The sequence below is a fragment of the Halichoeres trimaculatus genome, unplaced genomic scaffold (genome assembly GCF_033239565.1).
Source record: "Halichoeres trimaculatus isolate MK-OKI-2021-1 unplaced genomic scaffold, fHalTri1.1 fHalTri1_scaffold_11, whole genome shotgun sequence".
NCBI lineage: Eukaryota > Metazoa > Chordata > Actinopteri > Labriformes > Labridae > Halichoeres > Halichoeres trimaculatus.
This window is the reverse complement of record NW_027437189.1, coordinates 29,843,999-29,916,087: the sequence shown is the minus strand read 5'-3', so window position 1 is coordinate 29,916,087 and position 72,089 is coordinate 29,843,999. Positions and strand designations below refer to the sequence as shown.

General features: G+C 39.5%; 1 protein-coding gene across 5 annotated transcripts; it reads left to right on the top strand.

Annotated features, from left to right (window-relative positions):
* The first annotated feature begins 28,173 nt into the window (after positions 1-28,173).
* LOC141799603 (solute carrier family 41 member 3) lies at positions 28,174-67,715 on the top strand. 5 transcript variants are annotated; one of them, XM_074681893.1, is made up of 11 exons: positions 28,174-28,200; positions 30,103-30,434; positions 44,122-44,229; positions 46,867-46,938; positions 47,125-47,269; positions 48,513-48,659; positions 50,251-50,395; positions 50,770-50,849; positions 56,077-56,211; positions 58,254-58,402; positions 61,199-67,715. In XM_074681893.1, the coding sequence occupies exons 2-11, from the start codon at positions 30,123-30,125 to the stop codon at positions 61,370-61,372; spliced, it is 1,467 nt and encodes a 488-aa protein (XP_074537994.1). In that variant the 5' UTR covers positions 28,174-28,200; positions 30,103-30,122; the 3' UTR covers positions 61,373-67,715. The 5 variants fall into 5 exon arrangements, with proteins under 5 accessions (XP_074537994.1, XP_074537991.1, XP_074537993.1 ...); XM_074681890.1 differs by having other exon boundaries at positions 28,200-28,237; XM_074681892.1 differs by lacking the exon at positions 28,174-28,200 and adding an exon at positions 28,231-28,368.
* Positions 67,716-72,089: the final 4,374 nt, after the last annotated feature.

Sequence of the window (72,089 nt, the reverse complement as noted above, 5' to 3'; positions counted from 1 at the left end):
CAGTTTTGAAACATTCATCCCTAAAGAGTGGTTCTGGTGAAAACAGTTAAGTTTGGTTGAACCCTATTCTTCTTGCACTGACACATACAAACATATATTTCATGTATGATTTTTGGACATTAGCATCAGATATACCACACAGATGTAGAAAGTAATTTAAACTTTGAATAATTTCCAGATTTTTGATTTGATCATAGAGTAAAATACTGCATTGTCTGGTTCCAGATTCTTATAACTAAGTTTTTGTGCCTTCTCTAACTTCTTTTGCACATACAAAAATGGTAAAGGGAAGCAGAATAATATAATAACAATGGGTTTTATAATTGTTGAACTTGCTCTTACTTTTCTTTCTAATTCCAAGAATGTTCATTTGGTTTCGTAAAACGGAAGTTTGTGCAAGCTGAACGTTTTTAGAATACACTTTTCTTTTTTTTTTTGCATTAAAACAAGGAGAAAATTTCACAATCACACAAATGACCCATTCATTCATTTCCTGCTTATCCTGTTTAGGGTCATGGGTGGCTGGAGCCTATCCCAGGTGACATTGGGCAAGAGGCGGAGTACACCCTGGACTGGTCACCAGTCAATCACAGGGCTCACACAGAGACAGACAACCATTCACGCACACACTCACACCTAGGGACAATTAAGAGAGCTCAATTAACCTGATGAGCATGTTTTTGGACTGTGGGAGGAAGCCGGAGTACCTGGAGAAAACATGCAAACTCCACACAGAAAGACCCACCAGCCAAGACCTTCTTCTTGCTGTGAAGCTGCAGCTCTAACCGTTGCACCACCGTGCAGCCCCAAAACAACAATGAAAACAAAATTATACTTTTTGTTACCAAGATATAAACTAACAGTGAATGAAAACAGACCAAATGAAGCATCTTCAGATTGGATGACTGCATTTGTTTTTGAGACACATGGAGGGACACACCCACCATCCCTTCATTTCTGTTTAAACTCTCACTTTTCCATTTATCTTTCCTGTTGGCCCAGCCCGTCCAACTGGACACATTCTCACACTTGGCTCATTCACCACATCAAATTAAGTCTTTAGCTGTGTGTGTGTGTGTGTGTGTGTGTGTGTGTGTGTGTGTGTGTGTGTGTGTGTGTGTGTGTGTGTGTGTAGCTCTGTGTACTGCCAAATGTTTGTTTGAATTGGAAGAGCTTTCAGTGGAACTGATAGGTCATCTCATCATGTTTCGTCCTCCCAGTCTGACTTTTTTTTTTCACAGAGGTCTAATCAACAACTCAATCAGGACACATACACAATAAATAACACAAATTACTTCAGCTCCAACAGAGAAACAAAGTGGGTCCTTGATAATTTGGTAGCTTTCTCTGAAACGTGATTATCAGTAAACCTGAACGTCTCGTTAATATTCATAAACAAATCAAGATGAAAACACTGGAGCTCAGAGTCAATGGAGGCTTTAAGACTTTAAGCCCCGAGTTGAGTGACCGCTTGTTCCCTTTGAGGGTTTGGCTTTTGGAGGAAATCAGTCTGATTAAAGGAAAAGGAGCAGCCTTACTGCCTCTGCTCACTGACGGCCTCTAAGCCTGGCTATGAGAACTTTGTCTCTGTCATCACCCGAGGTCCATTGGTGGCTGAATCCAATAGAGTCTTTTTATATATTTTTTTCTGGATGTCAAGTTGAAAAAAGGTTGCTGAAAGGCTGCAAAAACAAAAAGCTTCACATAAAATAATTATGTGAAAAATAGCTTCCTTCCCAAACACAGACCTCAGCAAATCCGCCACATTTAAAAGCATGTCTTTTTAGGAGGAAGAATCACTGATAAGATATTTTATATCCATTTGTGATATGTGGATCCCACAGATTTACATCCCTCCCATTAACTCAAAAGCTCATTGAACTGAATGACAATGTTTAGCTCCCCCAGGTGGGTTGCTGAGGTTTTTTGTTCATGCTCCTGACGTGTGGAGTGAAGGCGAGCATGAGAGGGGGGGGGGGGGGGGGGGGGGGGGGGGGGGGGCAGCCAATGATAATGAGTTCAGATTTTTTGTAGTTTAGTTTGAGGAAGTTTCTGTTCATCCAGACCTTTCTGTGAATAAAGCAGCTTGTGATGATGGACAAATTGTAAAGTAAAGTGGCACTAGGGGGAGCTCTGAATGAGGGGTGCACTGATCACAATTTTCCGGCCGATCACCGATCTTTAAAAAGCCTGACCTGCCAATCCTGATTTGGGCCAATACCGGTTTTAATTTTTACTTTTTCTAACTGACAGCATATACCTTCAATGTTCCAATCTTATTTTATTAAAAATCATTAAACAATACCTGGGGTCTCAAAGCAATAATGGCTGGCTGTCAGACCTTCCTGGAGATATATAAGAGTTTTTATATGGAAGGATGGGCCGATGACCGATCCCCTAAAATTACGGAAGTTGGCACCAGCAATTGGCTGACTGGTTGATTGATGCATGTTTACCCTAGATTAACCTTAAAGAGATCTGCTTGTGCTTTGACTGAATTTATGTTATTTTACAGCATAACAGACATTTATAAACTATGAAATACTTTGTTTTAATTTATTTTTACTCTAAAATCTAGTCCTGTATTTTTACAGTTATTTCATGTAGTTCCATGATTCTACAGTGTCTGACTATAATTTTATGGTATTTATCTGTAATTTTGCTACCAGCGCTTTAACTGTTTTTTGTTTTTGTTTTTTTTTTAATTTTATTTTTACAGTTCTTTTGTTTTCTACAGTGTAGTCCTGTGTTTTTAAAGTTATTTACGTTGTTCTGCTTTTTTTAAGTGTTTGACTGTAATTTTACGGTATGTGTCAGGTAACTTTGCTGCCAGTGCTTTTAGGGTTTTTTTTTTTCTTTTTTTTTAACAGTGAATTGCAACCATGTTTGAGGAGGGTATGGGGTTCAGCTTTACGCTATTGTTGGCATCATACCTTTAAAAAAAAAAAAAAAAAAAAAAACATCCTAGATGTCATTAAGCAGATAATTTCTGTAGTTTAACAACTTTGTATAGTGTTTCTGAAAAACAGAAAAAATACTTAAAATTAAGGGTTAATAACCCCAAATTTTTTATTTTATTTTATCTTTTTTGACTGTGTAAAATTGCTGAAAATATCCGTAAATCTAGCATGTCTAGCATTTTGTTGTTTTATAAGAAATCTTTGTTTTAACAGTGTGTGTGTGGTTTGGTGTGAGTACAGCTCATTACACCTGCCCCTCTACATACGCCTGTTCTTCCTGTCAGTTCCTTTTCATCTGGCTTATGGCACGTAAAAAGTGTGTCATGAATTCTGATAAAAGATTTTCCTTGCTTTTTTCTTTGTGCCTAACATATTTTTTTTTATTTCCACTAAAGGTGGTAGCAGCCTGCATCACCACACCACCTCAAAGCCCAGCTCTTGTGGACAAACAGACTCTGATTCTCCACTGCTCATGGGTCCAAAACCAAAGACACACCTTGACAAAAGCTTTTATTATGAGCTGGTACCACAGAAATAAAGGTTGGCTGAATGACGAAGAGGTCTTACCTGAGGCAGGTGGAGGTGATACTGTTCGAAAAGTGATAAAGGCCAAGTCAATCAGGCCTCAGTCTTACCAAACAATCTACTCAACCTAAAGCTTATTCTGATTTAAGCACTAAGACACCTCAGAAACTCAATACAACAGTGTAACTTAACAGAGCGCTGATGGTTCTGAGACAAGATGCTATGAAATAGTCTTAAAGAAGCCTCGAAGATCACTTCAGAGAGCCTTAAACTGGCTGTAAAGGCTACTGTAAATCAGACACTAAAGGAAACCCTCAAACAGATGCGCAAGGACAATAAAAATCCAACTTTTACTTTGAAAGAGCATGAGAATACTCAAAACAGATGCCCTTGAACAAACTCTATAAGAAACCTTAAAACAGATTTTACAGGAGTCTCAAGAGGTTACTTTGTGTTTCTGTTCTGGACAGTCAGTGCAGTAAAAAAAAATGTCAGTAGTCACCCTTTGGATGTTGAGAACATATTGGACAGACTTCCTTAGATCAAGCTTAGTTAACTTTTTATTTAATAGCTTAATTGGAGGCTAAACTTTTAGTCCAGTAGCTTTGATTAGATTTTAAAATCGGTACATTAGGGGTTTGGTTTCCATCAGGCTCAGGTCCCATCGTTCCCAAAATGTTAACCTCTGAGAAAAAATAAATAAAACCAAGCAGTGAAAACAGAGAGAGTGATTGTAACCCATTATCTCTGCTGCTCTCTCTGCAGGATTGTAAACTGCTGCACAAAAGAGGCTCAGATCACAAACAGACTGAGACAGGACTCCACGCTTCAGATTTACTCTGGTGAACTTACTGTCCTCTGCAGAGACTCTGTGTGTGAGGGCACAGATTAGATACAGAGGAGAGGAGCAGGAAAGGGCACGTTTAAGACTCGGTCAACATTTTGTTTATTTAATTTGGTTTGATTTGAGTTTTTTTTTTTTCTTTGTAGACGTCTGAGGCTTATGTGACTTCACCGGGAGCTGAAGCAGTGCCTCTCCAGGGATATCTGCTTTCTCTAATGCACAGGAATGTACAGAAACTGAGACCTTGTGAAGACTTTAGATTAAGGCATCCAAAGAGGAGACACACACACACACACACACACACACACACACACACACACACACACACACACACACACACACACACACACACACACACACACACACACACACACAGGGAAAAGAAAGTGCGTCTGAGTTTTCTCTCAAAGACACAGCTTTAAACACTACCACATGCTAAGATCCCTGAAAGACACTGCGCACACATAGCTGATATTTCTGCATGTGCAAAGTGTGTGTTTGTGTATTTAGGCTTCTTCACTTGAGTGTGTACGAAGGTTGGAGAGAACAAGAGAGTCGAGTCAGTGATGAATGTGGTTTTATTATCCTCTATTGACGGCCCAGACCAATTATGAGACTGATTGGTTCTTACTTGGAAGGAACAGCACGAGGCTCTGCTTAAAGTCAACAAGAACACAGCCAAAGATCTGAAGTGTTTTAAACTCGGTCACACACACACGCACACACACACACTTGGAGCGATGCTTTTATTACAATGCACAATAGCTCTGTGGGAGAATTATGTAAGAGATGCACAGCCAGTCTGAAAATGTGTTTTCCAGAAACTGTCATCATCATCCAGCGTTTCCTGGTTAGTGTTACAGTTCCTCCTGTGGTTGGAGTATTCTCTGCCCAGTGTGTGACTCTGTGTGTGTGTGTGGATACATGTGACTTTGTGCTTCAGTTAATTCTTCCCAACTTTTATATGAATGTCAGACCAGCCCTGGACATTTCCAAGAGAAACCATTCATTCAGTAAAACGATCCCACATCGAGCTCCAAAACCACAGCGAGATGAGAAAATCACATCCAGCACATCTCAAAGGTGGATTCTGTCCAGAGGATTCAGTTGAAGGTCCTGTATGTCCATGAAGGAGAAAATATGAAGTGCCGGTGAGCAGGAGAAAGTGTTTTTGTATTTCTGTTAATAAGGAAAAGTGCTCTCAAGTATCTTTTTTCTTTTTTTTCACCACATAAAACCTTCAACTGAGCGATTCATCGATGAGCTGCGAGTTGGTAGAAACATCTGAGCAATCTTGTGTAACATACACATGAGCTGCATGATGTTTTGATGCATTTAAATTCAGTTTTATTTTCAAGTAAAACTGTGTGAAGAACAAAATATGCTGCAGTAGGAAACATATCCACACTTGCAGTCCTGAAACTTTTCAGGAGCAGTTCCTCTGGAATGCTCCAAAGTTGCTTATTCACACATGTTCCTCACAGTGTGAAGTCCTTCCTCTCTGGTGAAGGAGTGGTGGGGTGACGGCTGAGTCTCATAAGACAGAACATGGCAGTGAAAGCACGCTGTGAAAACCACAGTGTAATGTTTACAACATGACAGCAGAAAGAGAAACAGAGGCCTAAACTGTGATGATAGGTTTCCATTTAAAACAATCCACTCTGACACTGTTTGAGGACACATTCACTGTTCTCACTGTAAAAATGACTCTCTCTTCAGTCTCCAAGTTTTCTTGTTTGTTTGTTTGTTTTTTAACTCTTTTATATATATTTTTTTGTCATTGTGTGTTTGTTGTCAATCACTCAGATACAATGAGCGACTGCTGAACCAGACAAAACTAAACATGTTAAACCATCAGACACGAGAAAGTTACAAAAAATATTCCAACAATAAGTAAATGAATTGATTTTTTAAAACAGATTTTTTTTTAAAATAAAAGTAAAATTAATGAATTTAAGAAAATAATACCATGGTTTTAAATGACCTTTGAAAAAAATTAATTCAGTAAAAAAAAAAAAAATGAATAAAAATAAGTTTGAGAAAGATAGAGAGCACAGGCAACTACCATTATGGTTCAAGTAATCTGGACAGCTTTTCTCTAAGAGATAAGAGATTGCCATAGTTGACCAAACTTCTTGGTGGATCTCTGAAGAGTTTTCCTTACCTTTAACATATTAAGAGACCGTATGACCTCGCAGATCCACTGATTACAAGTTGGAAGACGATCACTCTTACAGTGTGTAAGAGTGTATAAGCTGCCACCAGAAGGGCTGAGCGACACATTAAGACTTTTAAAGTTACTTCACCTGATAGCACACCAAAAGAAAAACAAGAAAAGGACATGGTTGAATGTTTTGAGCTGTGGTCTTTGAGGAGATATCAAACAAAGCTGTCCAGTGGGGTTTAAGGGACATGACCAGAATGTGTGACAAAGACTGGATGGGGCTTTTTCGCATCAGTCTCAGGTTGGGTCAGTATCAGAAAAATCTCTGAAAATTTGACTTTGGACATGGAGAAGGTTTACGATCTTAAACTGTGTGAGACCATGCTTTACACAAATTGATGCTGAGTGAATGTTACTCTTGGCCAACTGATTATCAGAGATATTTGTTTCCATGTCACTCTCCCAGTTCTCTCTAAAGATTGACAGAGATAGAACTTCCAAATCAGATATAACAGTATAAAGTTTAGATGCTGTTTTAGTAACTACCGGTTTGATTTGAAGAATTTATCAAGAACAGTTTTTGGTGGCAGGAAAAGAAAATAAGTTTGGATGAAGACTCTAGATTTTAAGTACTGGAAGAAATGACATGCTGGGAGAGCAAACTGACTTGTTATTTGATTAAAGGACATAAAAGATGTCTCCCTTTGTCTAAAGTCTGAGATTCCTTTTCTGGATCACAGGTTGAATGTATTGTCTGATAAAGAGGGTTGGAACATGTGATTGGCTGTAATCGGGGCAAGGAGATCAGACTAAAAAGTTTTCTTTATTGAGATCAATAATTTTTTTTATTAAAATAATAATTTTAGAGATTGCAGAGCCAGCCTCCAATGTTTTTATTCACCCTGCTACATGTCACCCAGTTTTGGTTTGCACCTGTCCCTTAGAATTGCCAACCTTTGCCTTCTTGCTAAACTGAAAATTTTCTAGTATTTCTCGTTGCTTTCTCACATCAGCTTACTCCTACTTCTCCTGGAAAATTTCAGATAAAATTTAAATGAAAATGTCTTTTTGTGTTCACACATGCCTCCCATCCTGAAAATCTTGGGAAATTTTGGGAGTGTTGTGCGTGTGTAAACACAGCTGATGTTGAAGAGTCAGATTATAGATGGCTGCAGCAACAACACTATAAATACATCCTCAGTGTATTGAAGTGAGCAAAGGTTGATGTTGTTTTATTTTTTAGTTTTAGTTGTCAAAGTAATGTTCAGACCAAAAAATAAGCAGGTTTATAAGCTTCCAAATCTGACCCGTTCCATAGAGACCCAATGAGGTGCAAGTTCCCATTGCTGCAATTTACAGGAATTTAAACCCTTTGGAGAAGCATGAATTCTTTATCAGAACATCTTCTTCTTTTGGCTTCTCAGGGTTGCTACAGCAGATCACTCGTTTTCAATTTGTGTTGATTTGGTAGAGTATCTTTGCAAGTGAAACAGACCACCCGACAAGAACCCTGGCTTGTGGCCGATGATGGTGGGGTAGACACCCAGCCGACCTCCAACAACTCACCAAAGCACAGACTTGCAAGCACAGAACAACCATGGCTATAGGCTGATGTAACTAGACTATGTCTTTACGTGGTGTAATTTTTTAAATTGAAAAGCTATAATTCCTAAGAAAAAAGGGAAACGAAATTAGTGTTTTTCTGATTACATTTTTTTTTTATTATGTAGAATGTGTAGAATTAGTATTTTATTTTTTTGTACAGAATTGAGCTAAAGCAAATTGTTAATTTTCTGCAGATTTTCAAAGAGGACTTGTGAATAAACCAGATGTGGACAGCAGTCTCACAAAGATCATTGTTCTTTCCTGCTGGTTTTCGGCATGTTGATGACGTCATGTATGATACATTCAGTGACCAACGGAATTTGAGAATCTGACGATAATGCCACTTTTTACAGCTTTTGAATAGGACAAATGGTTCATTAATGCCAGGCATTCAAAAGAAAAAAGTGTGTTTTTAACCCGCCCACGGGTTTGGGATCCAAAGTTATCAGGACATAGGGACTTTGAAGTGTCAGGATGGCATCAACCCAAAATGAACTTTCCCACAGCATGGATATTTTACAGACATTCATATCTGCTTTACCTCTGTAAGCAATGTTTATTTCATAAACACAGTCTCTTACACAGTGGGCAGCAATGAATGGACCATAAGACGTCACATAAAAACAAATAAAGCACGATAAAAAGCATCTTTTTCTCTCCAGGAGATGGGGGATTTTGTCTAACAACCTTTTTATTGACTTAAAAGTTGCTTACAACCATTGAAACTCGTTTTAAATGTCCAGAGTAATCCTGCTGGTGTCATTATCCCTGTTTTGGATCAATGTGACATTTATAACATGCTGTGAATCCACTCATGCTGCTGCCTGTGCTGCCGTGTTTTGTTTTCTGCAGTATGACAAAGAGAAAATGTGTTTTTGGATTCTGAGTAAGTTTTTAATCTGCTGTTCTGATCTGGTTTCACCATCTGCGAGTAACAGTGTGTGTAAGCAGCTTCGCTTTGATTGATTATATTGACAAACTGCCTGAGGTCCTGCTGGCACTCTGAATGCCACTTGGCGAGCAGAAAAGAGTTTTTTCTCTTTCTTTCTCTCTCCTCTCATCGGATGCTTTCACTTTGATGGTTTTCCAATGAGTGAGTCACAGCAGACAGAGAATAAAAAACCTCTCGGTGACATTCTTCTGCCTTATTTTGTGCAGATTTACAAACAGACACAGGAGATGTGGTCAGTGGGCCTCGGTGAAGGTTGTACTTTCACACTCACTGTAAATTCATGGAGAAACAAAAACAAAGTGACTCTCATTCCTCTCCAGCTTTGTAGATCATGTTTTCTGTGTAGAGAAGCAGGAAACAACAGAGCCATGCTCCCTTCTGTTTACCTGTTATTGAAGGCATCAAGGAAAAGATCAAACACTGTGCCGTCCCAAGACAATAACTCTGTGTTACTGCTTTAGCCACACCTCCAGAGCACACTTTCCCCAATCATAGCCTCATGTCTCTTAGTATTTTGTGACTTGCGCCTCTTATTTACATATTCCCTGATAGTGTGCTGTGAAAATGCACCACTGAGCAAACCTGTCAACAAAGTTATAAATTATGCATGCAGAATAAATTATTGATCAATGCAACATTAAAGAGAAAGTGCAAGAGAAAGCCATTTAAGCTATTTTGTGTGTCTAATGGTTTTCTATCCGTAAATTGCTCAGTGAAAATCTGCCATGTCTGTACTTTGTTATGACTGTGATTGTGTTGTTGCACCTCCCTGTCTGGGGTTGGCGCTGTTCTCTCTTGTAATTGTTTCTTTCTGTGCCAAATCATGTACTACTGCACTTACACTCACTATTTCAAATGCATAAGTGTGTTGACACTGACAGTATGGAAAAACACAGTGGAACTTTGATTTCTCAGCTGGCGCATTCAAAACAGTAAAAAGGTGAGTGTGGAACAGTGGACACTTCTTACACTCAATGGTCGCAATACTGGCTGCGAGGAGACAGGTACAGATTAAACAATGGTTCATGGGTGTAATCCCTGAAAAGCAGTAGAGCATCTGTGAATGATTGTGAAATGCTATTGCATATTTCTGTAAGTGTGAAGCTCAGATGAACACAGGCCACTTTCAACAGAATCAGCACCAGCAGCCTCCTCACCAACCCCTCAACAGAAACTGCTCAGTTTCCTCAGCCATCAGGTGAAACATACACTACTTTTGCTTTCCACTGGCATCTAAGAAATCTATGAGGTGTTAGACAATGATATGGTATGTTGCTATTCTGTTACATTCTTTATGAAATGGGTTGCTACAGTTTAGCCAGCTGTATTGTAAGGAATGTACTTTCTGTATGACATTTTAACTTTGTGCTCCATGTGCCCCCTTTTTGACTTTGGGCACCTGCCCCCCTAAAGTCTTTGCATGTCCCTGCACAGATGGGTTAGAGAAGGGGTAGCCTGTGATTTTATACAGCCCTTCTTTTTGTCTTCCTGTCAAATTAACTGAGGGATTCTGTATTTCATCAATGTAAAACAGTTTGAATGTTGTCAAAGATATTTTGTTTGTTGTCATGCATTTATTCTCTTTAAACATCTGTAAAGATAAATTAAGAGAACTCTGTGATACAAACTCTTTTGAGTAATTTCTCCATTGGTAGTGAAGGAAAGGAGAAGGTCATTTTAATACAAATCTCTAGTTCCATCCTGCACCTAACAACAACACCAGATTTCAGTTACAGTTTGAGTGTACCACCATATATCAAGGTAAACTGACAGTACGAGGTCTATGCAAATCAGCACTTATACTAGAGATGTTTGCATTAAGTCAGCTTAACAATAAAACATCAAAACCCTTGCAGTCATCACTGGAACAAGAAGACGGTTAAACAAATAGTTACAGTTGACATTAATGCAGACTGTTATTTCTAATAATGGCTGCTGTTATCATGTGATAACATTCTGCTCGCTGGATGTAAACAAATAGGAAGACATGTTGAGATAAAGTGGACATAAAATCTAGTGGTGCTAGCTCTGCTAATGTAAGCCTGGAAACCAATCTGATATTATTTAACAATAGACTCTTAACATCACTCTTAAAAATGTTAAATTTTGACTTTATTAAAAAGGACAAACCAGTCACCTCAGGACATCCTTAATCACCACACTGCAGGTAGAGTGATTCAAAGGAAGGACTCAATCGATTTCATGAGAGAGATGAAGGCTCAGAGTAAATACTAGCTGACCAACATGTGATAAATATTTATTGTTCTTTCAACAGGATCATCAGTTATTGTTTGTTGCCCAATAACAGGAACATCAGAAACTGATGTTCCTCAGAGCTTTGGCATCATTTTTGTGAAGACATGTCAATAAAGAGCTGAGATGTAAAACAGACGCTTTTTGAAAGTTAAAAGGGCCGTGAGGAGAAGTGATGCTGAAAAAGTCTCACTTCTAGATATATGTCCGATCGTAATCCACATAATAAATAATATACAGATTGTCAGCACCAATTTAGGTTATTTTGAAATGCTACTTTGTAGCTTATTCATAGCTTCCCAATTGGGTCAAGTTAGTCTGGATTGATTTACAGCACGTCCAAGTTTCTGTGACAACACTACACCAACAGGAAATTTAGATGCTGTGTTTTTCTCTGCTGAAAACGATTTCTGTGATTCATTTTGTAGTGGTGGTGGACACTGGAGCCAAACTGTCAGACAGAAAATGGACCGAAGCGCAGAAGACAGATAACAGGAGAGAGACACAGGCGGAGCTAAAGGCTAACACAGGAGCTAAACTGTTTGTGCTAATGTTGATTCCAACCCACAGTCAGCAGTTATTCTGCAGTGGTCTGTTCAAACTTGAGAGTCTATCAATAAAATAAAGAGTGATGTTACGTTAGCTCTGCTTGATAGATGACTGGCAGGACATAACCAGGGTTCACCAATGTTACGCCTTACATTGCGTACCCACCGAGAGCGTTGAGGGCGAATGTATTCGCGCGTCAAATGAAATCGCGCAGCCCTAGACGCTTGAGTTTTGACGCTGGTACAAATGTGCAAAAAACGCTTACCGCTCACTGCGGCTTTGTTGCACGAAAAGTCCGCCATCATCATTTCATCGTCGAACATGGCTTCGATCACCACCATCACTGCTCTGTACCTGCTGTCAGGAAGTCAGCTGCAGGCTAGGCGCCGATGTCGGTACTGGATGCATGCTACCCTACGGAGACGGTGTGAGCTCGGTGAGTGCCACCGTCTCTTGCAGGAGCTGTGTCTGGACGACGCCCGGTTTCAGCGGTTCTTTAGGATGACTGTTGCCCAGTTTGAAGACCTGCTTTCCAGGGTTGGTGCCAGGATCTCCCACCTGGATACCAACTACAGGCGCTCCATTCCAGCTGCGGAGCGCCTATCCATGGGTGACGATCTCCACGCTGATAGGCTGTCCCGGCACGTCAAGACGCTCGCTCACTCGAAAAGTTCAATTATTTCAACTCGAGCGTCAAGCGTTGAGCGTTGAGCCATGAGCAGTGAGCGTTTTTCGCTGGAAGTGCTTGCCGCTCACCGGTCAACGCTTGAAGCCACTCTATGCTCGCCCCGACGCAGCATCAATTCGCGGTTTTAAATTAACTTTGTATGTAATATCAACGGGCAAAAAATTTGCGATGCTTTCGGTGGGTACACACTGTTACGCTATTTAGGGATGGCTTCTAAACAAACTGACAGTTTGCCTGTTGTCACGTTAGCCCAAAGATACGTAGAATCAGGCTGCCGATAGCACTACATATAGTTGGCTAGTGATGAATTGTACAAACTTACGACATTTGCTTGTTGTCACATTTCAAGCAACAGCGTTACATAACTTTGCTGACTAACACCCTACTTTGTCGAGTAATTGTCTTGTCTTGAACAAAGAAAATTAGTTTAGTTACGAAACAAACACAGACTACAGGCCAGAAGGTGGCAATGCAGTCTAATTAGAACAGATCCTTCACATAGCATCTTTAATTTTTGTGTCAAAAAATGAATTATCATTGTGTGTGAATTCTTACAGAATTCTGCTTGTGATTTACTACATTTTCTTCAGGGCCCCTGAGAGTCACAGCCAAATTTTCCCAACCATACCATACGTCCCCCCCCCCCCCCCCCCCCCCCCCCCCCCCAGGTCCTTGTTGTCGACGTGCATGTGCACACATGTGTGGACAAGTCCCCTCTGAGATGAAAGGTGGGAAACATTTTCTGTCATACAGAAACTGGGTTACATCACAACTGTGCAAAATCTGTGCTGTGACCCCCTCGGGACAGGAGTGAGGGAGCTACCAGGGATTTTTTTTTTTTCCACTGGCTGTCAACTCTTAGCAACGAGGGAGAAAAAATACTATCCAACTATATCAAGTGGTTTCATCATTCTTGAGCTGTGAATTTTGGATGGAGAATCAGAAATGCCTGGTTTGGGGAGCCAATCTGCTTCTCCCTATGCTCTGCTGTGGTTTTATGATGGCGTTGCAGAGTCAGTATGTCAAAGTTCAAAGCCTTTGGTACAAACTGCTCTGGTGTTGGTTGTAAAAACCAACACGAGTCTATATTTTGTCCCAGCAACAGAGGGACAGTGACAGTGATCAATTAAAGCACTGTGAGAGGTCAGAAATCAAAGGTTCTGTAATATGATAATAAAAATATGATATCCCAGCCTCTTAAACAATAACTGATGAACAGCTGTTACACTTGATTGTTTGGTTTGGCCTCTGACAGCAGACTCTCAGAGGTTTGATGGTTGGTGATGTTCTTTTTTTTCCTCCCCTCTGCTGTTTTACAGCCTCTGCTGCTCTCTGGCCTGCTTCTCTTTGCTCTCAGCAGGTTACTCCATCTGTGGGAAGAATCAAAGCCTCTGCTCACTTCATTATGTAAGAGCACTGCTGCTCGTTACCAACATCTTTCAGCCTTTTAACTTCCATCTGTCACATATCATCCAGAGCTCGCAGCACAGCAACAAACCCGTATTCTCTTTGTTTGTAAATATAGTTTTATTTGTGGTTGGAGTAAAAACAGGCGCAGGAGAAACTTTGTTTTACTCGAACAGCAGGGGCTGTACAAACTGCTTCTTTTCTGGGGTATTACCATGTTTTCTGAAACAGAAAAAAATAGAGACAACCATCTAGGGAAAAACGGTCAACTCTTTGACCTTTTGAGCAACAACAATTTGATTGCTGAAGTTGAATAATTTGACACCCAAATAACTTCTTTGTGACCTCTAAATACGTTTTACACTCTGATCAGCCATAACATCATGCCATATATCCTCAGGTCTGATCTGAAGAGACATGGAATTGGTACCTGACACCAAGACGTTAGCAGTAGATCCTTCAAGTCCTGGAAGTTGTGAGGTGGGACCTCTATGGATCAGAGTGTCTTGTCCAGCATATCACACAGATGCTCAAATGGATTGCAATCTGGGGAACTTAACACTTTGAGGTCATTCTCATGTTAGTTATCTACTTTACCTCTCTATGTTCATAATGTTATGAAATACTGGTTAAATTGGCTGTCACTACAAGTAGAGATGTTTGCACATTAAAGTATCAACCATTAGCAAAATTAACATGACAAAGCAAGCAGAGTATCTGCCAAACACTGTCCCAAAATCTGACCGAAAAGCAGCTTCACAAGCTCACACAAACAGATCATTAGCTGCAAACATGGCAGGACTGTACAGATGATACCTTGAACAGTGCTTTTATTTGTAAAATGACACAAGTCTCATATTTCTGAGGGCCCTCTCAGATATCTGTCCCAGTAGAATAAGTGCACAGGGTCATCCGTACCATGCCCAAGCACGCTTCAACCCTAAAGTCCAGTTCACTTGGCCAGCGTCACTGCAGTCTTACCAAGCTCAGGCATGGTACACTTCAATGGCCTTGGCACACTTGAGAGAGGTATGCTTTGGCACAGTATAGAGGGATTATTTGTATACCAACAACGCCGGATACGCACGTAACTTGGGTGCAGAAGCACTGCGGAGTGTAATGTTTTCTCAACTGACGTGGAGGAGTTAACCTCCTTAAAACACATTTTTTCATTTAAATATCTTCACTTATACGGATGTTAAACAGGTTTGTGAAATGGCAGTGAGTGGACAGAAGAGATCAGCAAGTGGACAGATATTTGGTGGACAGACGTTTTTAGCAGAGAAATCCATCATATACCCAGAGCGCAATTTTAACACACAACTGTCACTCGATAGTCATGGCTGCATTATCCGTGGACACTAACCAGACTGTGACAGACCAGGATGTAAACATGTGTCAATAAATCAGAAACGCTCCCAAACCAAAAAAAAAAAAAAAGCACAGACTGCTGAGTCTGAGACTAGTTCATAATAAAAGAACCAGAAAACTACGTCAAAGAGTTAATTACGCACCCACAAGTGTTGCTGGTGTTTCAGTGTAAAGTGTGACCCTGTTAACTGGTGACTCTCGGCTGTTTACACTGATATTGTCAGCTCAGAGCCACCAGTTAGCATGGTAGCTAGTAACTCCTAAAGACTGGCTGCTCTGTGACGGTCGAAACTTGATAGACGTTGCCTCTGTTGTCTCTATCGTCTCTAAAAAAATGATCACAGAAAAACCGTACATTTTTATGATACTAACAGGTTGAATTCAGTGTTTGAAAAACGCTAACTCATCTAAATGAATGGAGCCAAACACTGCTTCTGCGGTCAAGATGCGGGTGCATCTTTATGATGACGTAGACTGATAACCCCTCTATACTTCATGCACAAGCATAGTCAAGCCTACCCAATAAGGACATGATGTATAATTTCAATTCGATGACAAGCAGACATAATGAGAGGAGCCAGACCAGGAGTCAACTGGTTTAAGGTTTTACAGTCCAACATGAATGAAGAGAGACTTATCAATGGAGAGAGAAGTGCAGGAAACTCCTCGGTCTTACAACTCTAGCTTTCTGTCAGTCATGCGATTTGCGAACACACAGCCATGTGTGAGTTGACAAACACTCTCAAGACCTAATGGAGCGGAGTCAGACTGCAAACGTATCTGGTGTATTTGAGACGTTAGAGGGCCATCGGTCCAAAACAACTCAACATGCGGCACAGTTGTCAGTGTTAGTAAAAGAGCCCATCAATCCCAATCATTTGGCAGCTGCTTTCAGGCCACTCAGGGGTTACTTTCAGGCCGCATGTGGCCCGCGGGCCACTAATTGAATAGGGCTGCTGTACATCAGTGAAAGGCTTCAAAATATTTTATATATTCAAATTTGTGTTAGTCTTTGATACCCTTCAGGGAAAGATGTCGTCCCTGAACAAATACCGATGCCCCCCCCCTCCCCAAACAGAACCTGGTGAGATGATGACGATGAGGAAACGGAAGACTGGGTGGTGACAGGGAAGACTCGCATGAACGAACTGGAGGCTGAGAAAAGCCATGTGATTGGCTAAAAACAAGGGTGTGCTGCAGTGGGATTGGATGGACACAACCAGGTGATGAGAACGGCTGAGTATGTACAGAGAGTAAATGCAAAATATTAAGATTAAAATGAACAACTGAACCTGCATGTGAAAGAACTGACTCCACTTATGTCAGAGTTTCATTGACTGTTGCCTCTCGCTGCCTCAGGTGTTACCTGGAAACTGGCTCGTGATGGCACAGGTTATAAAAGGGTTTTCAAATCTACTTTCTATTGAAATTAAAATCAAACTGTCTTCAATGCAAGAATTGAACAAGAATTAAACTGGATTCATTGGGAAGGGGGGTTGAGTTGAATTTCAGTGATTGAATCTTGATTAAAATTCTAAAATTTTACTTCTATTCTAAAATTTGACTCTTTTTTTGTGTGTTTTTCTTTGAGAAAAAAAAAAAAAACACAAAAAACGTTTCAAGTGTGAAAACAAGCTCTCGCACAAACGGTCGTTGTTAAAAGGACACATTTCTCTGTAGCTGTTGTGGTTTTAGTGGTAACAGCAGGACTCCTCATATCAGTGGTAGCAACAGTGTGAACAGTCAGGGACCTCAGGGTGACATGTGAGAAACATGAGCCGCTGTCTTCACACCTGTGTGCTCCTGGCAGAGTTAGCAACTGTTTAGGATTTACCACATAGATTTACATTGACAGTGTGAAGAAATAAGTCACACACTCTGCATTTTTATCAACAACTCTGTGGAAGCAGTGATAATTGACTGACTCCAGAAATGACCTTTTTTCTCTCTATACGGGATCAATCCATCAGCCTCCCTCTAAAAGCAGCAGGTGCCTCTATTTTCTGTTGACCTTTGCATGAGCAGAATAATCCTGATAATCTCTGCACTGGCTGCAGTCCCACCGATCTGACACAGCACTTGACCCTTGGGCTACGACCCCTCTGACCCCTACACTTTGCACCGAGCTCCCTGAGACCCCATCTCGTTACGCAGGTTCCCAAAATGCAGAGCAGAAGACTTGCTGACCTCGACATCTGAACCCAACAACTCAAACTGCCGAATCACGTCACATTGACCTCTACAAACTTACAGGATGTAAATTAGTGAAGGAGTTATTCCAAGAATGTTCCAGTGCTCAGATAAACTTAGTGGAGGATCTGACTACAGAGATTTATTTTTACTTTAAACCTGAACAGTAAAATATTTTAATGTATTTGTGTTGAACCAAGGACTGTTTGAAAAATATTCAAACAGATTTAAACTTCTGCTTTTATTTTAAATACTTCAAACTGTGTTGTTACAAACATTTTTTTTATGATTTTACTTTATTTTTCAACATGTTGATAAAAGTAAAAAGTTTAATCATTTTAAAAAAATGCAAAAAGTGTCAAATGTAAACCTTGGTGTCTTCTTCCATATTCAGATGAAAGCATATGTCTGAAAAGGAGAAGCATAAAATTCACATTATTTATTTGCCTGTTTATTTATACTTCTTTTTTGTGCATTTGCGTGGGGCAAACACAAAAATAAACATCATCCTTCACCCTAAAGTGTCTCTGATTCAGAATTAAACCGCAAACATATTTACATTATTCCGACATTTATTGGGACACAACAGCTCACACCATGCTAACATCATGACACCTGTGATTTTAGACCTGTTTGTCTGTTGTAAATACAAGTTTACAAAGTTTAGTCATTGGTGTGCTTATAATATGACAATTACAAATCAGGACATCACCTCATCTGTGTGTATCCTTATTAAAAAATGTCTGAACAGAGGAAAGTAAGATTACAAAGAATCTCTCTGTTCATTTATTTGCTTCAACAAAAAACTAGTCTTCCATTTGGAAATCAAAGAGGTCACAGAAATAAAAAGAAATTTGTGCAAGATGTTTCATTTAATCTTGTGCAGAAATTCAGCTCAGCTATCTCTGTGATGAGGAATTATATGAGATAAAGAAGCACCTTTGCACAAACTTAATTCTACTGTAGAAATATGCAAACTTTACACAATTCGAGAGAATCAACAGCATTTAAAATGTGTTTAGTAAAATGAACAAAAATAAAGATAAAGTAGTATAAAATAACTGTTAAACCACATACTTCTGGAAGTCTGGAATAAAAAAAACACAAGTAGAAGTTATTAAAGAGAAATTAACTCAGTGTTTGTTGTTTGATCCACTTGTTTTTTAATGTGACTGTTACAGTGAGATTCTTTGTTGTTCCCTTCATGATTTTAAACTGTCAAACGCCAAACCCCTTCCCTGTTGGATGAGAATAAAGAGGGTGAGATGAAACGAATATCCTGCAGCAAAGGCATCTACACACACACACACACACACACACACACACACACACACACACACACACACACACACACACACACACACACACACACACACACACACACACACACACACTCCTCTATGAGGCTCCAGCCATCCATCATACTATAGGGCTCAGCAGGATTATGCAACATGTGCATTTAACAGCTCAGATGCTCGACAGCAGAGGATCAACAGATGTCTCATCTGAACTCATTCAGTGAAAGCTGACACACATGATCGCTGCACATGCACATACAGATCACATGCACATGCAAGTACATGCTGGATTCCCCTACAGGCGTGCATGCTGGGACCGGTTTGACCGTGAGATTGTTTCACTCAGGGCTGTGACAGCTGTTACTAGAGAGAGTTTGAGTCTGATGAGGTGTACTTAACCTAAAAATGAAATGATTCTTCTGTGAAGGATGGTGCTTAACATCATCACCTTCTAACCCATTAAGCAGTAATGGCTCTAATTATGGAGAAGTTAAAGGAATCTGAGCTCTTACTGAATATTTGTAGTCAGCAGAAAAAGCTGAACACCCAAACTTCTATTACCAATCACACATGTAACAGTTAGATTCACTATTTTACTCTATTCTTGGTTAGATTATTTAAGACACCCTTAAAATGAACGGTTCCATCCAACATTTATTCATTCATTCATTCATTTTCTGAACCACATATCCTGTTCAGGGTTGCGGGTGGCTGGAGCCTATTCCAGCTGTTGTTGGGCGAGAGGCGGGGTACACCCTGGACTGGTCGCCAGTCTGTCACAGGGCACTCCATCTAACAATTACTTTAAAAATAATCCAAGGTTAAGCAGATCTTTTTTAAACTTAAAAAATCAGAGATCTAATTATAGTCTCTAATGAAGACTCCTTGGCTTTGGAGCTGGCCTCTAGTGGACACTAGTGGAACAGCACTTTTTATACTCACTAGTGGCAATCTTGTTTTAACAACAGAAGTTGACACTCATTCAAGACAGTTACTACAATGTACACATTAAAAAAAAAAAAAAAAAAAAAAAACATTATTTACTTTTACTTGCAGATGATTTTATCCAAATTGTTTTGGGTTTTTTTTTGCAGCGCTTGGTGGTAATGAGATAATGGGAGTTGATCCTGCCAGAAGCCGTGGTGACACAAGGAGGTGTTACAGGAGTGGTCAATGTGTGTGTGTGTGTGTGTGTGTGTGTGTGTGTGTGTGTGTGTGTGTGTGTGTGTGTGTGTGTGTGTGTGTGTGTGTGTGTGTGTGTGTAGTCAGGCAGAAAAACGGCGATAGTGTGTGTAGCGAGAGTATTACAAGGCCAACAGCTGCTGTGTGACCGGCAACAGGTGCTCCAAGGTAAACCAGAGATACAGCAGAAAACACACACACACAGTGTGTCATAGAGGCTTCAAAGTGTTTCTGACTTTAGAAAAAGTTAAACATTTTACTTAACTAAGCTACTAAGTGAAATTAATACGAACATCACTTAAAATACATTTAGAGGCTAATGTACTTTTATAAGTCATTAATGTCAAGTGACAGTCTGCAACTTAAACTATTTAAAGCTAAAATGTTTGGTTTGATCAAAACACTGTTTGTGCCAATCAAAATCCATAATTCCTCACAATCTACTTATAATCCATCCTGCTCCATGAACATTGTTGGATGTTGGGCTAAACTGAAGATTGATGCTGAAATCCCTCAAACTTGCACTGTTTGCAAAGGCCAGCAGGGGGCGACTTTAATGGTTGCAAAACCATTATTTGTTAATCAAACTTTCAGAAAATGGCCTTTTACTCTCTCATATTTCTTCTGTTAATATTTCCAAAAAATAATTTTATTGTCTCTTTCAATACAGCATGATGTTTCATTTGTAAAAATAGTTGTACAGTCCTAACAGGCCATAAAGGACTCCAGCTCAACCACTACAGCCTGTAGGATAGAGGCACATCACTGAGCATGTGGAGTGTATTTGTTTGGGTCATGAGGTTTTATATGTGTAAAAATCTTATTACCCAAATTCTTTTCTTATTCTAACAGAGAGCTTAAAGAAAGGACAGTTAGCAGATTATTTTTTTTTTTTTTACATGGATAGATGATTACAGTGTTGGTCAGGCTCTTATGTGATAAGTAGGCAGTCAGACTGGAAGATGGACGAATCGACTGACTGAAGGACTTGTGTGGCAGCCTGGCTGGCAACAGAGGGCAGGGTCATTTATTTATAGCAGCATTACAAGTTTCCATCATAGTTTCCACAACAGGCCAGAGACCTAAAAACACATAGCTATCTATCAACCAGTGCGCTTATCACCTCACAAGTACCAAAGCTACTCTCTTGGCAGCAGCTCTTAAAACAGTTCATGGGCCAAGACTCTCACTGTCCTGAATCACACCTCATTCATTCCCCTCTGCAGCAGGAGCTGGTCTGAGGCAGCCGAACACAACAGTTCCCTCGTTTCCCATTCTGCAGCAGACGCTGAGCAAGAAAGTTTCATATGAACTTATATTTCTTAGAAGAAATTAAAACAAATTTATCTGTGCGCCTGGCTCTTTAACTGAGGAAACGTATCAACTCCCTAAAAAACTTAGACTCTGTTTGGATATCTACTTTTTCCTGGTAATACTCCTTATAACCACTAGAGGCCACCACATGTGAATAAATGTAGATTTAAGTTTTGGTAATTAGTTGCGCTTTCTGTTTGTTTGTCCTTTTCTTCTTCTTTGAAACCCTTTTCTTGTAAAGCAGTCTGCCTGTGAAACATCTGGAGGCTGAGATAATCCTGATGACATCATAATGACATCATTAGCGTTATTTAATCACTTGGCATTTCTTCCTTCAGAGCAACAGAAGCATATAAACAACTGTTCTCACAAAAGACTGCTAATAGCTACTAAACAGATCAGTATGTGTTAATGAGGAGCAGAGGAGAAGCTTTTTCATTGGAAAGATCTGGAAACTAAAATCTGACGTATTATTCTTGGACAGCCAGCCTGCTGCCTTATTTTAAGAATCATCCTCTGAAGCCAGAAAGCTTCTCTTTGCATCTGCCAGTTCAGTTTACATCACTTGACAGAGCATGCATCAACTACAAGACATGTTGATAGGTTTTCAATGACTGAGTAAAATCTAGAATAGGATTTTGCAGAATAGGAATGGGAGAGTCTCACTTCTAGTTCTATGTCTGATTGTAATCCACAATCTAAAATGAGATTATCAGTGGGGAAAATGTGTTTTTTTTCTAAATGCTATTTCTACTACTGGTCAGGATTGATTTAAACCACATTAAAGTCTCTATGACAACATCACAACGGCTGACGAAGTTCAGCGGTGTGTTTTTCTCTGTTGGACTGGATTAATTCTGTAGTGATGGTGGACACTGGAGCTGAACTGTCAAAATGAAAAATGACAGAAGAGCAGATGAAAGGTAAACAGGAGAGAGATAATGTTCATCCCAACCCACAGTCAGCAGTTATTCTGCAGTGATCTGTTCAAACTTGAGAGTCTATCAATAAAATGAGGAGTGAGGTTACATTAGCTCTGCTTGGTAGATGACTGGCAGGACATATCAAGGATTCATTAACGTTACATGTTACAACCAAGGGTAAACATCTGGTCAGTTAAAATGAAGCCAATGAGGAAGTGCTAGAAGTCGCTGTTGGTTGAAAATCTGCTTGAGGCTGGCTAAAGAAAGACTGGGAGTCACGTATACACCCAGCCATAAAAACAAACTTTTAGGGCAAAAAAATAAAATAAAATTACAGCCTGGTTCTGATTTTCCAATTAGAGGTACAGCTCAGTGACTGCCAAGCGCCCTGTAAGTGTTTAAAAGGAAACTCACAGCCTGTGTCATATCAAATGTGGCTGTGTCCGCAGATTGGCTTCATTTCACGGATCAGGAACGGACAGGTGACATCTCAGAGGCTACGTCCAAGTTTTATACAGTCTATGGCTACAACTCAGAGCACTGGGCTGTGGGTAACGCAGTATATATCCTGCAACTGTGGTACAAACTTACTAAGTTTGCCTATTGTGATGTTTTAAACAACATTACGTTACCTTAACGTGTTGTATCTAGTAAGAAGTTGTCTTGAACAAACAGAAGAAGTGTTTATAAAGAGATACAATCTCTGTTTATTGTTAAAAACAAACACACATCGTTTCAATCCATTGGATAGTCCTCACAGCCTCTTTATTGAAGCCTTGACTCATTGAGCTCCCCCTGCTGGCTAGCTACATTGTAGCAGCCTGCCTCCTCCATTTGAACAGATCAGTCAATTTTGACTTGCAAAATGGATCAAGTTGTACTGCTTAGACACCTGCAAATACACACAAAGCTTAACACAAGGTACAAGGGCCTTAAGAAAGGGTGAGGCTAAGAAATCCGTCACACTACTGCCTTGAGTCCAAAGTTCAGTAGGCTACTGAAGTGTTTTTGAAATTGTTAAAAAAATAAGAAAAATAAATATTTTTTAAAAGCGTAAGGTGCTAATGGACCACAATTTGAGGCGCTCACCCATTGTGTGGCTCCCCAAAACTCCAAAGCCAATACACAGATGAGCAGCCAAAGCCAATAGGGTTTCAAGTCGGCCCCTCCCTTTACTGGTTTTTCTTAAAGTTGGGCCCTTGACACCCCAGAAAGCTTAACAGTCCATTTATGCCAGCTTTCACTTGCACCTGCAGGATAACCCAATGCATTCAGTGTTTAACACACCCAGGTTCTGTATATTAGAGCTTCAGGAAGTGACTGCACTGATACCAACCACATGGCTGCCACTATCTCCTAAATAACAGAAAAAGAGGAAGAGTGTGTAGCAAGGTTTAGGATGATAAAAGATAAAAGAATGAACTGCAGTAACTCACACTTTTTCTATTTTTCTAACAACCCAAAGTCTGGTTTGAGGTCTGGTGTCTCTCTCTAGGACATTTCTGACAGCTATCCATCTGATTTAAAAACAACTGATCCCATGACTAATCCATTGCTGTCTTAACTGGTACAAATGATATCACATAAAATAGTTTCATTTTGAATTCCTGTGCTATGATCTCACCTGTCAGTGAAATTTGCTTTTGAACTAACTTTACATACACGTCTGAGATCTTGACTGTAACCCTCTCTGTTGCTGCCCAGTTTATAACCCTGCCGTGCAAAGAATGCCTTTTGTTACTGTGCTTTGTGCATGTGTGTGCATATGATGTCTGCATGTGCGTGCGTCTGCACCATGTGTGCATGAAGGCGTTAATGAGGTGCTGAAACTGCCAGGACTCACACAGCTAAGATGATCTGATGCCAGAGAACAAAAACACACTGTACACATAAAAATGTCCTGACAGCAGACGTGGAGTGAAACATAAGGAAAGGTAATCTCAGTCTGGTATTGATTATATTTAATATGAGTTGAAATAAACATTGAGGGTTCTGAAGCCAGTTTTCCTTTAACCTCCCGGGGCTTTCCACCTCCAAACACAGGGATAGAGGAATCTGCAACATAGATCACGTTGCTGTAAACCCAAACAAGAGCAGGATTTAAAGCCTGCTTCAGACTCATCATCTAAACAGACCACCGTGCTTTTAATGCCACTGAGACTCTCTGCATTTTCCTTACTTAAAGACCTCGGAAAATTTCTCTTCACACCTGTCAACTCAAATGTCTTCAACATTTTTACAAGCCTCTGTGTTTGGGTTGCAGCAGAAAGGTGCAAGTTTCAAACTGTCTGACTTTTTATAGAAATAGAGCCTCTCTCTTTGATTCTGTTTTTAGCTTCAGTATTATTTTGCACACAGGTGAGAGATTTGCCAGGTGATTGCTTGTTTTATAGAAGTCCTAAAGATGGAGACATGAACTGAATCTGTTTTCTGCTCTCTTTTTATTCTATGCTACCACCTAGTGGAGAAACTAAAAACTGTCATCACACTGTGCTGTGGGCTTCAAGAGACACTACAGCTGTAAATGTTTCTGATACACACTTAAACTGTGTGAACAGAGAAACATGACTTATCCACTTTTTTTAAGTAGGTTACACTGGCAACCAAAAACACAAGATCCTGCTGAATAACAGAAACATGTGCCTCCAAGAATGCAGTGATGAGATTTAAAGCATCACCGTATGGTCTCACGTCATGCCATCTGGATGTTAACTCTACTTTATTCACTCATATTTAGTCAAACAGTCTAATGAACTCTGAATTCTCCCTTGGATCGCCTGACCAAGGTCATTTCACATCATATGCCGTCACTTGTTATGACGGTCAGATAAACCACAGCTCTGAGTTTGTTTACTGTTCAGTAAAATCTATACTGAAAACGACAGCCGGGCTGCTCCACTGCACTCAGATGGATTACACTTCTTCATTTGATCAACAATAATGGAAAAGAAGAGCGGTGATTCAATTTATGCTCCACAGAAATGTTAGACTTTATTATCATTGTTTACAAGAACAGTACGAGAACACTTACAAAGAACTTTGAGAAGACCTCTGAAACACTAAATGTGCTGCCTTTTTAAACCTGGAGACGTTCAGGGGTAAAAATAGCACAAAAACATTCAACTCAGGCAAAAGTACAATTAGTTTACACTGCAAAAACTGAGAGCTGACTTCGTGTTTGTATCTTCTGTCCTTAATTGCTTAAAAACTCTGTCAGATGGGTTAGAAAAAAGCTTATTTCATGTTTCGTAAAGAGAGGGAATACATTAATTCAAGAAACTTAACAAGTACACTTTTTTTGTCCCACTGGAATATTGCTTTCATCTTGAAAAGCAATTCAGGTGTCATTTCTGTCTTTTTATATCTTGAAATGAGACATATTTTTTGTAATTTTCAGGTAAAAAGTGCTCATCTTAAGTAATAGGATGTTTTCACCAGAAATAAGACATAAACACTGGCTTTGATTTCAGTTTTTGCAGTGTGATGTAATGTTACTTATGCAAAATTAAAAGTGGTTGGTGAATCTACTCTGGCAAAAGTAAAATTTATTTCACTTGAAACTTTTAATCTGGGATTCTGTGTAGTACAAGATTACAAAAAGATATTGATACCAAATAAACATGCAGCTGGTTAAGCACACAATGCTTATTGGATGCTTCTGGATCCCAGATAAAGGCTTTGCAACCAAGTGAGAGGACTTTTGTAGTGGCTGCTCCTATTGGGGACATTCTGGTTTTTACTAGTTGCAGAGACATAAAGACGTTTATTTTGTGATTCACCATGCAGAGGTCACATGATAACCATGTGATGAACAAATTCCTGGTATGAAAATAAGGCCATACTCGACAGTAGAGAGGGATTGGCAGAAAAAAAATGTTGTTAACATTGTAAACAACTACTTTCACTCTACACTTTACTGTAAGAGATGTGTGTTTGTGAAAGACCGCCACCTAAACAGACACCAACCGGAGCGTTAAAATATGAAAAAAACACCAACATTCTTTGAGCAGATTCCGCACGTCTCATTTCTGTGCATCACGTTTGTGCAGGAAGCAAAATGCAGCCTTTAGAGATCTTAATAACGCCATCTGCTGGATGTTATAACTACTAAACACCACCTACCTACATGCCACAACTGGAACTTTCCTGTTGAGGGAAATACATTTTGAAAGAGCTAAATTGCTTCCTCTGTTTGACTTCCTGATAGAGACTTGATGCTGAAATGCTCAGTGTGTTTTTAAGCTCAACAGCTGTTTAAATAAGGCAATTTAACTGTTCTGTGAAAAGTTTCCTGGATTTCTCTGCAAATTTCTGAGTCCTTTGAGAAGATGTTTGAGTAAGAGCTAGGGTTTATTTTCTGCATTGTCTCTAAATTTGCTTTATGCTTGAAGAGGAATGGATGAAATGATGGTGACTGTTAGAAACTTACAAACCAGAGGACATCCTCATGAAAGCATTTCAGTTCCCACTCTAACCTTAGGAGAAAATGATTGCCGTGTGACTTTGGTGAATTGGGGGCAATTTATGGTTCAGTGATTTTCCCAAGGATATTTTGAAACGGGCATTACTGGGATTGACCCCCCTCCTTGTGATTGGTTGATCCCTTCATCCTCAGCCACAGCTATAGAAACCATAGAAGCGCATTCCTACATGAATGAAATACACAAGAGGGGATTGTATTTAGACACAGACCCCTGAAGAATTTACAACATCAACGTGACATAAATGTCACACCATGCGCACAAAGTAGCTTCATATTACAAGGAAGAGTGAGCAGCACTTCAACATGCTGTTAGATGTTGGGGTGAACACCGATAAATCAGGTCTAAGTGACTTCAGAGACATGCCAAAATCCAGATAATGGTCTTTAACGTCTGCTTTTATTTTTTAGAAACTTGAAAGTTAGAAACTTTGTTGATGATACGCCAGATGAATACTACAATAAAGGCAGGTGTGAAAATTATTGCTAATGACACCCTTTCCATGAATGAAGCAGTGAAGGCGTTGTGTCTTCCTCCTGCTGTCATCGACCCACCGCAGATTGAAATGGACAGGAGGGGGTATCATTAACTGCCAATGCCGTGAAATTCAACACTGTTCCCCATAATACATGCGCATGAGCTCACTCTTAGCACACACACTCGCATAGCCTAACACAAACATATGCTTAAAAATGCACAAGCCAACAGAAACATACACATAGCCCAAATATAGATGCACATTCACACTCACACACTTTCAGCAAAGCATAGGAGGTTATTCCTGGGAGGCTGCAGCTGTGCCCACGCTTTCTCTCACACGCTCTGGAAAAAAAAGGTAAGGACAATAAATCAAATATTGGCCTGTAATGCTGAAACTTGTGGCTAAATTTAGTCCCTTAAAGCAGAGGAAAGACAGATGGAGTTTGATTTTTACCTTAAACCTTTTAACCTTAAACTAATGAGTGGATTTTGACTTCCACACTGCTGCTCTTGACCGTGTCTTTGGATGTCTCTTCAGCAGCTAGTTTTACCGGCCTCATAGTTGGTGGGGCACATGTTGAAGGATTTTCCACGTGTGACCTGACACGCTTTCTCAAAAAGGGTTTGTGAACCACCAGGTGGTCTTGAACAAAATAAATAATGATGGTTGTTCAAAAATGTCATCCTTCAATGCTTGTGGTGTAATTGTGCCAAAATGTATGATTTAAAGCCCCCTCTCAGGATCTTTCACATAAACCTTTGTCCCCTAAGATTAGTTATTATTGTAAATAAAACCCTTCCTGATTATGAAAAGTGAATAAACTGGTATTTTCGTTTGTAGTGTGTAACTTTAATATGTTGGGAAATGGTTAGGACTCCCCTTTCTCCTCCATACTTCTGCAGCGTTTCACTTTCCCCACATGTGAGGCGGGGCTACACGCTGTCACAGCGCTTGTCCAATCAGAGAGCGCCCAGTTGTGTAACCGTGGCTACTGGGGCTGGGGTAGTATTATGGTATGTACACATGGCAGCTCTCAGTGGAGGAATGCATGTAAGGAGATGTTTTGACACATTTCACTGTTTAATGCAGATATAAAAGACCTGTAGACACATTTGGATTATTGGAGAGGTTTACGGGACTTTATCGGCGAACGTGTGTGTATTTATGTTTTTTAATTTGAAGTAAGAACTGTTAATTTCAGTGACTTTGTTTCGATGTGATTTAGTAAACAATATTGAATGAGTTACTGTGAATTACTTTACGTATTGCTCTAAGTGCATCATTCATGCTGCATTGAATATAAAAGCAGCTGCACGAATGTGCTTAGTCGACGAAAACATGACCTACTTTAGTCTTCGCAGTTTTGTTTTTCTCAAACTGAACAAATCCTGCGACGCTACCAAACCATTAGATGTAATGATGCTAATGGAAGCTTTCCTCTGTTACAGAAAACAGATTGTTAATGTCAGTACCAATGCTGTTATAAGTACGGACACGTGTCATCTTTTTATTTGAACACTAAAAACAAGTGTGTGACTGTTTGTTTACAAAGGCACATTTACATTTTGTGTTTTTAGACAGTGTCTTTGCTTTGGAGGAACTTGACAGCTGGCTAACAAAAAAAGAGGGGAATAAAAAGCAATACAAGAGTGGAAGTGAGAATATAAAATGCTGATTCAGACAACCGAATACAAAGACAAAAGCAGGGAAGAACAAGTTTTTCTTGTATATTTAACACATATTTGTCTAGTATTAGATCTGCTGTGTTGTTTCCATTTAGAAATGTTGTCTAAATGAATAATAAAAACTTTTAATAAACACACAAGAAAAGTGATCAGTGTAATTAGATGTTGGTAGCAACATATGTGTCTTAATTGCAATCATGAAGCTATATGTAGTCTGACAGATGAAGCCCTTTTGGCAGTCTGAGATTGTCAAACAATAAAACAAGCTGGCTGTTAAACCCAGACAAAATTTGTTCTTAATTCTGTAATAAATAGACAATAAGTGTACTTTGGAGGCCCCATAAGGTCATGATTAGAGACATGTCTTGTCTTCTTTGAGGTAATCAACTTGTTTTTTTCTGCTACCTCGAGAAAACAATGCTCATTTTCCTAAGGTAATTTTCTGGTAATTTAAAAAAAATGAGCCAGTAAGCTGATTGCCATTTATGAAATGCAGATACGGTACTGATGACAAGTACCTGCCAATCGATATTGGTATTCAACGGTACCAATTTTCAGTACTTTTGTATGTTAATGTGGTAATAATTATAATTTGTTTAATAATAATTTCTCAAAGTTATATATTCATTTTACATATTTATTCCATGATATTTAACCTTGCAATGCTGTGTTCATGTCCAGCATGGAAAATCATCTACCTTTCCACTCTCTCACAGTTACAAGGATGCGTTCAGGTACCTAAACATAGTACCTTTTGGTTTGACATGAATCAGTCCTCGGTACTACAGACAGAATTTGGTCCGTACCTATAAAAGTACCTAAGTTGGTACCCATCCCTAATATTACTTGAGTCATGGTGAAACTTAGGTTTGTTTTTGTTTTTTTGTTTTTTTTTTCTTTTTGTTTTAATTAAGACAAGTAAAAAACATTATTTGCAATGCAAAGAAAGTAAAATGTGCTGAATCATGACCTTTAGGGCTACTTTACAGTCTCCCTCTAATTATTTGATTATTGTAATGTACTTATTATTTTTTATATACGATATTGTAGTTTTGCTGATGATTCATTTTAATTATAGCACTGCAGTGCTGTTATTGGAAACCATTCAAATACAATGACATGCTGAAGCCTCACACTTAAAACTGAAAAGTAAATTAATTTAGCATTTCAAATGTATGATTAATGATTACTTTATATGCCACCACATTTTTATTTGTTCCGTGTTCTCAGATTGAGCCATCACTGCCAACATGCCTGGAGAGGACAAAGCACCACAACAGACCCGTCAGAGGAAAAAGAAAAAGTCCCGCTCCAAAGGGAAGAGTCAGGGTGGGAGTCCCAGTGGACCACAGGGAAGCAGCGTAGACAGCCAGGATGACCTCCTGTTACCACCTGTGCCCCAGCCTCCTCCCAAGAAGCCGGTGGTGGAGGAGAGACCAAAGCTGCCTATGGACAAAGCCGAGGAGGAGTCGTCCATTGCCATCTGTCTTCAGGTGCTTTTCCCTTACCTGCTGGCTGGGATGGGCATGGTAATGGCTGGCATGGTGCTGGACAATGTGCAGGTAAGTGCTGGACAGAGAAATAACAACTATCTGTTACAACAAGCCAGGTGTGATGCTTAACAATTGTGTTATCAGTACAATGAACACATTTTTCGTCTTATCCTGTCTGTGCTTAGACTTTTGGTATAACCTCAACATATTCAACAGTTTCTTTTACAATTTTTTCATACAGTCAGCTAAAGTTTCCAGAGGTTTATAGCAGCCAAGAGTATTTGTTGAATTAGCAATGTAAGATAGTGATCGGTTTTGAAGTTGCATTAGAGGAACTTTAGGACATCCTGTCAAAAGGAAGAGTGAAAAACAGTTGTTATGTTCACCCAGCATGGCAGATGCTGCATTTCAGACTGAGAAATGTTGTGTCTGCATTCATAATTTAACTGCCACAATTAGACAATTTGTTTTTATTACTTTTTAAAATATTCTTTTACTAAAATTAAGACTTTAAAGCATTATTAAAAATAACACTCTAATAACCAAAGTTTTGTGGTCTCTCCAAGATCCGACTTAATGCAGAAACCCTCAATCTTTTCAGCCTGCAATCCCCAAGACAGCAGTGCCAGAGGCTGGTGACTCCCTGCTGTGAGAATATGCTAACAGGCCAAGCCAAAAACACAGACAAGACAAGACAAAAGCTACCAATGTGCACATATTTCTGTGTTTCTCAAACCGGTCTGTTTCCTCTGATACTGTCGAGATCCTGCTTTTATCACCTCAGGAGTCTTGTAGCAACAAAACAGACCAAACATTTACTGTTTGCATGGTTTCACATTAAAATTTAACACCTATTTTTTAATACAATAGATGAAATGTGCGATTTTAAATTGCTTGTGATGTTAAAAAAACATTTTGTGACCTTGCTTGATTAAAGATAGTTGCAAAATGTCAAGTCAAAGACATGTCTAATGAAAAGAGGGAGTCATGTGAAAACACTTTGCTGTCTCCTGTTGCTGGGAAACAGAGTGTGTGACCGTAAAACCTTGATTAACATCTGAAGCTTCCTGCAAACTAAACTTCCTGCAAATTTAAAACATCTACAAATGCATGAATACAATTTCCCTGATAATTTAATTAAGTTTCAAAGACTCCTTCAAAGTAAAACACAATTAAATGCATACAATATACCAACTCTCAGTCCAAGAAATGTTTGGATAAGAAGAAGGATCATGACACCTTTCACTGAGGTGGATGTTGGATTAAATATGAAGCTATCAACAAGTTATCTCTTTCCTGATACCAGAGAGCCCTCTGTTGTATGAATCTGTTTTTTTTCGTGTTTGTCTGTGTCTCCTCTTAAAACCGATGCAGAGCTGGTACCTGCATGTGCCCCCGTGTGTGGCCCTGTTGTGTATCATCCTCTGCCAGGCGTCTGGCGTTGGATCCTCAGCCAGCTGTGTTTGAGGAGAATCAGACACACTGCTGTCTGCTTCATGACGTGCTGCTCCCTCTTTCTTCCTGTTTTGTCATCCTCTGATAAACACACCCGTCTTTCCTCAGATGGCTCGTTCGCCTCCCTCCATCTGTTGCTCATCAGTATTTCTTACACAGCGTCCTCTACACTATCTGTTTATCTCCTGAGTCTGATGGAGGACAATTAGTCATGATGAGCTTGGCTGAGCGCTGTGTCCCAGAGCGGAGGGGACGTAGAGGAACATTTAAAGCGGTATATCTGACTAAACAGGAACACCACACAGCAGCAATTAAGATTGTTCCTGCAGTTTGAGGTGGTTGTAGATCTTTTCTAAATCGCCACTCCGCTCAGGCTGCCAGGATGTTTTATCCGCCTCCTTTTTGACGTGGTTTACCGATTCTCCTCCAAGTGGAGGCTGACTCAGCTGTAGTGAGCGTCATGTGACTCAATTATGCCAATACATTCCTGACGCCCCCATAGCATTATGGACATTGATCATCACTACGCCCTAATAATGCATTCATGATGTCTCCTTTAGATTGAGGTTGTTGAGTTTGGTTATAAAACAAGGATTGAAGAGGTGTGATACGCTTTATGTCGGATTCACAACACGATCCAAGAGTGTGGGTGTGCACCAGTTTGCATCACTTATTGTTCTCATAACATTGTTCTAATCTAAAACAGTGAATCTCTTTTTTATGAGGCTAGAGGCAAAGATTATTTAACTACTTCACTGCTGGGCTTAAATATGTTAAGACCAAGTTATTTTGAGGGGTACTGATGCACCATTCAGCAGGTCCTGTTTTGTTTTCCGGTCTTCAACTAGATCCTTCAGTTTTTATTGAAAAGCAGTTTTTTTCAATCAGGCCTTAAAGGCTTTAAGTGATTTTGAAATAATCTCACTTTTATAACTTTGCCTGTGCATAATCCACAATTCAAGATGAGATTTTAAGCGACAAAATGTGTTAATTCTAACCCTATTTTTGAGTATCTGTTGGGTTGGGTCGCATTGAAAAGTGAGTCGACCTTTTCCTTGTAGAAGAGGATTTTGTGGGTTGTTTTTGTAGCACTGGCAAACTCTGGAGCTGGACTGACAAAAAGAAAAAAGGACAGAAGAGTAAACAAAAAAAAGAGAGTAAACAAAAGCTAAACTGGAGCGAGGGCGCTAGAGTACAAACTGAGTTTACAAAGTTTGCTTGTTCTCATGTCTCAAACTATAAATTAAAATGTACATTAACTTTTTGATTTGCATCTGGGAGAAGTCTTGAAAAAACAAACAAAAAAAAAGTATAAAGAAAAAGATGCTCCCCAAAACAAGGGCTGTTTCAAAACTGCTTACTACATAAATGTGAATGTAGTATGTAGTAGGCACTACATACTACCCACTGCTTTTGCATGTAGTGTGTAGTATGACTTTTCTGTTGGGTCTGTTTTGTAGTACACTTCTCTGGTTTCCAGTTTCCGAAGGGGGAGCTACAGATAATGTAGTTTATTTTATTTTTTTCGCCTTGTATATAAACATACAAAACAAAACGTTAATGTTGTTGTGATGTAGTTATAGTGCTGACTCATTCCAGTAGATGGCTGTAATTTACCAAAACCTGCCACCCGCATTGACAAACAGTGTCAGCGCTGTGCATTGAGGGAAACAGTATGCCAGGTATACTGGTCTGTTGCAAACTGAGGATTTTTGGCATCCTGCAGATTTTGTGATTTTTTGCATACTGACTACTACGTACTAAATTTTGGCCAAAATACAAGGCACTGCTAGTGTAGTGCACGGTTTGGAAAACAACCAAGATCTGCCTTTTACAACAGCAGGTGATGGCGCTCATGGGAAATAAAGTCTCTTGGAAAATAACAAATCTGGCCAGAAGTGTCACTGCAATGAACGGCAAACAGATAGTCAGAGGGACTCTAAAGCCCAATTTCCTCCCAGCAGTTCAGCTCAGTTTGTCTTGGTATGGCACCCATTTTGTAGCATTCCCTTTGACCAAAACTGTGACAGGTCCCCAAATTATCGTCCTGTATAGTCCCACTTTTTGGGACCCTTCTGTTGTGGTGCGAGACATTTTGATCCAACCCCAGAAGGTGGAGCTTCTTCGTTGGATTCATTAGCGGGAGACACTGTGTCCCACTGTTATGGTGTCACTTTGTTGTGTAGCTGACACGGCTTTCGGCATCTGGCTTACACGGCGCCTACCAAGTAGGGCATGGTTGGCTGTGGAAAGACAAACAGGATCAGGCTTTATGGATCCAACCCGTACCAAACTGTACTGATCCATAGTGGATCACCTGGAGGAAACAGAGCATAAGAGAAGTTCCCGTTTCCCTGATCTATTGTGAACACAATAATAGTTATACTGAAACTATGTCCAAGTCTACATCTCTTCTGTTGCAGGGTTTGCAGCGTCACAGTGAAACAAATCAGTCATCTCCTCATACCGATTGAAAAAGCCAAGGTCAAGATTTAAAACACCTAGTTTATCGGTGAGGCATTGACAGAAGAGCTCTGAGAGCAAAACAAACCTGTTTGTTTGACCTTCACAGAATGGAAGAGGAAGTTTGGGGGGGGTGATGAAACCCGGCCGAGCTAGCAAGACCTAAAGTGAAAAGACAATCTGTTTTTGTGGTATATTAAGCTCTTGATAGAAAGCAAATGAGTGGTTTGACAGAGGCTAGGAAACATACAATCAGCTGCCCAAGAAGGCAAACACGTGATTATTTATATTAGTAATTATATTTAGGCAAAAAAGCCACTTGATGGCTGTTAAAACCTTGCCAGCGCTTGAGTCCAAGACACATTTTCCAACAACAAATGGGTTTCATTGCTAAACTCAGTTGTATTGTGTCAGTTTGATATGAATGAGGAACAAAACTCTCTCCAAAAAGTCACCTTGAATACCTAAGAGTAGGATTGTTCAGGTATTTGTAGATTCTTGTGACCCAAAAGCTGCACTGGAATCATATTTTAGTCCATCCCAGCTAAAAAAAGGGACGTAGTACCAGGGCCTCTGACGGGATCATAGAGCAAAACAGCAGGTGGACTGGAGACAGAGAGAAAGAATGAGTCACGGCTTGGAGAGACAGAGAGGGAGAGGGGGATAGATGGATGCAGGACCGGCCGACGTAGCAAAAAAGATGTCACATGGAAAGAGGGAGGAAGGATGAGAGGAACACACGCAGCAAGGAATAGAGGAAAGGAGAGAGTGTGAGTGAGGCAGCGAGCCGGTTGTTTCCTCTCATGAGTTTGCATGTCGGGCAGCGCAGACAGCCCTGCCTCTTTCTCTGCTACGTCACAGCCCAGCAGAGCGGAGGGAGCAGGACTACCCTGATGCTGACAGGAAGCGGAGAGGAGCACTCCAGAAGCCGGTGCTGCATCTTTAGAGGACCTTTTCACATCACTGACTGAGACAAGCCAGATCTTTTTGTTTTCCTCTTCAGTGTCATCACGGTCCTGTTATAAAAGAGGAGCTTCATTGACAAAGACAAGGAGGGATTCTGCTCCTCATTTCAGAGACCTTTTGGACTGTTTTTCATCTCCTTGCTGATGTCAGTCAGTCATGGCAAGCACTACTTTCATTTGAAGCTTTTTTTAAAGGTCATGTTGATTCCAGACTGGATTAAAAGGATTAAGGACTAGACTGAACAAACTCCATTGAAAACAGTCTGAACTCCATCTGAAGGACTCTGGAGCAGATTAAAGAAAGTCGGACAAGGACTGAAACTTCTGAAGATCTGAAGTCTCCACTGTCAGGTTCAGTTTCTTTGGATGTTAAACTGTTTTACCAACCTTTACCTAAAAAAACAGGTGGGTTGAAGACAAATGACTCCGTCTTTGATTGTGGAGCAGTTCTGCTGGTAGACGCACACTGTGCCCTATGAGTAAGACATGGTGTTAATGACTTTGTTCCCCACTGATGCTGACAAATGGATACCTCATTGCTGCTGACTCATCACTGGGCCAAAAGTGCCACACACTTTTCCCCCCAAGTTAGATTCAAAGCTGTTAATTTTGATTTTGCCTGGGAGAAAAGATAAAGTCTCACCTCTTTCTTTTTACCTCTTAACATTTTAAGGCCTGGCAGTAGCTTCTTCTAACTTGATTGGTCCCAAAATTGACCAGAGGCATAATTTGTAATCCTTTAAGAGCAAAGCAGTCACCTGTTCACTCATCAAGTGCTTAAACTCTTGAAAACAGCCTTGTTGCAGCTTTAAAAGTTCCCCCTCTTCAAGTGAGACTGAAACCAATTTAATGTGGACAAAGGAGAAGAGGATTTTGTTTTACATTGGGACAGAAGTTCAGCTCATAATGGGATAACTAAACTTCAAATCGCTCTTTCATCATGGTGGTGACTCGTCTGGAGGTGGAGCTTCGCTACCAGGGAAAAAAATTACGTGGCGTGACGTGGAAGCTGACTCGATCCGAACATGGTTTCCTTCCTGAGAGCTCGTGGCTCATTGCAGTGCAGGTTATCGTGCCGCTCCTGGTCTCGGGGCTTGGGATGGTCTTCGCTGGCATCGTTATGGATCTCATACAAGTATGCATATCTGGTTGACTGAATGAATGATTGATTGATGGATTTATGGATAAAGAGGTTTCATCAGATAAGAGCTCAGAAGCACATATCTGACACCTAACTTTAACAAGTCAGACTAGTCACAACAAAGTCTAGGATCACAAGTTGAACAAAACTTTACAAACCTTAAATTATGCCATAAACCTTTCACCGGAAGATAACAGAGATTTGGAAAGCTGTACGTCCAGTATTTGAAACTAAGGGCTCTAATTTTGTGGCGCAGCGCAGGGGGCACAAGCCTGGCGCACCCCGCGCAGTGTTAATTTTGTGCGGTGCACCACTGTGCGCTGCCAATTTGACAATTTGGTAGACTGTCTGCGCAGGGATGGGAGTTGACGGCGCGCCAGGGGGAGGTGTCAAAACACTTGTAAATTTAGTGATGAGGCTGTATACCCCTGCTAAGTGAAATGGCGGTTGATGCACCAAACGTGGGCCAAAAAAGAAAAAATGCTGGTCATGTGATGGTTTACACACCTGCACCATCAGGTAGTTTGGGATCTTTGGGGCTCTATAATTTGCAGTCTCTGGTTCATTAAGGTATTCTTCTGTGTCCACAGTCAATGGCATGTCACTGTCACTTGTTTGAGTTGCTCCTTTTTGTAGTTTCTGTGTCTTGGCGGTGGAATAACTTGTATGTGTCTTGTCAGTGTTGTATTCAAAAAATTAGCTTTTTTACAGCTAAGGAAAGTGCTAAAAGCTCTCCAAACCAGGGATGTCCCAATATGATATTGATATCAGGTAACTCGCTGATATCGGCAAGTAAAGAGAACATTGGATTACATCAGTCTGATCCAAAATCTCCAATATAAGCACTTGGTTAAGCAAGCAGTCTATTTCAGACTCTGCTCTGGCTCTTCTATCCAGCAGTGCCTGGATCCAGCGTGCAGAGCCCATGTGATCACAACAACAGTGTGTGTTGGTGCTCAAAAAGTTGCAAGGATTAGGAGTGTTGTCAGCTGAAAAATCTTCTGAAAAGTCAGAAAAAATGGTTGCAGCTGAGTACAAAACTTGCCATGCACAAGTTTCCTGTAATGGCAAAGAACCAGGGAAGTTTAATTGACCAACCCTATCGTTGAGTTTGAGTAAAAACAATTCATCAAGCCTTTTCTAACATCTTGTACTACAAAATAAGTATCTTTAAGCATGTTTGATTTGTGCTTACATAGTGTCAGATCGATATCAGTATCAGCCAATACTCAGGGCTGTAATATCAGTATCAGAAGTGAAAAGGTTTTACACCTCTACTCTGTACCAAACATACACTTACACTGCCATCCGTGTTTTGGAAAGAGTCTCTTAAGATTAGCTCCACTGCATGTTAAAGTTAACAGTGTCTGTAGTGGTTGATAGCTGAACTTCTTCTCTGATTATTCAGCCAGTTTTTCACCAAAATAGCCCAGCCAACCTTACACATGCTGTTAGAAGATAACTTATATATCTTCACCAAGCAAACTCCTTACATCATTAAGACAGTTACGCTGGATTCTCTGTCCGCCTCACCACAGTTTGTTTTCCTGATCTTTTGGGTTCCATCTACAAACTGCTGATATCCATGTGGACTCAGCATTACTTAGGGATGAGTATCTGACACATTTGAAGCGATACAGTACCTGGCAATCAGTGTCGGTACTCAACGTTACCAATTTTAGTACTTTTTTGTGTTTACATGGTAATATCAAGTCATTTAGTAATAAAATGTATATTTTCTCAATTTAACATATTTATTTTTCAATATATAACCACGTAATGCTGTGTTCATGTCCAGCATGGAAAATCGCCTACTCTTCCACTCCCTCACAGTAACAAGGATGCATGTAGGTGCCTAAACATGGTACCTTTTGATTTAATATGAATTGGTACCCGGTACTTTCGACAGAATTTGGTCTGTCTATAAAAGTACCTAATTCAGTACCCATCCCTAGCATTACTGTTATCATAAGTTTAATCTGACATCTTGTCTCCTGCCAAGCTGCGTCAGTGTTCTGGAAAAAACTTTGATCTAACAAGCGACTTGTTAAGAGCTGTGTGGATAGTAAAAAACCGATCAGTGTTTGGGAAGTATTCATGTAATCCTGTTTCATAATGCTGTAATGCTTGATACCGTCCTGCTCACCCTTAAATTCAGCCTTTTAGTGAATTGGAACTGAAAGTTGCATTTCGTAATGAGCACAGGATACAAGGACAAAACCAAGCAGTGACCTCTGGTCTGAAAATATGAAGCCTATGTAGAAATACAAAAACTGCAGTTCATCAAGTGTCCACTTGAGGCTGTCTGCAGAAACACTGGGAACCACATACACACAATATACAAGTTTTCCCACCTAAGGGCACGGCTGACTTGATTGGCAGGTGGACCCCTTGTAAAGACTAGTGAAGAGTTTAAAGTCCTGCCTCTTGACCTCATCCTAATTAAGACAAAGCCAAGTTGAGTTTAGAATTTTGTATGTGGCCCCTGTCCATGATCGACCTCACGTCAATTATGTCCATTTATTATGAAGTCTTTGGCCTGAACATGTGGACCAAAGAATGAATTTGCTTCATTAAATACTTAGCGAAGAATCTCATCAATCTGAGCAAGTGTTGACGAAAATTTTAGTTCCTGGATAGATTATAGTAAAATGGAAGATCTGTTGGTGGTATCAAAATATTAGGTGTTTAGTATTGACCTTGATATCTCATAGATGGTTGTGCTGAAAGGTGTGATGGGTGGACTTCACACTGATGAATCTGCCTTGGTGGAATGGTTCAACTAGTCAGGTGGGGAAATGTATGTGTATAACCACAAACAGAAGATGATAAGAGATTACCTAAAAGAAGAAATAGGAGAAATAGTCTCAGCCAGCTTAATTTATTCTATCTTGTGTCATTTACGGTCACGTAAGCTTTGACCCCTTGCAAATGTTAGATAAATTCTTTGCCAGCTCTGTATTTCCCTTTCTGTTGAACTAGTTTAATTGATGAATGGAGTTTGAATGTCTGAGTGAAGTGTTGTATTAATGGATGCAAAGACTAAAATAACTTTATGCAAAGAAATCCAGTTTCCCAGCTGAATATCCTGCTCTCTTTTCAAAAAATGAAGCCTTGTGTAACATCCTCCTCACCTTCCTGGGTATTGTGAATTAGATTTGGATGTGGGAGGGAGAGGAGAGCTTTGGGATAAAAGCAAATGGTTAATTCAATAAGTGGTTGGAGGATGAAAGAAAGGTGGCTGGGAGGGAGAGGGAGGAGAAAGTTTGATATGTTGGCATCACAAAGAAGAAAAGGAGATACTGCAGTCTAAGAAAGTCTGCAGAACTATCAGTATTTTCTACATTACTGTTTGTTGTAGTGAACAAAAATACACTATTGATGTAAAGTTCTCCTCCTAAAATGTCAGGAGCAGCCCTGCACTGGGTGGTTTCTGGATCTCAGGCAGCAGCAGCGGTATTACAGCAGAAGTGGGCCATGTCCCAAGATAACCTCCCAACATGTCAGCCGTCAGCTAGCCCCACCAGTCCAGAACTCGAGAACCATGTGTATAAATAGACGTACATACTCACGAAGCCACAAAAGCCTGTGATACTATTTTTATGGTCATTTCCTATTCCCCTCACAACCTTGTTTGGCCTCAGAGAACTTCCTCCCCTGACTCTGAGAAGTTGGTCTGATACGAGCAACAAAGCCAAACATTGATGAGCTGAGAGAGACACAGTCACCTCTGGCTTAAACATTTCATGATTTTATTGTTTGTGGAGACAACTTTTGATGGCATTAGCAGTTTTGATTCACTGATTAAATTTGATTAAATTCAGGCTTTGATACCATACAGAATCAAACATACACACAGTGTTACCAGTATTTCCTTTTTTGTATTTGTACTCTATCTTGTGTTGGCTAGCAGGTTAGCATCCTCACTTAGCATTTTAATTGATGATTTTTATCATTTAAGCAAATCTTGATCTGCTTCCCTCCTATTTATGTGTTTTTATCATGCAGAGAAGTCCCAGACAATATTCTTTGTGCTCACAGGATGTCGTTATGCTGTCTGTCCCAAACACTCTGACAGAAATTGGGTAAAGGGCTTTTGGGCATTGTGCACCCTCAGCTTTGAATCTGATGTAGGATGACCTAAAGCTTAAGAAGCTAGTGCCCTTGTAACACTACATCATGTAATAATGCCCCAATATGTGATAATGTAATAAATTTTCACTTCATTATGTAATGACGCTGGATTATTTAATAATCTGCCGCATTTTGTAATAAATTCTTGAACCCAATACATAAACTGTGCCGCATTATGTAATAGGTTCTTACATATTGGATCACCTATTAAAAAGTGATGGTACCTGCATGTAATAAGTAAGAACTTATTAAACAATGCAGCTAAGTTTGTCACATATTTCATTCAAATTTTTATTACAAAATGCGGCATTTTAACATACTGTAGTTAAAATGTATTATATTATTACTAGGGGTGCACCAATCACAATTTTCTGGCCGATCTTTACAAAGCCTGACCTGCCGATACCGAATTGGGCCGATACAGATATGTTTTTTTTTTTTATAACTGGCAGCATATACCTTCAATGTTCCAATCTTATTTTATTGAAAATTATTGAACAATACCTGTGAAATGATAAAATCTTAATGTTTTAACTTAACCAATAAACTGTCCTGAGTTTTAGGTCTCAGAGCAAAAAGCAACAATGGCTGGCTGTCAGACCTTCCTGGAGGTATAGCAGATTAGTTTCATATGTGAGGATGGGCTGATTAACCACCACCTGTCACAGATCACTGATCCCCTAAAATTAAGGAAATCTGCACTGGTCGATAGATGCATGTCTGATTATACATTCATATTGGGGCGTTATTACATAATGGGGCGTTGCAGGCCTTAATGTTTCAAAATCTAAGATGAAAGACATGGAAGAATTTTGTATAAGATGTCAGTGTTTTAGCCTGGCTGTTTGAAATATTGATCCCGAGATGTGACTCATAGATGGCTCTGTTTTAATCCATAATGATGTGGTTTGAAAATTGTTTTTTCTGTCTTTGTATTTTTCTCTTTGTGTCTTTGCTGCTGCCTGTCTTAGCAAGACTGCCATTGAAAAATGAGGTTTATAATCTCAATAGGGTCAATCTGGTTTAATTAAATACAAAATGTACTGAAGTCTTCATCATCTTTATAAAAGGTGAAATGCTTTTGCCACCTCCAGTTTGGCTGCTCATGTTTTCCTTGTTCCTCAATTGATTTATTTTAACTGTCTATTCTCTGGGTTTATGCCAAACAGCAACCTATGATGAAAATGAATGTCAGTTCCCCTCGAGTCCCCTTCAGGTCCACTATAGACTCCACATCTAAAAGAAACACCTGTTTACAGATAGACCGATTATCGGCTGGGCTGATTAGTGTACTCTGGATATTTGTCTGGTTTTCTGGTTATAAAAAAAAAAAGTTACTTTTGTGTGATCAGATGGAGAGATAGACCGATATGGATTTTTTAGGGCTGATACCAATTATTATAACATTTGGGACACAGAGCATAACGTCCTGTGAGCACAAAGAACAAAGTACTAATCTACTTCATTCTCCCCTCCCTGAACGTAAGTCCTCAGCTCGGCAGATCGCTGAACCATTCGTAGTGAAATGTGAGACAGTTGTTGTTGGTTTGGTCCTTTATTTAGACTCAACATACAAAAGCTCAGTGAAACAGAAAGCAAACTATATACACAGTCAAACTGAGCAAAGGAAAGTGATTCTAAATCAGCTAGCTTCGGTTAGCGAAAGTCTGCTAGCTTAATGCTAATGTCAATGGAAAATCCCATTGACGGGCTAACACAGTTAGCATTGTGACTATCTTACAGTCTATGAGCTTATCTTATCTTCCACATACACAAAAATCATGGCTCTTATTGATACCCACAGGAAAACATTTCCCTGCCTCTTGAAAAATAATAAGAAAAGTTTTAAACTGCAGACATCCAGGAGCTGCTTGTTGATGCTTCTCTGCACAGACTTTCTCCATCTACACTATGGAAGCCCTAGATGGTCAAAACATTTAGAATCACTCATGTAAAACCAAACAGAAACTTAATTCAACTGCATTACATGCCTGTAAAAGGCAGCACAAACTTAGTTTGGTGTAGTTTTATTGCAGTTAAAAAGAAATTTTGGAAAATTGTATTTACTGTAGAAAATTGACTTTTTTTTAAAGTTTTCATTTAACTTTATAAAACATGCTGCTAAGCCTGGGAGCTGTTTAATAAACGTGCTTGAAGGCATTTGAATGCAGTTAAGTGTTGAAATTTGTAAAGTTCAAAATTTTTACACCAATATTTTCACTTATACTGGGTTCAAATTTTGGTTAGCGACCTCCTTGCCTACTAACAATCAGTATTGGCCCCAAAAATCCATATCGGTCTATCTGTACACCTAATCACGCATAAGTAACTTTTTTTATAACCAAATAAAAAACAGACAAATATCCAGATTAAAAACTTCTTTTAGGACACTTAACTGCCTTCATTTTAGATACATAAGTGTACATAATAAGTGCTACATTACTTTCTGCTAGAGGCTAAATCAACTACAATTCATTAAAAAAAAAAAACGTTGAAAAAAAAAAGAATTCTCTACAAGTAAAGCCTTTGCAAGTGTTGCAGCATCATTTATAGATTTTAACTTTTTCCTCACCATCCTCCTTTAAGATTTTCATGTAATGTTCCTTTTTTCCTCAAGCTGCTGTTAAAAAACATTGAAAGAGGCTTTGATCTCTTTACTTCCTAAAAATAAAGATTGCCATCTGCATTAAGGATGTTATAACACAACCTGGATTCTGAACCTTCTCTATGGTGTTAAAAGTGACCATGTTTTTTTATGCTTCTTGGTCATTGTGTACCTCTGGCTGAGCAGCCAGTGCAGGAGCATATTGAGACTAATGTTCCTTTCTCTTTTCTTATTGTGCTTTACTGTAAAAAGCAGCTGCAGCAGCTAATCTTATCATGCACACTGAACACTAAAAAACAAAGTCTTGCTGGCTGAACACGTGTAATTCTTTACACAGCGACCCTCAGAACAATGCATAACGTTTAGTTACTGTGTGTAGTCTTAAATGAGCACATCCTATTATGTGGCTGTGGTTTAAATTATGTAAAATATTCATGTGTGTTCCCCAGGTGTCAATTCCTTTCACTGCAGCACCGTCAAACTATTTCTTATCAAACTCTTTCCTTCTTCCTCCTCAGCTGCTCCTCCGTTCCTGGCCTCCTCTGTCAGTCCCTCTTCTCATCTTTAATTCCCTCTCTACCTTCCCCTGCTCCACATTACTCCACTCTTGGCAGCTGCCTTGTTTTTTTTTTGCTTTTTTTTATGCATGCATCTATTTAAAGATCTAAACCGTCTCGGACCTGCCAGCAAGAGTTGTGTTCAGAAAATGTGATGCAGACTCTGTGAACTGTACGTCTTGCAAACCCGCTGAACCTGCGCGCTATAGCGTGGCTTCAGACGATGCTCAGAGATGTGGAAGCAGGAAAAGTAGGCTACTGGGTTAGTCTGGAATATGTGATGTGATTATTTAAGTGCATCAGTCAGGGGAAGGTGCAGAGGGTTCATGTGGATGGCATCGCTGGGTTCAGTGAAGTCAGTATAAAGATGGGAAGGTGTTTGAATGAATATAAAGTGGAATTTTGTGATACATTGATCATTTTTTATGTCTTTCAGCACTGGGAGGTGTTCAAGGTGATCACAGAGGTCTTCATCCTGGTGCCTGCGCTGGTTGGACTCAAAGGAAACCTGGAGATGACCCTGGCTGCTCGTCTCTCCACTGCTGTAAGAAGTTTTTGATGCAGCTATAAAAACAAATCTCATTGCTACCTAAATTAACTTACACACATCAATTCATCAGCTCAAAAGAAAGTGTAACAAGCTTTGATCCCTTATTAAACCATCCAAACTAAACAAAGTCAGATCAGTCAGTTAGGTGCTGATAGCAGAGACAGGACAGGAAGCAGTGATCTGCTTCAGCTGCTAAATGGTTTCTGGAAGTGAGATGAGACATTGGCATGTTTAATGCAACAAGTTGAATTATTCATATTAAGACATTAAGATATCATATTACTCTGTTATGATCAGAAAGCAAAGCAGTCAACTAGTCAGTTTGTTTGTTTTTTTTTTGCATCCTGGACATGATTTTAGTGTGGTTCAGAGCTTCCAGGTGCAAAATTTTAACAATCAAATGTTAAAAATGATCCTGTTTGGTAGGAAGTACAAGAAGTCTGTTTTTAAAAACAAACTCTGGACGCTCAATTTGACTGAAACCTGAATTTATTGATGTTATAGGTATTAATTGATGCCACCGTTTGATGCATTGTGTCAGTTAGCTTAAATTTAATTTATATCTGTAGTCTCTTGGCAGGTTACAGGTAGCAGGTATTCTTCACTCTCTTTAGAGAGCTAACAAAGGGAACAAACGAGATTAGAAACCAGGTTGTTCAATGTGGACTTGAAAAGAATAAAGCAGTAAATGTTTTCATTTATGTTGCTTAGTGCCTCCTGAATAATAAATGAATGAAGCAGTAGGCTGACTTGAGTTTGCAGGTAATAAAACAGTTCTTTGTTCTTCGAGATAAAGCACATAAGATTCAAAATGTTTCTTTTTTGTGTGGGATATGCAGCCAACCTCACATTCAATGTGTTCTGAGCTTGTAGCCAGGGATGTACAATACTGGATTTTTTGCTGATATCCTGTATGCTGATATTTTACAATTCATTTAGCTGGTTACCTATTCCGGCACTTTTTAGTGCATACCTAATTGCTGTGATCATTAACTGCCTTCTATATGAGGAGTAGCGTACAGCATGGTGCATAATCTTATCACATTTGCTCTGTAATATTCATTTCTTGTTCAAAATAAGATCATACTGAATTCATAAGACTGAATATTAAAACATATTAAAGTGATACTCCGGGATGGAACAAGTTGGGTCCTATCACAAGGTTTAGGGCAGAAATTACCGCTACAACAGTGATTTTGTGCAGCTGAAGCCCAGAGCGCTCGCACCAAACACCCCCTCCCTGCTCGTCTGCCGGTTTCCTCTGCACTCAGACGAGGCCATATTTTACTTGACCAAAAACACAAATAAACGGACTCCTACCGAAAAAATCTGATATCGGTCCGCATTCACGCTTTATTTAGAGAATTTTCAGCGCGTTACTTTCACACAAAAACACCTCTAAATGAGTCTCGTGTCTATTCGTCCTGGCAGACTACCTGCGTTTGTTTATATCTGGCACGCCGCGCGCGTGGACTGATACACTAAGCGGCGAGTGCCTCGTAGCCAACTGTGGCTCTGTAGCGGAGGTAGAGCCGTTTTACAACACGATGGGAACTAGAGCCTTATATAGCGGTGTTTTTGTGTATATCAGATTTTTTCGGTGGGAGTCCGTTTTTTTGTGTTTTTGGTCAAGTAAAATATGGCCTCGTCTGAGTGCAGAGGAAACCGGCAGAGGAGCAGGGAGGGGGTGTTTGGTGTAAGCGCTCTGGGCTTCTGCTGCACAAGAACACTGCTGTAGGGGTAATTTCTGCCCTAAACCTTGTGACAGGACCCAACTTGTTCCATCCCGGAGTATCACCTTAAACCAAGAACATCCCACTTCACACACGGGTGATGCTCTCCCCTGAGACAATCATGACATTACCCACATCCAGGGCAAATTTGGCCAATTTCGCTATTGACATAGTTAGTTAACATAACCTCTGTTCACAAGGAACTTGTGAAAAGTACAACTGTTCAGTAGTTAAACCCAAATTAAATACAATAATTTACTCTTTGACAGTAAATAAGCCCAAGTCGGTCTGCTGTGTGTACCTTACAGACTGCTGCTGAAATTAAAATTTAATTTAAAAAGGAGCCAAATATCTGACTGCCCTCTGCAAAAAAATCACAAAAAAGTGTGTGCAGCTTCAGTCCCTAATCAGACCATAAATGAATAGGTGGGCTCTGTATACTCTGCACAATAAGCTACAGAGAATGTACAACATCGTGCAAAAATTAAAATAATACATACAAATTTTAGCAGAAGGTTCAGTTCATGGTACCAAGGTCGGGCATTTGATCAAGTAGACAGCAGCCCATTACTTCATTAGTTTACTATATTAGCATGCTGGTCTACGTCCAATGTCGACTGATACCGGTAAAGTGCAGATTATATTGTGCATTATGCTTTGTTTAATGTTATTCAGGTCAGTAAAATTAATTTTCCCCAAGGCAGACTTTTGTGTTTTCATTTTTACCCTTCACTTTAATCCCCAGTCTTTGTGTCTTCTTGTACGTTCAGTTTTGTAAAGATTGAGCCACAACATCCAGTCCTGACTTTTAAGAGTCAAACTTTTTTGATTATAAATGACTGAAATGAATTTCTTCTTAAAGTTGTTAAACTAACTGGTGCTATCTTTGTGTTTTTAGGCCAACACAGGCCAAATGGACGACCCTGATAAACAGTGGACCATGGTGTGCAGCAATCTGGCACTTATACAGGTAACAAGCTCACTGTGTACCAGCTCAATCTACTGAGACTGATAGAAACACAATACTTCCATCTGTTAAGATGAATCTGTTGTAATGTACGTTGTGTTTAGTTATTACTCTGTAACTCAGCTTTTGTTTCAGGTTAGAGACTCTTCTTTCCTCATTGTTTTCTGTCCTGCATTTCATCCTCTGCAGGTTCAGGCGACGGTGGTGGGTTTCCTCGCTGCAGTAGCAGCCGTGTGTTTGGGAGCGATTTCTCGAGGGGGGATTGAACTGGACCAGGCAGCTGTTCTCTGTGCCAGCAGCATCACCACCGCGTTTGTAGCTGCTCTTTCACTGGGTTGGTAATGCTTGATTCCCTCAGTGTTGTTGAACAGAAACTGAACATAATCTCAAACAATAGTCCCTGATTGTTCTGACTTATCTAACATTCATAACCTCCAGAGTCTATGCACTATCTGAAACACAGAACATCCAGGGTGTTTTGGGAAAAGTTTAAAAAAGATGGTAAAAATTTTTTTTTTTTTAAAGCAGAGAGCACTTTTTAAAATTCTGCTCATCACTTCCGCACAGTGCTGTTCAAAAGTCTCCAAAAAAAAACACCATCACTAAAGCTATACTTACATTTCTTCTAACCTGTGATTTGCAAAGGGGTTTGGAAGTATGCGGGATTTGAAGACGATCCAAGAAATTACATCTTGGTGTAACTCAGTCAAAGCCCATTAGTGCTTTGTATACAAAGAGATGGATGTTAAAATCGATGCTAAATGTTAAAGCAGGCGAGTTCAGGAAGCAGCTAGGGGACGATGTACTCTCTATTCCTGGTTAAGAGAAGGGCTGATGCTTTTTGGATGAGCTCTCCCTGTGCCTTTTGTAAAATTCAGTGGACTTCAGGGAGAGCATGAATTGGATTTTTCAACATCTTTTTGTCTTTAAATAGTGTTTGTGTTTGGTTTTGAAGGAAAAATGATATTTTCAACACTTTGTTGATGAGAGGCTGAATCAAACTTGAATATAAAATCAATAAATCTTCTCTAAGACGTCACCAGGGAGGTTAATTTTACCAGATCGTTTTCTTACCTGTATTTTCGGGCAAATTAGAATCAGACTTTTCTTCCTTTTTCAGGAAATGAACTCACTTTCCTTTCTTCTTTTTTCCTCCCTTGACTTAAGAACAGGGAGAAACATCTCACACACACAGGTGCATCTGTCCCCACATAACCCTGACCTCTCATGTTTCAGTGACATGATCTATAATTTATCTTATCATAAATGTTAGAGAAACATGAAGCTTGAGGCGGCTGAAACGCTCCTGATTCTGCTTTCTAAAGTCACAGCAGCAATATCCACTGTACTCAGTTTCATTTCTTTATTCTGACAGTTTTTATTCATTGTCTTAGATCACTTGTTGAGAGATGGAGCTTGTTTTAGTTTCTCACATAGAAAGTTGCACTCTTTAAGACTAGATTACTTTATAAAAATGTCTTTGTTTCTTTATTTAGAAGCATTTTCTCAAGCTTGTCTTGTAACGACGATCCATGTTTCCTAACCAACACATTTTTCTCCTCTTCCTCTCCCTGCAGGTCTGGTGATGATTGGTGTGATAATCGGCTCCAGGAAGGTGGGGATCAACCCTGACAACGTGGCCACTCCTATTGCTGCCAGTCTGGGGGATCTGATCACCCTGTCCCTACTGGCCGGGGTCAGCAGCACACTTTATGAGTATATAGGTGAGAGAACACGTGTGTTTGTGCATCACATATGGACACTTATTCTGAAAAAAACAAATACATACACCCCACAGCTTCAACAGTAGAAATATTTACAGTCTCTGAGTCAGAGGGGCAGGGGTATAATGTGTGTTTATTTGTGGGCTGGTATTCAATGACGTATGTTTAAGTTTGTCTCAAGTTTGTTAATCAGGACACAAGATGGCAGCAGAATTCATTTATATTTCTCAGACAGCTCATAGCAGTGTGTGAGTGTGTATATGTGTGTGTATCCTTGTGTAAGAGTGCAACAGTGGGTGGTGCCCATGGGAAACAGTTTCAAAGACTCAAAAGTGTCAAACAGATAGTCCTCACGGAGCCTTTTAATGACCCCACCTTTGTAATTGTATGAAATTTAAATGTTGAGTTAAGGAAATATATAAACTGAGTCAACAGATGTTTGCCAGAGTTTATCATCACCAACTTATGACTAAAATTAATGAATAAAAAGCACAACTTATTCAAATACTGCACTTTAAGACTTATGTAAAAGTATTTGAGACTTAATCAAAATGTGTTGGAGATGTTCAGGGAGACTCTGATAAGATTAACTCTTTATGATGCCAGTGTGTCAGATAGGGATGGGTACCGAATTAGGTACTTTTATAGGTGCTTTTATAGGTACTTTTATAGGTACCAACCAGCTTCTGTCAAAGGTACCGGGTACCAATTCACGTAAACCAAAAAGGTACCATGTTCAGGTACCTAAATGCATCCCTGTGACTGTGAGGAAGTGGAAAAGTAGGTGATTTTCCATGCTGGACATGAACACAGCATTAAAAGGTTATATATTGAAGAATTAATATTTTAAATCAAAATTTTGTGTTTTGCAGTTGCAGAAATAATTAAAAGGATCTTTCTAAGCCATATTCTGTCTGCAAGCTCATTCTGTTAAAAAATAGTTGTGAGACAATCGCATAGTAAACCCTGAACATCGAAGCCCTTTATGATTCGGTTTGAACAAGTCCTTCAAACAAATCTCTCTACTAAAGTGATTCTACTGATTCAGTACACTGAAAATACCTGCCCTTTCCCATCACTTACCTGGACTAATAAGATAACAGCTCTCTGCTTCTCTCCTTGAATAGATATATTATTTGTATTGGATTGCTTTCTTGTGGTTTAATTCTTTTTTACAACAACCAAAGCAAAACAACACAAACATCTTGACTCAAATCTGCTCCCTGTGGAGATTGTTTTTGTTCTGTACATTTCTGTCTGTGTCTGCAGGAGAGCATCAGGAGGCACTACTTTAAAGTGAGGCTGTTCAGTCCCAGCTTTAATAAATGTGTCTGTTTGTTTTGGAGAAGAGAAGATCTCCTCTGAAAACTACTGTTCCATTAAAAAACGGATAAGCCCTGACCTCAAACCTGAACCTTAAAACTAGCTAAGCTAATGTTTGCAGCTGCTTGGCTCAGAGCCTCTCCTGTGAGGCTGCAGAAAAACAATGTGCCTCATTCATTCTTATGATGCACGGTGTGAGCTACACAAAAAAGAAACACTAGTAGAGGTAATATCTGTTTCATCTCCCTGTGTCTGTGCTTATCCTCAGATATCTGGTACCTGTCCCCTCTGGTGTGTCTGGTCTTCCTGGCTCTGATCCCGCTCTGGGTGCTCGTGGCCCGACAGAGTCCTCCAATCAAAGAGGTTCTGCGCTCCGGCTGGCAGCCTGTCATAGTGGCCATGTCCATCAGCAGGTGAACACCTAAAGCTCCAGTTAGAGTTCCTCTGTGTGATAATCAATAAGACCTAATCATATTTATAAGTTTGAGATGAACTCAGTGGAGTCGGTTTCTGCAGAACTGAGTTGTGTTTTAGAAATCTTTCTGGACAAATGTTTCCAATTATTACTGGAGCAGTTTGTAATTAAATAAGGACTAAACTAAGTTATCACTGCAGATTAGTCTGGCAGGCTAATCCATCCAGGTTGTAAAGTGTTTAATGAGAAAAATCAGTCAGCTCTGTATTGGTAATTAAATCCATGAGAACAGGATTAGCTGAAAGCTGAAAGCTTTCTCCTGGCAGGGACAGCGTGTGGCTCTTCTAATCCTCTCTCTGTTTATGGTTCCAGTTTTGGAGGCCTCATCCTGGACAAGACGGTGAGCGATCCGAACTTTGAGGGCATGGCTGTCTTCACACCCGTTATTAATGGTAAGAGGATCTTTGAAGCTAAACGATGATACAGAGAGTATCAAACTAAGAGCTCAGTCAGTGTGCAGCTGTTTTCAGGAATTTGTTGTTGTGAATTCACATTAGCTTTAGATGGTAATACTCAGTGTATTAGAGTGGTCAGCTGTTAGTTTTGAAAGCTGTTTCATTAGCAAGGTCCACACAGTTCAACCAAGATTTATTGATGTGATTGGAATTCTGAATTTGTTTCTGGTTCGGGGAAGCTCAGGGGATCTGCTGTAGCTCTCGCGCCTCACCTCTTTAAAAATAATAATGAAAGAAAGTGAAATAAAAAGACAGCTCACTAACCCAACAGATGACTGATCCACAACACAAAATTCCTGTTTTTGGACAGTTTATGACAAAGTCTGCAGGTCTTACTGCGTGTGCTGCCTGAATGAATCCAGTAAAATGTCAAACGCAGAGCAGAGCTCAGATAGAAGCTGACAGGGGAACACAGACCTGGTTTTAGAGTAAGCCCTGGTCCTGAATCATAGTCAAAGTTATGTCAGAAGTACAGGTTGTGCTCTTTTGGTGCTGCTCCCATAAATCCTTCCAGCATACGAACTACACCATGGACAGAAAGTTCCGCTCAGAGCTGAATGATAATGCCTCTCACTCAAACTGCAGTGAGTCAGGGTGTTGAGTGTTTCTCTAATCCTCTACAACATCAAATTTACTCGAGTTTCCTCCTTCCAGGCAACTGAATGTTTATATTCTCTCCCTGAGACCGACGTTCTTACTCACGGGTCCTCCTGTGGGGCCAAGCAGATTTATGAAGTGACTCATGGAGAAGGTCTCTGACTGTAAGGGTAACGTCACAGAGTTACAGTAAAAGCTGTGGAGTCATCAGACTGAACCTGAAGCTGTTTTCTTGGAACAGAAAGTGTTTGAAACATGGCTGTGGACAAGTGGTTTTTGTCTACAGGGTGGCATTTTCAGCTACTTGTTGAATTCATACACTGCAAAAAGCCAAAACCAAGAAAGTTGTTAAGTGAATTTTTTCTTATTAGACCTAATTTAAATCAACATCCACTTGATAAGTAAAAAAAAAAAAGCTTATTTCAGTGATAGCCAGCCAAAAATAAGGCCTGGATTGCCAGTGCTACAACAGATATGTGCTAATTTAATTTATTAAAAGCAACTAAGGGATTTTTGTCTTTATATCTTGAAACCAGACTTTTTCTGGACTCATCAAGTCGATGGGGCTTATTATGAGTCTAATTTGACTTTTTTTTCAATAAATGACAGGAAAATGGTTGCTCAGTTTAGGGTTCTTACAGTGTACGTGGGCAGAGTTGATGCGCATTCAAGAGAGACAAGGGAATTTGTTTTTTCAGATCACAATTCAGCTGCCGCATCAGTAATCTGTACATTTTCGTCTGGATTATGGATAATTTCTCACGGTTCAAACTGATCCAAGAAATTGTTAGTTCCATTTAAGTAGGAAAGTTCAGTATCTTCAGACTTTTGCAGAAATTATTTTTACATTTGGTAACTTCTTTTTACTATGATAACACTGGCAGACTGAGGAAATAATTCAAAGTGAAATGGTGTGAAATGTGGAAAAACCTTGACTACACTAAAAATTAAAATCAATAAGCAGTTTGAGTGATATACATGAGCTAAAACATACATATCTAAATTGTATCCTGAAGTATAGGACCTCATGTGATGCATTAAGTAAGGATTAAACAACGAGGAAGCGTGTGTTAGACCGTTCTAAGGCACGATGTGGAGTGGGAACACCACGACGTGCAGCGGAGTGTCTTACGCACGCTTCCGAGTTAATCTGCTTATACCATGGTCCCACAAACTGTAAACTTTAAAAGAAATAATGAATAATTGCTGTAAACTTGCTAAATGTGCTTATATATAGGAACTATTTTTGTTAGTCAACAAAAAAAGTTTTTTTGTCTTAGCAATCGTTGTCAAGATAAAACCAAATTTAGCTGAATGTTCCCGTTGATTGTGCATTTATTAAAAGACACTGGTGCGTTTTCCTTGCTGGATTTTTTCTGTGGCAAGGATGCTGCTGAGTCATTTGCTGAGCCCGTAGACAGAATTTAGCTCCAATTCTTCCTGTCATTTAGAGACGGGGCCCAGTAGGAGCCCAGGCTGCTCTCGCATGCGTTGAAATGTGTGTGATGCATTGCTATAGTAACGCGCACAGCGGAGTGATACAGTGGTGATTTAACTTGCCGAACTAAAGCACGCCAGTTGACATTGGAATTCTCACTGACCATGGTATAAAATGCTTTAAGGCAGTGATTCTCAAAGTGGGGCTCATGAGATGCCTTCAAATAAAAAACTAATAGTACCGTATTGACCCAAATATAGGACAACCCCAATTATAAGACAACCCCCTCCAGAAATAGACTGATAATCCAAAATACTTTGAAACTATTTTCTATGTTGAAATTATTAGACAGTCATTGAAGTAATAATCAGAGACTGCTTTCATTTTGGGCCAATCACTAAGATGTGTGCTTCCAATGTAATTTGTAATAGGCATGCCTTTGTTTTCCTTTCTCAGTAACAAACTCACACACTGTTCTGGTCAGTCTCTTGGAAACGTCAGCTTTGAGGACCACAATAAACTTTTCTTTTACAGTTTGCATTTTTCAGACGCTCTTTATGGACACCCAATCTTCAGACATTACACTCAGAAACTCCATATTTTTTGTCTTCCTGACTGTTGTTTTACGGATCTGGTGCGCTGACCATTATTATCTTTTTTTTTTCTAAAATATTTTTATTGAAAAGATAATACAATTCAACATCTCAATTCAAAGACATACGAATGATCTTTTTACTTTTTTTTTACATGCATGCATATGTAAGCATGAACTATATACAAAAAAAATATGTATACAAAAATATATATATATACACAAAAAAAAAGACTTTCATTATCTTAAAATTAGCATCATAACTCCGCCTCAGTCGTCTGTTAACTTGTCCAACTTTTAATCTACTTTGCTCTGGACAATCAGCGCGGGCCTTATCTCCTGTCACTGCATCTCTGCTGTGAGTGATGTATCGCCACAGCCACCGTGAGGTCACTGGCCTTACAAAAAGCTGCCGCCCTCTGCTGCTGCAGTGGAGTAGCGACTCTCAGCATGTGTCAATAGTTCGACCTTGACCTTCCCACTTTTTACATTATCTTCAACAGAAAAACCTTGTCTTATATTCAGGTCAAAACGGTATATTTTGTACACCAGAAAGTGTTTGATCTGTTTTCCACATTTCTTTGTTTCAGAACAGTGAAGTGACTAAACCAGAAAAATGTCAGTAAACACAGTAAGACGTGTACATGTTGGTGCATTCCCACAGCAGGGGGTTGCAGGCCTCTCGTCCCACTTCTTTCCAGAGTTTCAGGTTGAAATGTGTAGGAATCCCTTTTTTAATGCATCTCTGCAGTGTTCATCTTTGCTGTCTAAACAAAAGAACATGATCAGGCTGAAGCCTAGAGGATTAGCTAGCTGTAAAAAGCATTAGCCATTAGTGAAATGTATCGAGATGATATAGTTCCTCTTCTGCTCCTACGCCATCAGACATAGTGAGGACGCCTCCTGTTGGCCATGAAGAAGAATGCAGCCACAAGAGACTTCCTCATCGATCAATGTCTGGATTTCTTTGTATGCTGTGCAGGCAGAGAGAAAATTATATTCTCTGCAAAGGAAAAACAATCATCATACTGAAGCCATGAATATGATGAGAGAATAAGAAAAAGGAGAGAAAACAACACGACTGAGAGCACATTAGTTTGGTCAACAAACCCATTTACAGCTTCATTTGACTTTTTGGATTTGCATGCAGCTCTTGATTCCAGGAGAGCGGTCCAACGAGCCGCAGAAATCAGAGAAAGACACAATAAATGAAGGTCTGTAGTTACTTTCCTCGCATTAAAACCTGGTGTTCTCCTCATAAAGCTGCTGTGGATGATGAGAAATGCCTGGAGACACAGGAAAGTGGAGGCAAAAGAGGAGCAGCTTCAGAATAAGTGGTTTGGCTGGGAGGTGAAGCATGCAGGGATCCTCCGAGTATAGAAGAGGAGTCAATAGAAACCACTAATGGTACACACCCAGCATCCTGGCACAGCTGACAGCCGCCTCTAATAACCATCGAGCCTCACTGTCACTGTTTCTCATTTAGCCTCTGCCCATCTTCCTGCTGTGTCTCAATCCCTCTTTTTTCCTTCCTCTCATTTTAACACTGTTGAATTCACAAATCTGGTTTGAGTTTCCAATTTTCCCTCCCGGGTTTGCGTATAAACCACGATTATACTTTACCAAAAGTTCCCCTGAGTGTTTCCCATCCTTGAAAAGAACATATGTGCCGTTGTTTTGGTACATTCTTGGAAAGGTGTTTGATGTAACTGAATTAGGCACATCTCTCTGTCAACACCGAAATTAAACTGGACCCGCTGGATCTGCAGAAGTTGTTTTGCATGCAGGAGAGATGCGGCTTTGGGGGCAGTCAATAAAAAAAAGGCTCAAAACAAGGATGAGAGAGGAGAAGAGGAAAGTCTTATCTAATATCGCTCATGGTTAACCCTCGTGAGCTGATTTCATGCAGGACACATCTGGGACACATTTCAAAAGATGTAAATGACTTCTCAGGCTGATCCAACATCTTGACACAGAGTCAGGCAGGAAAACGCTGCCCATCAGAACACAGACTTAATGGTTTCTGCACAACCAGTCACATTTCACGGCTGGAAACATGTGGCTTCATAAGGTTAACTGTCTTTCCATACACACGTGTCTCTTTTGTCTCCCTGTGATATATGGAGTGTAGCCTGTGTTTGTGTTTTAATTCTGACTCCGGCGGCCAGGTTTCAGCTGTTCTTTGGCCTCTGTGGCTTGTTAATATGGGCTCTGCTCTCTGTAAACCTCTGGCTGTGCTGAGAGCCAAGCTTGAGTCATTAATTTGTGCGCAGGCGATGAAAAGATGAAGTGAAACTGATTCTTAACTTGTTTACTCCCCTTTGGCTGAAGGAACTCTGTGTTTTAGTTGATAATGATGTTGCAAAATCAATAGCAGCTTTGCGAATAAGTCTTAAAAAGCATTTCTGGTAAATGATGGTTTTTGTTTTTGTTTTTGAAGCAACAATGAAGAAAATGAAAGTTTTTATTCTGCCACCTTCAAAATTCCATCATACTTCAGTCTTCTAATGAAGTTTGTCCCCTTCTTCCTCCTGTAGGTGTGGGCGGGAACTTGGTAGCTATTCAAGCCAGCAGGATCTCCACGTACCTGCACTTCTGGAGCATCCCAGGAGTGCTCCCCTACAAGATGAGGCAGAACTGGCCTAATCCATGCATCACCTTTTTCTCCTCAGGTAGAAAACTCTGAATGTAAATAACGGCATCATCTGAGCAACACACACTGCAAAACCAGAAATCATAGCAGGTGTTTATGTCTTCATTTTAGCACAAGTTTTCTTATGGGACTCAAATTGAGCCACATTCACATGAAATATCCAGAGAAATGTCTAATTTTAAGATACTTATAGACTTAAATGATTGAATTGCTTGCCAAGAGCTGTCTTGTACTGAGACATTATTATTATTTCTCAAACTCCTGTAAGTTTTTTTTGCCCTTTACAAACATGTCTTGTATTGTGCTCTTGTCAATGTCTCCTTAGTTTTCTTAGAATCAATTTTTGACAGTGAACAACTTGTCGTGAAAACTTTACACAATAAATACCAGTATAACTAGCTACAAATAGGTCTTGTAAATTAGAGCCATGTCAAATGATTTTACTTCACATCAACAGAATCTGCAGAAAGAGGCAAACAGTTCTATGTATAAATATATATATTATTTTATTTATTTATTTATTTTATTTGTTTTATTTATTTATTTATTTATTTATTTATTTATTTATTTATTTATTTATTTATTTATTTATTTATTTATTTATTTATTTATTTATTTTTTATTTTTTTTGGGGGGGGGGTTAGGTTATTCCTAAATGCTACTTCTTAGCTTCCCGATTGGGTTGAGCACGACCAGATTGATTTTCAGCACATCAAAGTCTCTATGACACCACCATGCCTGTTGACGAAGTTTAGTAGTGAGAAGAGAGATCTGTGTCTTTCTCTGCTGAAAATCATTTCTGTGATTAATTTTGTAGTGATGGTGGAGACAGGAGCCTAACTGTCAGACAGAAAAGGACAGAAGAGCAGAAAAAAGATAAACAGGAGAGAGTTACAGCCCAAGCTAAAGGCTAACACTGGAGCTTATCTGTTTGTGCTAATGTTCATTCCAACCCACAGTCAGCAGTTATTCTGCAGTGGTCTGTTCAAACTTGAGAGTTTATCAATAAAATGAAGAGTGAGGTTACGTTAGCTCTGCTTGGTTGATGCCTGGCAGGACATAACCAGGATTCACTAACGTTACACATCATGTCTCACTGCATCAGGCTGTCAGTGATATGTTTGGATGGCCACTAAACTACTGTAAAAACTGACAAAATTTGTCACGTTTTAAACAACAGCGCTACATAAATGTTGATAAATACCTTACCTTCTTGCGTTGTACCGGGTAAAAAGTTGTCTTGCTCAAAGAAAAGTAGAACTAAAAAAAAAAAAAAAACTGGTCTCCATTTATCCATTTCTCCAACTCCTCCCTTCAGGTGTCCATCCTTCTCTATGTTGCTGACCTCATCATCCTAATCATACGGAGCAATTCAGGCATCATTTTGTCATTTAATTTATCAACCAAGACATCTTTCTGGACTTTTCAGGCAAAGGTGGCTCTTATTAAGTCTAATAAGACCAATTTTACTCAAAATAAGACAAACACTCGCTTTGATTTTAGTTTTGAAGTCCTTACCTAGAGCTACTCATACCCTGTTTCACTTTCAGTGATTTCTGAAGCATTTCTTTGAATGAGTTGCAATAACAGCATGACTTCCCGCAGCTTCTGTCTCTTTAAGGTTTAAATTCACAAACACTATTTCTCTGGCAAAGTTTTGCATTATACTTTAATTTGCATCGACGGCTGCTTTGTGTCGTGAATGCAGATGACAGGACAGTAGAAGCGATTCAAAAAGCTATATCCTCCCTCGAGATAGCTTCAAATTGGCTACAGTCAGTGTTGACACGGTCAGAGAGAAAGTTATATAATACACTCTGTGAACACCAACAACTCCTCAAAGCTAAGTGGCACAAGGAACATTTCCAAAATAGTGCCAGGATATTATTTAGATCAGGTTATGCATTAATGCCTCTGCAGGTGCTTGAAAACTAGTTTTTTAACCAAGCAAAAGTTTTATGCCCAAAAAACTTTTGACCAGTTACGTTTTAAAAAGCTGACACAGCCGTGTCTAAGATCAGAAACTCCAGGTGAAAAAAGTTTTCTCTTTGTTTCTCCAAGGAGTGAACTCCAAGTCAGCCCGGGTTCTCCTGATGCTGGTTGTCCCCGGTCACCTGGTCTTCCTCTATGCCATCTCTCTGCTGCAGGGAGACGAGGCCCCGATCTCTGTAGCCTTCACCATCTGCTACCTGTGTGCTGCTTTGCTCCAGGTAAGTGATGCAGTCCATGCACAGGCTGTGAGATAAACTCTGGTTAGTGTCTCATGAACTCTGCGGCCCTCAGTTGGCCCAGATGTTTCACACGGCGCTCTGATCCTCTCTGAAACAGAATCATCAGAGGGTTGTGGGAGTGTGGTCTCTGTTGCCACCTGTCACCAAACTGTGAAGTGACCAGGTGCCAGGTGCTGGTGTTTTAGCAGCTCACTGAGATTCAGATTTGTTTCATTGCTGAACTGAAGTAAACCCTGGTCCCACCACGCCAAACCTCTCTGATCTCATCAACAAACCAGCTGTTAGGAGTTAGTAAAAACCTGAAACGAGTTAAACATGCGATGTTTGACAGAAGTGTTTGTCTAATTGTGCTAAAATAGATGTTGTGTTCTGTACAAAGTCAGTGACAATCTTTATATTCTTTGGAGGGGTCAGCTCAGATTTTATGTCCTCCTGGTGAGTCCAGAAAATGTTGATGTTTTGAATAATTGAACTGCTTCAAAGACTCATGGGAAGTTGTTGTTAAGTCACATGCCTGGCTCATGGACTTTATAACACAGTGGGAGGCTGGAGCACACGTACAGAGAGCTGGAATAACAGCTGAAGAGATGCAGCTGTGCAGTGCACCAAACTTTTATTAAAAATAGTCTTCTTAGACTTAATATAGATCATATTTACCAAAAAATGTCTAACTTCAAGAAATAAAAGGCACCTGCTTAGAAAGTTCAGAAAAACGTTTGCTAATGGAGTAAAAGAAGTTCAATATTTCAAGTCCCTAAATATGAGAAATTTCTGGAACTGAAAGAGAGCAGAATGTGGCTTTATCCTTATTTTTTATCTTTATTTATACATTAATCAAACTGACTCTAATTCATTTCTGATTAGAGGGTTATCAATTGAATTAACAAAATTTTTTAGAAAGTGAGGTCCATCCTTTTTTTCCCCATCTTCCCCTTTGGGTTTGAAAAATAAAAATTAACACTCTTCTTTCAATTCATTTTATCAAGCTTGCTCTGATTGTTACTTGTAAAAGATAAATATTTCAGGTATGTTTTCATAAATAAACAGTATTGAAAAAACACCCCACTTAAGTAGGGATGAGAACCAAATTTAGTACTTTTATGGGTACCGACCAAGTTCTGTCAAAAGTACCAGGTACCGATTCACGTGAAATCAAAAGGTACCTGGTTTATTCTAATAATAATAATAATTATAAACTTTACTTATATAGCACTTTTCAGAACGTGCTTTACATCATGAAAGCAACCAGTAAAAAGAAATAGAAGAGAAGTGAAAGAGAGATAAAAGAGAAATGTGAGGAAAAATATTAAAATATATAAAAGACTAAGAACCACCACCAATAAAAGAAAGGAAAACATCTGTAAAAATAAAAACATTAAGGATTAAAACAATTAAAACAACAAAGGATAAAAATCCAAAAGGATTTAAAATACTGCCCATGATACTGTCAGTTAAAAATAAAATAAAAATAAAAGCAGCATTTTGACGATTAAAACACACTCAGCTAAAATCTCCAATAAAAGCACATTTAAAAAAATGTGTCTTTGAAAGATATTTAAAAGAGGATAAAGAGTATGTTTAGGTACCTGAATTCATCTTTTTGACTGTGAGGGACTGGAAGGGTAGGTGATTTTTTTAATGCTGGACGAGGACACAGCATCACAAGGTTATATGTTGAAGAATAAATATGTGAAATTGAAAAAAATGACATTTTACTATCAAACAAATTGATATTTTTTACCACATAAACACAAAAAGTACCAAACATTAGAAAGGTTGAGTACTGGTACCGTTTGCCAGGTACAGGGCATTTGTACCTTATCGTTTCAAATGAGAAAGGTACCCGTCCCTACATTTAAGCTCTTTTACATAGTTTTTAACATGAAGGCTGTGATGTTCTCCAACAGGGGACAACATTTTCAGATTATCTCAAAAAAATACAAAGTTAAGAATTAAAGAAAAACATAAGGGTTACATCCTGACTCTTTTTTTTTTTCACTTTTTTTCACCTCAGACATTTTTAATTTCTGCAGAATTGTGAAATACACCACTTAGGGCTCTTTTAAATACTTTTGATCAACAGAGTATTCATTTTTTCCAGTAGTTGTTCCAGTAATATGTATTTCAGATAATTTCACTTAAACATGAGGTCAGAATTTTAAAAAAACACACAAGGTCGTTTAAATATATTTTATCAAGCAAGCATTGATTGACTCAAATAGCAGGCATGTATTTCAAATATTCTTGATTATATGATATGCTTGATTATAAAAAGTGAAAATTGAAAAAAAAAATAGATGAGGGGATACCCTTTTTTGTGCTTTGTTTAAATTTCCCTCTCATTTTCCCCCTCAATTTCTGTGTTAATTGGTCACAAATGTGTTTTGGTCTTTATGAAATTTACAATAACTGACAAGTACAATCAGCTTAAACTAATAGCTCTAAAACAATGACATATTTCCTTGTTTTTAAGGAGCGCTCTATGTTGGCAAACAAAAATACATACATACTAACACAAAAACATGTATATACACACATGTGTTTTTTCAACCAAAACAAGTGTTTAATAAACTAAAACAGAAATAACTACACTTATTTTTCCTGGGTGTCAGGAGGATGAGTTTGATTCATTTTGACAAACTAATTTCATTCAGCACAGCTACAAATAAAGTCAGATGGTGTCAAGTTGTCACAGATGTTTTCATAGTTTGGTTAATTCACAGCGTCAGCAGAAAGAGATGAATGCGGCGTTTCATTGAAAACCTTCTCCTCCAGGTCTCTATCCTCCTTTATGTTGCTGACCTCATCATCCGAGTGATGTGGAGACGGAGTCTGGACCCTGACAACTTCTCCATCCCTTACCTGACGGCTCTGGGGGACCTGCTGGGCACTGGTTTCCTGGCTCTCTGCTTCCGCTGCGTCTCGCTGGTTCAGAGTCTGGGTCTCTGAGTGTCCTCCTTCACCACCAGCCACTGTCTTACTGCACCAGTTGTTACGTTTGCCCAGAGACGCTTTGATGGGACGGTTGAGGCTGATTGTTCATAGAGAGGAATCAGTCACAACTTCAAATTCTTTACCAGGATGAAGAGACAGCACACCTGACCGTTTACACACCTGGGTGAAGGGTTTGCTGCTCAAACACATCCATTTTCAATCTGATTGTTTCATCTAAGAAAAAGACTTCATGGTATTAACAAGTTTGAGTTTTCAGGCCTTCAGGAAATCTCCTGCAGCGTGTTAAACTTTTATTTTGTTACCATTCCTCTTTACTGCTCTGTCTGTCTTCCGGCTGGCTCAGAGCTCAACTCGTCTCTTTGGTTTCATCAGAGTAAATGTAGCAACTTTACATCTCAGCAACAAGACAGAAAACTGCTGTGTCTTTGTTTTATTCAAACATTGAGTGAACAAACTATTCTCAGACCATGTGTGAGTGGGCTGCAGTCAGACTGGAGTTTGTTGAAGAAGTACAACGACTTGTGTTTTTGTGTTTCTGACCTTCAGTTCTGACACAGCGTTATTTATTTACAACAGGAATGAATGGGACAGATTTTCTGTTCATGAGAAATCAGGTCACATACCTGCTACACACAGAGGAATGTTATCTCATGAAAACTTGAATCTGTATTTCTCCACACAGTGTACTTTCATATTTAAAAGCCTCTTCTGTAAGAAAGCAGGATTGAATATTTGGTGTTTGGAACAGGCAGTACAGTCAAAGTGTCAGATTTTGAGAAGCAGGAGGAGCAGGGATGTAGGGTATCCATGAGCAGGTTCCTGATAGCAATAAATTACATTTTCAACAGGAGGACAAACTGAAATAGCAGAGAAACATTTTTCTGACATACTGGGAAATACACTTGTTCAGCTAGCTTAAAGTTGGTCTGTCTGTACCAGTTTCATAGCTACATATTAAACATGAAGCTAAACCCAATGGACAACATACCTAGCTAACTGTAGAAGAAGAGTGGAAGATTGTGGCTCAGCTTTCAACTTGACATTTAGGGTGCACAGAGGGTCTGAAAGGGTCAAAACTCTGGCAACACTTTTCATGGAGAAAGAACTTCATTCTCAGACATCAGACCACAAAAAAGCCCCATTTTCACCAAGCACTAAGGTCTGGTACAGGTTTGATCGGTAAAGCCTGATCCTGTTTCCCCTTGAGGTAGGTGGCGTGTAAGCCGATCAGTTACGTAAAAGCGTAACGCCACAGCAACGCGACGCAGTGTACATTGCTAATAAATCCAGTGAAGAAGAAAAATGCGACACGGTTAACAAAGAGCAACGACGGACGACTTTTGGCAATTCATCTTCTTTGTGATTTCCATTGAGTTCTTTGTTACAAAACACAGTCAAGCTTTGTTTCAGAGACGGCTATGTGCTACAAGGAGGAATACATCCACTGTGGCACGGTAAATGACGGTTCTTTCGACCAATCTATGGTTCCCAAAAAAGGGGGTGGACTTGTTTTAGTTATCTGGGGATTAGTCAGTGGACACCAAGCAGCAACCTCCGGTCTAAGATCATGAGATAATGTGGAAGTTCTTAAAGCTGCTGTTTCCCGAGTGTCCACTTGAGGCTGACTCCGGAAGTACCAGAAGTCACATACACACCAAGCCCAAAATCGACGTTTTCCAAGCAGAAATTAACCTATTTACAGCCTGGTTCAAAAAAACGTCTCCTGTCTGAGTTGCTTATTTTGCTATCAGCACACACTGTACGGAGGCTGATTTTTTTTCTAACTCAGCGGTTCAGAGGATATTAAGATCACAAGCTCACCCAATCAGAGGCACAGCTGAGGGTCACGTGACCAACAGGCGCCCTATAACTGTATGCGAAGCCCTTGCCACTACCAGCCGATGTGCTTCATTTTCTGCTTCAGGAACAGATGGGTGATGACAGGGAGACTACGTCCATGTTTTATACAGTCTATGGTAGAAACGCCACAACATGCGTGCCATACCGAGACAAACTGAAGGCTTGGCGGAAACGGGGCTAAAGTGAAACTTTCTGGTGTGAGATTAAAGTTCTTTAAACTACAAGTGTTGCTGGAGCTCCAACTAACCGAGCACAGAAAACAAAAACAGGGGACCTCCCCCCACTTATAAATCACCAAGGTTTTAAACTCAACAAATGAGTTTTTAGCTTTTTAGCTCCTAGTGAACTGAACAAGTCCGTCCTATGTGAATGAGTGAACCTTAAAACTCTTTCCACTTCTTGTTTCAGAAGACAAGTGTCCAAAGTGCAAAACAAGTTAATGCAATGTGTTTATATTCCCCAACTCTGACTTATTCTCAATAATCCATTACATAAACACCAACTCCAGGATTTCTAATATGCAGACGATGCTTTACTTTATGTCATAGATGCAGTGATGGGACACTTTGATTGGCAGCACCTGCAATCAATATATGATTGATGTGAATAATTAGAGCAGATGTTTTAGATCCTGCATTGAACTAAGTGTTGTTCAGAGGTCTAAACTTTAACACCTTTTCACTTTTTTCTAAAACAGTCACAAAACTGACAACAGAAAACTGATGCAGGAGATTCACAAATTTTAGTGTCTGTCGCTCGTTCCCCTCTTGTTTGTTTTCATTCAGTAACTTTGCAGCAACAAATGATCGTACATAGTCTCTCACTACTTGATACTTAAAGTCCCTTTATTTAAGGGTTTTCAAAGCCTTACTCTCTGTTGCAGAACCATCAAACCTCATCAGGGTGTGTTCAGATATACATTTGCACAATGGAAGAGATGAACTCTCTGATTTGAGTTCGCTCTCGTCCCTATCTCTAGTTTTTGTTCTTGCTTTCAGTAACTTTATTCCTACTTGATTAGTGAGCAAATTTTTGAAGAAAAAAACATGATACACCTCAGTTTTTTCTGTTTTTGCTCAAACATGGGTTAATGAGAAAATAATGTTAACGCGGTAACACTTGGATTTGATTTGCCATTTAAAAAAAAATAGTTTTGGGGTAAAACAAAAGAAAACTGTCAACAGCATAAACCTTTCATATATATTCATATATATTTCATATACAGAGTTTACCATCTGAAGCACACTGGCCGTTTCTCTGTCCTTGCTGTTAAACTTCTTGTTCTGAATGTCTTAAAGATCAACACGATTTCCCACCAGTAAACAATGCTCTCATGAAGTCACGGTACATCTCTGCTGGACTAGTACGATCTATTTTTGGAAAAAGAAACCTCATGAACACTGAAACCTGAGGGTTTGTGGAAGCAGCCCGTCTCGTCAGTGTTTGATTTGTTGTTTGAGGTATTTCAGTGTTAATAGTGCTTTGCCAAAAGCTTTTATTGTGACACTGTTACACAGTACTTTTTACACTAGAAGGTGATGAAATATTGATATCTGACTCACAGTTTCTGTCTCACTCTGTCTTACTGTTTGATCTCTGTGTGAACTGTGATACTGTGAGAACTAGACCACAGCTAAGGTTGTGTTATACCAGCACATCAGTGTGTCTTAATCTGCGTGGCTGGACGATTAACTGTCAAAGCTCCATCGTTACACAACATCACATCCACAAAGAAAACAATGAATGTAATAACAACTACTTTGGAGTCCATAATTAAGTTAGACTGGTAAAATACCCTTTTACTTTAAGAGGATTTTGATTTCATTTCATTGTTTTATTTATTTTTTTAATTGGTCAATTGGTCTTTGTTTATTTTATTTTATTTTTTATTTTTTGTTTTGTTTTATTTATTTTTTTATTTTTTGGCGGTCTTTTTTTGTGTGTTGACAAGACTTACTTTGGGAGATTGAAACTGATTTTAAGCTGGAAAATAATGATCTATTCCAGGAGCAAAGAAAAGCTCATTGGCATGGCAATAATACAAACACAAACAAATTAAAACACAGGATCACTAACAGTCATTTGGTCCATTGAATGTGTCCCTATTAGAATAATTTCTCAAAAATGTTCATGTGTTATTTTCTCTTGTTTTTAGCTGCCTTTAACAAATATCTGAACCATAGGGGGATAGTTCTCAAGTTTTATCGTAAAAGACTAAGACAACTTTTTAGAAACAACACATTATTAACGTGATTCAAGATGAGGGTTATAGATACGTTTGAGTCTTCTTTTACAGTGGATTGTAAATTTAAATCTAAATAAATCTCTATCAGGACTGCTTGATATTTTTCGCAATCTGAACGTCAACTGTTAATCTACTTTAAGATTTACTAGTCACGCAAAAGCTTTGTTGCTACATCAGGCCGTTGCTCAGTGTTTATCCGTTGGTCTGTTGTGAATCTCACTTTGATATATTGTGAAGTGGTTGCTGCGTGATTGGCTGTGTCTGTATAAGCTCAGATCTTAGGTAGTAAAAATCTTTGTTGGTACCAGTATCCAGTTTGACACAAAGCTCAGGATACTTTTGACTTGTCGACTGAGCCGTCTGGGGTGTCAAAAAGTGCAGTGGTGTTGTTGTCTGTTACAGCTGCAGCAGGAAGTAGAAAGTTCTTTTGTTCAACTGGTATAGGGCAGTCGGTTCTGGCTATCATTAACAACAGTCTGTCTTCTGGGGTTGTTCCCCTAAGCTTTAAACATACAGTGGTGCAGCCTCTTTTAAGAAACCTGGCCTTGATCACAGTGAGCTTGCCAATTTTAGGCCTATTTTCAAGCTTCCCTTCATCTCTAAAATCCTGGAAAAGATTGTTCACTTTCAGTTAAAGTCCTTTCTGAATGAGCATGAGGTCTAAGAGGTCTTTCAGTCTGGTTTTAAAACTCTTCATAGCACCGAGTGAGCTTTATTAAGAGTTTTTAATGACATTCTTCTGGCTAATGACTCTGGTCACTATGTCATTCTCGTTCTGTTGGACCTAACCACTGCCTTTGACACTGCGGACCACAATACCCTAGTGGCTCGGCTAAGCCGTTTAGTAGGTATTGGTGGTACAGCATTACTGTGGTTCAAATCATATCTAGCTGATAGGAGCATGAGTGTAAAACGTGGTAACTCAGAGTCCAGCCCTGCCCCTCTGCCGTATGGGGTTCCACAGGGGTCGATTTTCGGGCCCCTGCTTTTCTCTTTGTATTTACTGCCCCTGGACTCTATTCTCAGAAAGCTTGGCATCTCTTTTCACTGCTATGCTGACGATAGTCAGATATATGTGCCACTGAAAAAGAATGACACTTTCTCTGCAACACCTCTTCTGGCATGTCTTGAAGACATCAAGGCCTGGATGTCTTTGAACTTTTTAAATTTTAATGAGAAAAAAAACAGAGGTGATGGTGTTTGGTCACAGTGGCCCTTGTGACCCCCCTCCTGTTGACTTGGGCCCTTTCTCAGACTATTTAAAGCCAACAGTATCAAACTTGGGTTTTAAGATGGACAGCGATTTTAAATTGGATCGGCAGATTAGCTCAGTGGTGAAATCAAGTTTCTTTCACAAAAGGCAGCTGGCAAAAGTGAAAGTGAAGTGAACTTTGTTAAAACCAGTGGTTTCAACTGCTCATGGACAGGTATCTGAACCGAAGTAAAGCAAAAAAAATGAAGCAGGTTTTACTTTCTGTTGTAGCCAAGGTTTTAGTATTTGCCCACATTTGTGTTAAAACGAGACCTTAATGCTGAATGTTTTCCTTGCTGGAGCGGTGTTATATTAATGTTACACTTCTGAAATGAAGCAGCAGGAAGAAGAAATGGAGGCAGATTTTCAGCTCGTGATAAAAGCAGCCCAGCTGTCCCCCTGTGTGATCGGTGTAATGCTAAGTTAGGCTAACATCCAGCTGGCTGTAGTTACATAGTTTCATAGATGGACAATGAGTGATATTGATCATTTTGAGTAAGTCTTGTCAAAACCATGAAATGTATTAAACTCTCCGTAACTAAACGGTCAATCGTCCAGCCCTGTGACTAACTTAGTATATGTCGAGGAGCTGATATTACCTGTAGGTGAACTTGCACTGTTATTTCAATAGTAGTCTGAGGTTGCCTTGAAAACAAAGTTAATGTCTACTGTGTCTTATTTCAAACTTCATCCACATCATGATGTCAGTGTTTAAAAAAGAGAAAGAAGCTTTCTAAACATGCTGCATCTTTTTTTTTTTTTGTTCTGTAAGCAAGGCGTCGAGTACGTCAGTGTCCACACTGCCACATGAAGACTTTAAATGCCTTTAGTCTCACTGTGCTCACTGTCATCATGCTTTCACATCCACAGTCTGTGACGTCTTCTGTCCATGCAAAGATCAAGTGGGGAATCAAAAAAGTGACAAATGTTTGGTGAGTGTTTCTGTGATTTTGTGGCTATGAAGTTATATTTTAATAAAAATGAACAGTGTGAGGAAATGATTTTGTTTTGTTTTGTTTCTTTCTTTCCTTCAATATTATTCAGTCATTATAAGTATTTTTATGTTGGTGCTATGCTCTAATTTAGACATCATAGGTTCAAATGTTTCTTTCCATTAACTAATGTAGTGAGAGGCTGAGAGCACAGCACACAGCAAGGTGATAGAAAATAAAGAGCTCAAGTCAAACCATTTAAAAAGGGAAATAAAGAAAGACTTAATGATACTTTGATATCTAACTTTAAAATCTAACTTTTTCAGTCTTTGTTTTTGAGTTTGTTCAATGGTCAGAGAGTTGGGATTTTAAAGCTGTGTAGTTTTCTGTAGTATTGAGCAGTGAGAGGAAGGTCAAAACCCCCAGATAAATTCCCAAGCAGCATCCATCATCCAGTGTTTTTTGGTGTCCCGGCTTGGCCTGGCTTTGAGTAAATAGTTAATCTTGAAAAACAAACAAAAGTTTGGTTAATACAGAGTGCTGTTGTTCAAAAGCCATCTGATCAGATCACATCTGGTAAGGAACTATGTATGAAATTTGGGGTATATAAACATAAAAAGGCCCACAAAATGGGATTAAATCGGTTGATCAAATCTTGATTTGAAACCTTCAGCCTGGGTCATTAAAACTTTAAAGTACTGTTTGGATAACTTCATTTAAAAAGAAAAACTACAACTGGATTTTTCATCCTCAGCAGAGGTATGGATTCAGGCTGGATTACTGTGACTGTAAAACCTCTGAGATGGTCAAAAATGTTTTATTTTTACGCATTTTACATTTAATGTGCTGAATCGATGCCACGACACAAGAAGTGAAGTAGACTATCAGTTTTAAAAACTGAAACTAATAAAAAAGTGTGTTATAGCTGTGGGGAAAAATAAATTAAGTGGCTGTTGTTATAAAATACCTAATTTAAATAGAATAGAATAGAATAGAATAGAATAGAATAGAATAGAAAATACTTTTTTTATCCCCGAGGGGAAATTCAGGAGTCACCGCAACATTTAAGAAAACAAAAGTAAGAAAGAGTATAGAAAGTGCAAAAAGGTCCATAAGAAATTAGATGACGACATCCCGTCCACCACTCGTCCACCACTCTCCAGCCCAGCCAGTCTCCACCTCCACAGGGTCCAGGACTGAGCCTCCCCAGCAGTCTGTTCAGTCTCTGTCTCCTGGATCCTGTCTGCTCACAGCAGGCGAAGCTCCTCCGATGTGTCACGGCGTCCGATGTCAGCTCCGTCAGCCACGTCCGTGAACAGCACGATGCCGCTGGGTTAGCACGGCTAGCTCATCCATCCCCCGGGGCGAGATCCCACGTTCCCAACAACAATGGATAGAAGGACAGGTCCACGTCGTCACCACCCAGCTCACATCCGAGAACCAGCACGTCGTCCTCACCACCTCCTCCTCAGCTCGAGGGAAATCATCAAGCCCTACACTAGTTAGCATTGACATGCTACAGGCTGCTAACAGCTAATTTCGCATGTAAACAATGCAGCCATGGTTACATGTAGGATCTCCAGACAAACACAGGAGAAAAGTAGTAAAAAATACCGCCGAAGCCACAAAAAGTTTGGTGTCCGTGACCGACAATGAATCATACAAAGTGATGATCCACTCCAAATACAAAGATGACGAAAAAGAGACGAAGAAATTACAAGAAAAGGACAAAGACGAGAGAGCTGCTGCAACAGGCAGCTACTTGGGTAGCGCCTAGCCAAAAAAGTTGCCTAAAGCAACTGTATGGAACTTTTTGTTGGTGTTGTTTGGTGCCCCGTGTGGAAAAGTGTATAATGTGATGCTCCAAGATTTATTTTATTTTATTTTATCTTTAATAAAGATATTAACCTGTTGATACTTAATATGTCCATCTGGTTCAAAGTTAACTTAAACACACGTTGAAAGTCAGATGGTCTGCCCTCTCTCCAGGGAATAACAGATATCTGATTGGAGATTAAATTAGTGCTGCACGATTTGGGGAAAAGGTGCGATTTGCGATTAGGTGGACAATATTGCGATTGCGATTGTGCTTGCGATTTAATAAAAAAAAGTTGTGTCATGATGAGTCTACAGACTTGCTTGGTTATCATGGAGAAAAATCTGAATTGCATGTGCTGACATTGCGATTGCGATTGCGATATCCTCTTTTGCGATTACGTAATTGCATGTGCTGACATTGCGATTGCGATAATCGTGCAGCCCTAGATTAAATCCAAACACATTATATCCATAAAGATTCACAGGTTATCAGCCAAGACCAGACTGATGTGATGCTCACCCTGTCTGGATTGTAGTTTGTACAGCTGCCTGTTCACACTACACAATATCCCTTAAATAAAAAACCAGCCCTGTGAATAAAAGGTCATAAAAAAATTGAAAATTCAGAATGAAAGAAAATAAATTTGGATCACTGGGAATAAAACTGTAAGCAACAAACAAGTTTGACTTTCTGTTAGTCCAAAGACACGCCTGCAGTTACCATATGTCACCAGAGGTGTCACCAGAGAGATTAAAGTCAAAATCTCTGAGACTGATGCTTTTAGACCTCCAGGTCAGTTCACACAGGCCTGAAGTTGTTCTCTGATTTTTTTTTTTCTCCAAATGTTGAAACTATTTATATTTGCACTTTTGTTTGGAAATAAAATATTTTGTGTGGCAGACCAGGAAGGGTTTTCTTTACAGGGACAGATTCAGTTTTAGAAACATGTCAGAATCATTTAAAAGAGACCAAACAACATGATAATTTAGTCTTTTTTGCCTACTGGACTTCCCAAATGTCTTTACTTTTCAGATGTTGTAGGGATACTTTTAAGACACATGAATTTGTCAGTTCTACTCATAAAAAGTTTGTCTTCCAAGGATGGATTTTTGCTTCTTCATGGAAGGTGAACAAGGTCATACTTGTTGGATAAAGCCGCAGACAGTTCCTAAATAATAACAGAAGATAAAAACAAAAAAATGGGTGTACATTTCTGAGATGTACATCTGGAAAAAAAGAGAGAAACAGAGTGCTGCTTTTAAGAGACTGTATTTGGTGACAAAGTTACCAGCATTTCAACCATCACATCAGCAAGTGCACTTCAGTTATTAAGTTATCACATTCACAGTTAGGAGGCAGGTAAACTGCTGCTTGAGAAGTCCCGTCACCTTATCACATGACTCTCAGGGAAACGTTTCTACTCTAACTTCTGTCTAGCTGTGTCCGTTCACAGCAGCGTCTGGGAGTGTGTCATGCAGTCAGTTTCTTTCTTTGGAGAGAATGAGCTCCTTGTTGTTTGTTTCTCTATTTTTCAGGGTGAAAGAAAGGAAATGAAAAGGTACAAACATGTATTTTGTGCAGCATGTCATTGAGCCAGCAGGGATAAATAACCTGAAGGGTGTGATTGGCTTTTGGCAAGTCACGTCTCCTCACAAATAATGGTTTAGATCACAGACTTCTGCACAGGGGAGAATTAAAATGAAACCCTGTAATCCACGGCTGCAAACTCGAGCCAAACGGGGAAAAAAAAAAAAATGTGGCACATATTTAAGGCTTGTACAAAAGAGGAAGTCAGATATAAAGATACAGCCTCTGACACTCTACAGATCCTCACACATGAATATTGCACTTTTCAAAGCAGTTTCCAGAGGTGGCTCGTCTGGGCCTGTCAGACAATATCTGTGAAATAAAGAATTAACAAAAGACAGAAAAGATAAAAACTGAACATTTTCCTCTGAGTTTACTGTCAGCTTGTCGTAACATGCACACATCTGCAGGCTTTAGAAGAGACACTAATATCCTGACATGTCTTTATCAAGGGGGAGTGATGACGCTGACATTTGCAAAGATAAGTAGAAATGTCAAGTCGGGAGAAATTCTTTTTAGTCTTCAGATCATCCGTGTCAGATCCATCTTTGAGAACAGGGTGGCCCCGGGATGTTCAGGGTGAGGGTTCAGACTATGAGAAAAAAATGAAAGCTTAAAGGGAAAGACTCAAGGGAGCAGTTGAGATGCTGAAAAATATGCATTGTCTGCTTTAAGACACCTTCCTTCAGGATAAAACAGACTCACAGTGTGCTGAAAGGCTGTGGACTACTAGATTTAGCACAACACACCTAAAGCACTGATACTTCACCCCTTTAAAGAAGGAGCTCCTTTTGATCCATGTTACTTTTTGTTCAGTCTAATGGCTTAATTCAGAAACTCTGCCACCTTCAGTTTAATCTAAGATTCAGGTATAAGGTTCAGCTCGATGAGTGGCCCCAGGCTTTGAATAATGTTTGATAATAAGTTCAGAGTAAGTACAGGATGTCTTATCTTTCTTGCCAACACTACCCCATTATGCCTTGAGTTACAAGCTTGGGAAACTATCTTTAAATTCA

Coding starts and splice junctions, on each gene's coding strand:
- LOC141799603 (XM_074681893.1), top strand. CDS start 30,123: ATGCCTGGAGAGGACAAAGCACCACAACAGACCCGTCAGAGGAAAAAG. Junction 30,435..44,121: donor TGGTGCTGGACAATGTGCAG/GTAAGTGCTGGA, acceptor TATGTCTTTCAG/CACTGGGAGGTGTTCAAGGT. Junction 44,230..46,866: donor CTGCTCGTCTCTCCACTGCT/GTAAGAAGTTTT, acceptor TTGTGTTTTTAG/GCCAACACAGGCCAAATGGA.